The sequence below is a fragment of the Capra hircus genome, chromosome 16, assembly GCF_001704415.2.
Source record: "Capra hircus breed San Clemente chromosome 16, ASM170441v1, whole genome shotgun sequence".
NCBI lineage: Eukaryota > Metazoa > Chordata > Mammalia > Artiodactyla > Bovidae > Capra > Capra hircus.
In genome coordinates, this window is record NC_030823.1 from 74,185,269 (window position 1) to 74,257,357 (window position 72,089).

General features: G+C 39.7%; 1 protein-coding gene across 11 annotated transcripts; it reads right to left on the reverse strand.

Annotated features, from left to right (window-relative positions):
* Positions 426 to 39,399, reverse strand: LOC102169209 (membrane cofactor protein). Of its 11 annotated transcripts, none has more exons than XM_018060793.1 (14): positions 39,148 to 39,399; positions 35,630 to 35,920; positions 35,179 to 35,281; positions 25,751 to 25,836; positions 24,661 to 24,858; positions 15,316 to 15,498; positions 14,854 to 14,919; positions 14,695 to 14,736; positions 12,241 to 12,288; positions 11,307 to 11,357; positions 9,783 to 9,818; positions 8,881 to 8,941; positions 5,453 to 5,541; positions 426 to 2,991 (listed from the first exon to the last, which is right to left on the reverse strand). In XM_018060793.1, exons 1-13 carry the CDS (start codon positions 39,263 to 39,265, stop codon positions 5,481 to 5,483), a joined length of 1,344 nt encoding a protein of 447 aa, XP_017916282.1. In that variant the 5' UTR covers positions 39,266 to 39,399; the 3' UTR covers positions 426 to 2,991; positions 5,453 to 5,480. The 11 variants fall into 11 exon arrangements, with proteins under 11 accessions (XP_017916282.1, XP_017916284.1, XP_017916285.1 ...); XM_018060795.1 differs by lacking the exon at positions 5,453 to 5,541 and adding an exon at positions 8,268 to 8,311; XM_018060796.1 differs by lacking the exon at positions 5,453 to 5,541 and adding an exon at positions 8,268 to 8,311 and having other exon boundaries at positions 8,876 to 8,941.

Genomic DNA, 72,089 nt, shown 5'->3' on the forward strand with positions numbered 1-72,089 from the left:
TGCTGGGCTCTCAGAACTGGGCCTGAGTGATGCCCAGGATCAGACAGGACCAGAGAGAGGCCTTTGGGCAACAGTGAGCCAGGAGTACAGCAGCGAGCACAGGATGGGTGGCCCGGCTGGCTGAGAGCAGGCTATCTGAAGTGCTGCAGGCGGAGAAAAGCTGGGCATTAACTGCAGGAAGTTTTCAAGTTTCATGAAATGGACGTTACGCTGTGGGTAACAAGGTGGGACTGAACGCCATGAGCAGGGGAGGCGCGAGGCAGGCTGGGAGGGGAGAAGCCTGGACAGACCAGAGGCTCTGAGACTGGAGGGCTAGAAGGGGTGACTGTGGGAGGGGAACGCTTCCAGAAGGCTGGCCCGATTAGAGGCACACTCTTCTTTGAGAGAAAACACACTGGAAATAAGTGCATCATCACAAATGAAACTTCTCCATAATGACATTTTATTTTTTAAACAGATTCAAAGGTTCAATTCTCAGAAAACAAACAATACAGACATGAGACGTCTCATTCCACTGGGGATCACTCTTGCAGTTTTAAGTTTAAATTCAAATACACTTTTCCCTCTCATCCAGACAGACATTTCTAGAGAAAAATGGTTTCTTCATATATTTAAGTAATTGACAAGTTATTTGCAGACAGAACATAATTTATATGTACACACGTATTTCAATCTTACATATAACTATGTTAACACTGGAAAAACTAAATTTGAAGTGGAAACTATTGTGAAAGTCTATTTTGGTAAGCACAATAAACTTTTGTTGAAAACATTTCCTTGAGGTTTTAAGCAATATGTACCACAGCCACCTCTGTGCTTCTGAGAAAGTGTTAGATTCTTGAAGAGTATGTGATAAAAGGGTACAGCAAAACTTCAACTCTGGATTTGTCTCAGAATTCCTGAATTTATTCTGTTCAAACTTATCTTCCAAGTGCCTTACCCAAGATTACAAAGGGAAGGACCACTTACACAGGGCCTTACAAACATGTCCTTAGGGAGAAAAACAGTATTTACTCCTGTTCACCCTTGAGTCCTCATTCACACCTTTCTAAGGCAACTTTTCTTTGGCCCAGTTTGTGCTACTAACTATGAACTGTGAGGACCTTCCACTTCCTGGCGGTCCAGTGGTTGGGTTTCTGTGTTTCCACTGTAGGGGGCACAGGTCTGATCTCAGCTTGGATAGCTCTGCATGTCAAGGTATGGCCAAAAAATTTAAAACAGAAAAAAAAAATTTTTTTTTAAGGTGTAAAACAAAACCTGTAAAAATCTGAGTTACAGCAGAGTCCCTCCTCTGTGGCCACTGGTGTGAGGACAGAGAAGCAGGCTGGGGTCTGTCCCACCTGAGTGTCCAGACCCACCTGAGAATGTTTCCTCTCTCCTTCCCTTTGCATGACCTACATCCACAGAGTTGAGTTTGCTTTTCTGAAATACAGGGCTTCATTTTTACTCTGCCCTTTACAGATGAGGTGAGGAGCCCACAAAGACTTAAGATTCTGATACGACCTGAGGTTATCTGATGAATTTATTCCCTACAAAACTGCTTACATTCTGATGACATGTGTAAAGTAAGACATATCTTATGCAGGTGGGCAGAGAAAACCCCCTAGAGCCAGACGTTAGAGTGGATTCTAACTCTCTTAGAGAGTAGAATTCTTCAGCAGAAACAGATACAACATTGTAAAAAAACAACTATAGTACAATAATAATAATAATAAAGTGGAATTTTCTTAAGAAAACTTTAAGGCCACAGCGTTCACTTTGTCCTGAGCTGGCATTATTGCCATGGGTGCTAAGAATACTCTAACTTTGTACAGAAGCCTGAAACTGATGCTGAATTCTTCGTTTCTCAGACTGGCTTATTACAAATAAAAGGGGTGAAGAACAAACGCCAGACAAAAACTTAATAGCATCTCTAAATTACCAAGAGGTTACAAATTTTAAAAAATAGCATTTTAATCTATTTAATATAAGAATATTTTCCAGCAATATTCTTAGTTAAGAAACTCAAAAGAATGAACCTTAAGAACTGGTAATCATCTCTGAACAAAAAAAGATTTCAAAATCACTTTCTTTGCAAATGGAATGTAATATCATTTTGCAATATATTTCTCTGAGTTTGGAGATCTTATAGAAAAAAAAAACCAAAAAACACCACATTTCCCTACCTTAACACTACCAGGAATACCATGTTGACCTGCCCCATAAATCAAGGGCTATTTAAGGAAAAACAGGCAAGGTGTTCAAACCTAAATTCATACATGTTTCAAAGAAGCATTAAAGAATAGTGACTATACTTCTGCCACATTAAAATGTTTTACTATTCCTACGGCTATCGCTTAGCAGTTTTATTTCTGACAGTGTAAGAAAGCAGCAAATAATCTTTTTATTTCTTTCCTTCAGTATTGAGACAAAATTGAGAGATAGCATTGCGTTAAGTTCAAGGTGTACAGCGTGACTCGATAATGTCAAGACCTACAAAAAACTTTTTTCTTCCGTGTGATTAGAACTTTTAAAGATCCACTCTCTTAGCAACTTGCCAATATAAACACAGTATGAGTAACTCACGGTAGCCACTATGCTATAATTACACCCCAGTACTTTCTCACCCTATAACTGAAGGTTTGTATTTTCTGACCACCTTTACTCAAACCCACCCCACCAGCACCCCACCGCTGATATAATATATGGAATAGATTATTTGTACAGAAGCAAATCTCATTTTCGACAAATCTCATTTTTCTTTCCTGAAAGCTTGTTTTTTTTCCGATTCGACATATAAGTGAGATCAGACAGTACACGTCTTTCTTTATATGACTTATTACCCAGCAAAATCCCCTCAAGGTCCATCTGTATTGCGGCAAATGGCAAGATTTCCTTCATTTTCATGGCTGAGTGATACATGTGTTCCTGGAAACGGTTCAGGTCATCTATTCTGTTGGAGCGGCTGCTTTATCCTGGTAAGTGCTGTACGAAGCGCTACCTTCTGCTTTCCTATAAGAGAATAGAACAGTATGTACCATGACATTCTGGTTTCCTAAGAAGCAAGGTTAAGAAGACAGCATCAGAGATGAACATAATTAAGTACATACATTAATTCCAGAAGCCCATTTAGAATAGGGATGATTAAAAAAAAAAGCTATATACTAGTAAGAGTCACTGAACTAGGAAATACATGATTTTTTAAAGTTATTCCAATGTTCAACCAGCCTCACTCTACAAACTCTTTTTTTCTAATTCTGTATTGTAGCTTGGATTTCCTCCAAGACAAGAAGGGCAGCTGCATATACTTAGTAAATATCCTCCTATCTTAATTTAGGACCAACGGGAGAGACTAGAGGGAAGCACGTTTCTATAATATTCAATTTAAAATCCAGCTCTGAGATGACACTTTTACAAAGGTGATGATTCTGAGCGTTCACGTTCCGTAATGTTTCTTTTACCCCTCACTGTCAAGGAAATCACATGTTCTGGTTAGACAGTCTCCTAAGTAACTAAAACTCACACCACACGGTTTTGGGGGGTTTTTCTTTTTTGGTAACAAGGAACATCTTTCTAAACCCTGTTATTCAAGTCCAGTGGTTTCCAAAGAAATACAATGCAAGTCACACAGGGAATTTTGAATTTTCTAGAAGCCACATTAAAAAAGGGAAAAGAAAATTAACTTTCATATAGTTTACGTAACCTGACATGCATGGGTTGTACATTTTTTCCCCATGAAGCCTTTGACTCTGATGTGTAACTGTGCACTCGAGCTCACTTTACGTGGGATGAGCCAGTTTTGACATTCGAGGCAGCCACTCAGGACCACTGGCTCTGGAGCTGGAAAACGCACTTCCACTCCTGCTTTGGAAACTGACTACACCAGACAGACTACAACCCAACGTGGACCCGTCAGTTGTTTACAGTGTGCCTGCCCCAGCAAACCCTCAGGGTGCCTCCCTCACGGAAGAACTAACCGCGTGAGCGCTGGAGACTTGATTATTTCCCCTGGAGGAAGCGGCTTCACTATGAACCTTCACAGCACGGTGCTTGTTACCTGGCCGTGTCCTCAGGACTATTGTGGAGAGTGATTCAACAGTTAGGCCTCTCACTAAATCCTCCAGCACCACTGTATTCTTCTATTTGTTGAAGTGAATACACATTTTTTTTTTCTCTAATAGTAGGGGAACACTTATTTTCTTAAACAGAATTTTAAACAGAAATCCAATATATGAGAAGGATAAATAAGCATTTATATAAAGTTAAAGAAACAACTCATTGGATATAACATCAAGCTATTTAAAGATGATTAAAATGTTAAAGTGAGTTACTACTTACAGTTATAAGTCACATTACCTTCAGCATTCACTAAGGTAACTTCAAGTGTTTACAAACAATTTGAAGCTCACGGACTGTCTGAAAACGGCTTTTCTGGTTGGTTGGAGCCTCAAAAGACTCCTTAGAGAACTGAGCAGATACACAGGGCGGGGTAGCTGGTATATTTTTGTCTTCCCCTCTGCCCCTGTGATCAAAGACACTGCTCTGCTGTTACTAAGGAACTGCTCGTCCCATTGGTCATTGTGGAATCTGCTCTCAACTTCACGCCTGTCACTTAGGGTAGCACCTTGCACGTGAGTGTGGAAATCTATCTCCTCTCTTCCTACCTACGCAGAGACATTCAGGCAGAAAAAGAACTTCCAATTCATTTCATTCAGAGACAGAGATGGAGGGGATTAAATGGCTAAAAGGAATGCACTTCACATAAAATCTGAGGATTTTTGTTGGTGATGGTTTATTTACTTTTTTATATGCTAAAAATATACTGGCTGAGGGAAACAGTTACATGCTTTTACAGAACTAATATTTACAAGCTGAAACTGAAATTCTTTACCAAAATTACATAAAATGTAGTTTGGTTTCTGTCAAAAAAAACCTAAAAGTGAACTTCAAGTGGACCGACTATCTGATTATTTCCCATTAGACTAAAAATTTCCCCCAGATTTGGATTCACAGCTGCTAGAAGGTAGAGCTGAGTTGTTTCTTTAGCTTTATATAAATGCTTATTTATCCTTCTCATATATTGCATTTCTATTTAAAATTCTATTTAAGAAAATAAGTATTCCACTACTACTAGGGAAAAAAAAAAGTGTATTTATTCACTTCAAATAGAAGAATATAGTGATCTTCGAGGATTCATTGATAGGCCTAACTATTACAGTCCGACCAAAGGTCAAGGGGTCATTACTCTGTGGGTGCCTATGTCAAAGCAAAAGCCTGTCACTGCACAGTATTTTACACTAAAACAGGGAAGGAGAAAATATAAATATCAATAATCTTGCAAAGGGGAACCAGAATTCAAATGTCCTCCTTGATGTCTACTGTCCACTTAGCTCAGGATACTATCTAAATGTTCATCAAATATTTTACAGAAGAAAGGACATCTCTGAAAAGAAACGCAACAAAATGCAGATACCTTTTAATGATAAAAGCAAACGTTTCTCTCATCTCTTCTCAGAGAGAAATAAAATGTCTTGTCTGTGGCTCTCACCAGTTAGGTATGTGCTGAACAGAGGAAGGGAAGAGTGTTGAATAAAATAGTGAGGTCACACCAAAAAGAAGCAAGAGTGGCATAAAAATGGGATAAAATCAATAAGGGAGGAGAAGGGAAGGAAAGCTGACAATTAGGCCCATCAACTATGTCTTTCCTGATTCTCCTTAGGAAGTTGAAGCAAGAATTTGGTGCAGGAAGCAACTTTACCCTTGAAATCTTATAGATCATACAGCAGATAAACAGATTCCAAATTTGCATATAATCTGTTTACTTCTGAAACCGCCTGGTCTCAAGTGAATAATGTAGACTCGTTTTCTCAGAATGAGAGTGTACGAGGAGACACGGTCCTGGTCTCCAGCAGCACAGCTTTTGAGGCAATACATGGGGTGTGTATTAATCCCATGTAATACTGTCTCAGAAACTGATTTTATGATTTTAATTACAAAATCTTTTTTATTTACTAGTTCTTGCTTAAAAATTTTAAAGCCTTTGTTCAATGGTTCAGAATTTGAGAACCAGGCAGAAAAATGTTTAAGTAAATTTGACCATTCACGTTTTGGACCATGTCATTACACTCACCACCACCTGAACTGGATTTATCATTTACAGTATATCCAAAAAAGCTTCAGCAAGATGCATTTAAGCAGACAACTTAAAAATTACAACATTTCTCGATCAATCTTTATTAAGATAACATTAAAATAGTTTACAATTGCACAAGTAATAAATATACTTAAATGAAAAAAAGAAAAAAGGTATTTAGTGACTATTACTAAAATACATTAATTATTTCAATAATTCTACTGAACTTAGCAAACTTTTAACCCGAGCAGAGAAAAATGATCCATTTATGACAAAAAAATATTTACCACAAATAATTGAAAACATTCATGTTAACAAAAGACATCTGGTGTTTGGAACCACATAGTCAGGACATGCAAACAGGACTCAGGCAGGAGCAAAGGAGAGAGCGAAGGGCTGTGGATCCAAGACTGGAAAGCATAGCAGAAGAGCCGGTTAGGAAAGGAAGCTGTGCGGGAAAAGGAAGAAGTATGCAGATGGAGCCTGTCAGCTCACCTGGGACCCTATCCTTTTCTTCGTTGAGAGCTAAGAAACAGAAAACTACTATAGCAGAATGCTTTAACCTTGTGGTTATTTTTCATAATTTAACGATCTTCAAAAAAAAAAAAAAAAAAAAAAACCAAAACACTACTTAGGGGATTTCCCCGGTGGTTAAGGCTCTGTTCTTTCAATGCAGGGAGCTTGAGTCTGATCCTTGGTCGAGGACCTAAGACCCGCCCCCCCACCACCGCAAAAAAATACTTATTTTCATGCTTTGGTATAAATCCTGTAGGAGGGTAACTGTGTTCCCAAATTATCGAAAATACAAGTTCATATCAAATCCATTTTGTATCAAGCAAATTTGTGTTTTTGATTTGTTTTGAGGCTTGAAGGATCTTAGCTCCCCAACCAGGGACTGCACTCCTGCCCAAGGCAGTGAAAGCGTGAGCGCTAAGCATTGGACCACCAGGGAATTCCCATTATCAGCAATTTTTGCGCCTGGTATCCTGCTTCCAGATTTATCCCTACAAATAGAGAAGGAACTGCATATAGTTTACAGTCTTGTAAGGGAGTTTCCAAAGCAAAGAAAGCAATTTGGGGTGGGGGAGAATGGACATTAAATAGTGCAACAAATATATCAATACTAAAAATAATTACCTTTTTAAAAGAAAAGCAAACTAAAGCTAGGTATTATTTTACATTCTTTTAAAAAGGCATGCACAAAAATGTGGAGTCTTTGAACAATCCACTTGATTGTCTTGAACAAGTGAACCATTTCCCAATAAGCTTGATGGTGCTTCTTCAAAGCTAAAGAGCACGGGCACATCAGTAACAGTCTATACCCTGCTTTCTCTAAGTGTCCTCCTGGCCCAGCAGCAGCCTCACTGGGAAACTCTTTAGAAATGGGTTCTCAGAACTCTAATGCTACTGGTACCTTAACCTGGGGGTGTGATGCTCAGATACTTGTTTAGCTTTAAAAGACTCATTCACTGGTAGACAGAGTTTGGTTAATATTTGTTAGGAAACTGTATTTTCGTGTAATGATGTTTTACACAAAGGCCAGTAAGGAGCAGAGAGCTATTTTGTTCTGCTTTCTTTAGAGGTTATTTCTAGTTGACAAATTTTAGACTTGTCAAATATTTCACTGATGGTGTTTCCGTGTTATACCACCTGTGTATATGCAGTTTAAAAAATACACTATTGATAGAGAAATCAAATGTGCATATTATATGTTCTATAAATATAAGATTCAAGGTTCAAATGAAGGCACTGTGGACATTTTTAAAAGATGACCAAGAAATTTTAAAAATATGTATTTAGCTCTTTATGAGTGAAGAATGTACTTTTATTACACAGTCCAAATGTAGTTAAAATAAAAGGAATATAAATATCATAAAGTCATTAATACCATTCATTTTTAATTTTTAGTTTGATTTACAAAGCAATAGGGAAAAAAATCACTAAAAATCAGAAATATCAAAGCACCTAATCTTGGTCTATGCTCCAGTTTTATTCTAAGTCTTTCATTAGATTTTAAATTACTTCATTAAAATTTAAGATGATGTTTAAAAGGTACAAATTATATATTTGTACCTTTTTGCAATTTTAACTCTCTCTCTTATTTTATTTTTATAGATAAAAAGACAAAGTTCATGAGGTTCCTTGTAAATCTTACCCTTTCAGCAACTTTTAGTTTAACCCCATCAGTTTTACTTCAACCTAGTAAATTAAGAGAACATAAGAGGGAAATCAAATGATGTTGCTTTAAATTCTCCAGTTTAACTGTATAACAAATCTAAAAGAAAAAAAAAACAAATTTGGTATCTGAAGGAGACATCTATGTAGCTTCTTACAACTACCTACCTAAATTATACAGACAACTGAAAACTTTCACCGTCAAAACTGCAGTGACTACAGCTATCAAAGTCTCCACAGGGAATCATTTTATATGTAATCTTGGCCATTAGTCAAATCTAGGAAGTTGGGTATGCCTAGGGTAGAGAAGACCCCCAAAGCGGTCCATGATTTATTTCAGCACTTATACCTCAAATCCCACAGAAATTTTTCTTACATCATAATTAGTTGACGCGACCTGCACAGATTACTCTTATAGCAGTGATATTAAAAACAAGTGAAAATATTTTTAGCAAAGATGTGTAATTCACACAGCACACTCAAGCAGGAGCTATTTTTTAAAAACACGTAATACAGAGTACAAACAAAAACTGCACAAAAGAATGTCAACAGTGAGAAGGAGCAATAAATTAAAAAAACATGCTGTACCTTACCCTTTCTTCTTTTGTCTGCAAAGACAGAAGTACAGGCAAAGCAATAATCCAATGCCAACAACTACAAGAAATCAGGAGACAAATGTCACATGATCAAGAAAAATCACTGCCAAGATTTAAAATCTAGTAGAAAAAAATGAATGCTGATCAGAGGTTCCCTGGAGGCTCAGATGGTAAAGAATCTGCCTGCAATGCAGGAGACCTGGGTTCAATCCCTGGGTTGGGAACATCCCCTGGAGAAGGGAATGGCAATCCACTCCAGTATTCTTGCCTGGACTAGAATAGACACACAGTGGAGCCTGGTGGGGTTGCAAAGAATCAGACACAACTGAGTGACTAACACTTTCATTTTCACACTTTCAGGTACCCACGGCCAGAAAATGGTATCTCATTTAAGCACATATACATTGCTAGTCCATTTGGACTCTTCAGTATATATTGTATTCTTTGGATTAAACAGTATACAGTGAGTCAGAGAAATTCTTGAAAATTTACAAAACTACCCAAAGCATATTTGGGATGAAAACTCATATGATGAAAATTCACCTTTGAAACAACATATATTATTTAGAGTTTGTTAGTATGTGGACATGCAGAATAGACAGGAATAGTGAAGTGAAATCACTCAGTCGTGTCCGACTCTTTGTGACCCGTGGACTGTAGCCCACCAAGCTCCTCCGTCCATGGGATTCTCCAGGCAAGAATACTGGAGTGGGTTGCCGAACAGAGTAATGCTAATACAAGGTAGTGTATTATGTAAAAAAGTCAGGTTTTCCTGTTTTACTTAATTTTAAGCTATAAAGCTATAAATATTGAAAAACCTTAAAAAAAAACCAAAACAAAACCACACTTCTTCAGAGCAATGTTTTGATTTCATTGGTATCAAACTTCTTGACACTTACGTAGAGCAATGACGATGAGCACGATGAATCCTGCACCTGCGAAAAATGAAGACAGTTTGGGAGATAAGTAAGTATCCGGGACCTCCTAGGAGCAGCTGCATTTTAATTTCACCAGATCATCTGTGACTACAGAGGAAAAACCTGTCAGTCTAGCTTTAGCACGACTGCTTGAGCTTCCAGGTTATTTGCATCACAGAACCCTTCCAATCACTTCCAGAGTTAGGAAACGCCTCTGTGACACTCTTAATAAGGAAGCTCACTCTTCACTGCTGCTTGCTCTGGCTACGATGTCAGGTTATGTAGTGAAGGTTAACAATTAGAATCCACTAGTTTAGAGGAAAACCAGTTTTAAAATGTGAGTATCCAGCTACGGTTGGTTTAGTTCGACATTCAGTTCTTTTATTACTTATGACTTTGTTAGACATTTAATGTCTGCTTTTCCCTGAAGTCTGTGGAATAAATCATAAAGAGTGCTCTGAACCCATGCAGAGTCTTCACCCAATCACCACAGCTCCTACCCCACTTTCTCCGCAGATGAAGACGCAGCCCTAACTCCCTAGGGAGACTCGCTGAAAGCAATGCAAATTAAGAATGTAAAGGGAACACCAGGGCACGTGGGTAACCCTGTGCATAAACATGCATTTCTGACTCTCCGGAGGGCACTGCATATACCACCACACCTTAATGCTTAGAAACACTAGTCAGTAGCACTTCTGCTTCTAAACTGCCATTACTTTATTATCTATAACATAGAGCATGTAACATAGCATACAGTGTCATGCACAGCTCTGTTCTTTTTTTATTTCATAAATATTATCGAATGTAAACATCCTGAGATGGCACTGGATTCTCTTGGCAGAGTGCCAGTGTGACCACAGGCTTCACAGGGAAAATATAACAAGCCTAAAGTGCGTTTTATAAAGACAGACTAAACTAGTCTAATGTAAAGAAAAGTAAACTATTTTTCTTCCTTTCCTTATCAGTAAATCGTTATATTTCATTTAACTGTCACAACTATACTTCCATCAAGTTCTTTCACACATACTGTGTGAACTGCGTGTGCCAAGATTAAGTGTGTTACCCCACCCTTGTATAGAAAAACTAACCCAACTGATAGTACTTTAAGGCTTATGTTTACAAGGTACCAACAGAAAGGAAATTCACCTACAAATTGCCATTACAAAGTAAAACTATTACATAGAAAATAACTTAGATGTCAGACTTATATGTTAGACTACATATAGCCATATTATTTTAAAAAGTAAACTTATTATTAGGTATCCTAAGTTGAGCAACCTCCTAAAATCTATATTATCTACATGTGTTTAAAAGTACCGCTTAAATATGTCATGGGATCTGCACCTTTAAAATTCCTTAAAATGTGCAATTTTACAACTACAAAGTGAACAATTATCACCCATTTTTAACATGTTGTTTCTTCTCTAATTATAGATAATGGTAATACTTCCACATAGAAAACCAGGGCCTTATGACACAGGGTTATAATCAGTAACAAAATAATACCTAAACCCTCAGCATCGTTAGGGGGTGTTGCATCAGTAGGGCTGGGATGTCCTAGAAAAAAGGAAAAAATGCAAGTTAAAAAAAAAAAAAGAGAGAAAAAACAATAGAGCTTAATATCCTCTAAGTTCACAGATTTTGATTTTTTTCACTTTGTACAAAAACTCTTATAATTTCATTCTCCTTATACAAACTACATCAATGTTTGTCATTAAAAGTAGTATCAAAATATTATAAATTTATAGTCAATACCAAAGCATTCTACTTCTTGTCCAGTAACATTTCCTAGGACAATATTCTGTGGTACAGCAAGCAAATTTATCATTAGTGTGGTGTCAGAATAACCCTATGGATTCAATGTGATTATACTTAAAACTAAAACAGAAAAGCACGTTTGTGGAGGCTAAACAGTATGCTACTAAACAAGCAGCGGGTCACTGATTGAATCAAAGAAGAAATTTTTTTAAATATCTGGAGAAAACGAAAACAAGAAAACAAATCCAAAATCTACGGGGTGCAGCAAAAAGCAGTTCTAAGAGAGGAATTTACAGCCACATCAGCTGACGCCAGGAGAGAAGAAAAATCTCAGGTGACCTAACCTTCTACTAAACCCATCCGAAACAGAAGCACCCAAGAAAGGCCAAAGGTAGAAGGGAAGAAAGCATAAGACCAGAGAAGAAAGAAATGAAATGGAAACTTTTTAAAAACAAAAAAAGACCGATGAAAGTTAAGAGCTGGTTTTTCGAAAAGATAAACAAAATTGATGTATCTTTAGCCACACTCATCAAGAAAAAAGTTGGCCCAAATTAACAAGATCAGAATGAAAAAAGAAGGTACAACCCACAAACACTTAAGAAATTTCAGAAGCTATGTAGAACAGTTTAAAGAAGGACATGGATAAATAAGTGTAGATGAAAAAAACGCTCAGCCACTGAACCTGGATGAGTTAGTCCTGGAGTCATGGTTGGAGAAGTGGGCTTGGAATCTGGAATGGAAAATTAGATTCAATTCTCCAGCCTTATCCATACAAAATTATGGACTTAAATTTGATATTTGGTTTTTTAAAAAGATTCTCAAAATGAATTATTTCTCAAAATGAAAAATACACGTCCTCCCTAATTTTTCAATTCTACTTCTGTTAAGTTAACCTAAACACGTTTACCCAAGTGCACAAGAATGTTGCATAGGCATGTTCACTGCGCCTTTCTATATAGTGGAAATCCTAGAAGTTAACTACTAATAAACCATAAAAATAACGTGCTCAGAATAAACATATGGTTCTTTAAAAAATACCATCCATATAGTTTCCTATTGCATAACTTGTGTCCTTCCCCAGTTAGTATTTTGCCTACAGTTTTTCATATTTGCATAATCAGATCTACTTGACCACCATTATATGTTGCTAATGATCTTTACTTTGCCAACTAAGGTCCGTCTAGTCAAGGCTATGGTTTTTCCAGTGGTCATGTATGGATGTGAGAGTTGGACTGTGAAGAAGGCTGAGTGCCGAAGAATTGATGCGTTGGAACTGTGGTGTTGGAGAAGACTCTTGAGAGTCCCTTGGACTGCAAGGAGATCCAACCAGTCCATTCTAAAGGAGATCAGCCTTGGGATTTCTTTGGAAGGAATAATGCTAAAGCTGAAACTCCAGTACTTTGGCCACCTCATGCGAAGAGTTGACTCACTGGAAAAGACTTTGATGCTGGGAGGGATTGGGGGCAGGAGGAGAAGGGGACGACAGAGGATGAGATGGCTGGATGGCATCACTGACTCGATGGACGTGAGTCTGAGTGAACTCTGGGAGTTGGTGATGGACAGGGAGGCCTGGCATGCTTCGATTCATGGGGTCGCAAAGAGTTGGACGCGACTGAGCTGAACTAAATGATCTTTTTCATACTAACTGATGACAGAAAATGATTAACAGTCTCATGAGGAATTTTGATTTTTGATATTTTAAAATAATCTCCATAGTTTTATCTTCACTGTACATCTGTCCTCAGAATTCTTCTTTCAAACACTAAACTATCAGTGCTTTATAAATCCTTCATGAAATGCTTATGTCAACTCTTTAAAAGTCTGCCCAGACTGATACTCTTTCCACCCTTCCTCTGGTCTCTAGCTTCTGCTGCAACTAAATACAAGCCAGAGATAGCAGCCCTGAACTTAGGAAAACAATTCCTTCCAACATCGCAAAATATGCATTCAAGTCTCAGGCAGAGGAGCTGATCAGCAGTCCCTGCTAGAATTCCTCCATTTCATTCCAATAAACAAGGGCTTTTTCTGCCTTTTAGTTGTTATACCACTTACTTTTTGTTGCCAACTCCCTCTTCCTCCTCAAAAAACAAAAACAAAAACATCCAAAACAAACAAAAACCGCTCAGTAAAGAGGAAAACAATAATTGTTAGGAGTTGGGGGAGTGACGGAAGTGGTAGAAATACTAGTCTCATTCTAGAGACAATAGTAATCTCCCAGTTTATAAAAAAGAACCAAGCTGGTCAGCCTGGGAAAGGAAACAGTCCTGGACCCAGAAGACATCCTGTGCAGGTGTCAAGAGATCACTTTTAAAATGAATAAATCATCCATGTTGATGACACAGAATACACGCTAAGAAACAGAACCTGTGGACCTCCTCTACACTAATATTAATCTGAGTGTAACTGGTACAAGCTGCCTTTTAAGAACTTTCTAGATACCAGGGGCTATGCTAAGTGCTTTAAATGAATCCCACTTTAAATTTACTATCACTAAGTAAGGAAGCCAAAGAATTGATGCTTTTGAACTGTGGTGTTGGAGAAGGGCTCTTGAAAGTCCTTGGACTGCAAGGAGATCCAAGCAGTCCATCCTAAAGGAGATTAGTCCTGGGTGTTCATTGGAAGGATTGATGCTAAAGCTGAAATTCCAACACTTTGGCCATCTCATGCAAAGAGCTGACTCACTGGAAAAGACCCTGATGCTGGGAGGGATTGGGGGCAGGAGGAGTAGGGGATGACAGAGGATGAGATGGCTGGATGGCATCACCGCCTCGATGGACACGAGTTTGAGTAAACTCCGGGAGTTGGTGATGGACAGGGAGGCCTGGCGTGCTGCAGTCCATGGGGTCGCAAAGAGTCGGACACGACTGAGCAACTGAACTGAACTGAAGGAAGGAAGGTGTGAAATCATTTTACAGATAAGTAAACATATTTAAAGTTTACTTAACTTGCTATCTGCTTATATCTGCAGACTGCACATAATTTTAGAATCACTCAATCTAAGAACTAAAAAGGCTGTGAATATTTCATTACTAAAACTGATAAATGAGTATAAATCATCGGAATTTAAAAGATTTTGGAAAAAAAATCACAAGAAACGTAAAGGATTTTGAAATATATAAGCAGGAAGTTACTAAACCTGAGGCACTGGGCATTGTTTGTTGGGTGCTGCGAGTCGACACTGGAAAACAGAATAAAAAAAAATGCAGATAGGGTCAAACATCTGGGAGTTACTGCTGGCATTTTCACCAGGAATTTAAAAGAGTTTTGAAAAAATATATGTAGGAAGTTACTGAACCTGAGACACTGGGAACTGGAGGGTGGGTGCTGGGAATTGGAGGGTGGGTGCTGGGAGGAATCGACACTAGAAAACAAAATAATGGAGACTGAGTCAAAAACTCGGGCATTAATACTGTCTTTCCATTCACATGGATTATGCCTTTCATTCTTGACTTATTTAGGTAAAACTCCCTACACTTCAATTTACCCTGCAAAATGACTGCTCTCCATTTTTACATTTAAGAATGCCTAGCAAGAGAAATTTATATACCTGTGTTATGTACATGAAATGCTAAGACCCTACAAAGACAGAAAATTGCTGCAGCAGATTTCTTGTGAATTTGAAGTCATACAACTATCATAGAAATGAATACAACAACAGGTAAATACGAACATTGTTTCTCTTCAGTTTTTCTTGCATTCTTGATGTTTAATGTGAAAGAAATAAAGAACAAAAGCAAAAGGAAGACAGTGTTTTTACCTTTAATGCACTTTGGTAGCTCAGGCTCCCAAGTACTGTTCTCACCACAGACAACTATACTGTCGCCATGAAGGTTAAAACCGTCATTGCATTTAAATACAACCGTCGCTTTGTAGTAATGTTTTGGTCCAAATCCTGAGACTATCATTCCATTTTCAACGGCTGGATATTCACATTTGACCACTGAAAAGTCGAGAAATTCCAGAGTTAATGGAAAGCCGCTTCCACACGGGACCAGAAAAACTAGTGTGAAGTAATTCCAGGGGGAAGAAACAGGAAAGAAATGAAAAGATACTAATTGGGGGAAAAAAAGAAAAAAGAACCCAAACCCCTGTGCATCTGGATTCCAGGTAAAGAGATCTAGAGAAATCTAGCAGTGTTTTGTTTTTTTTTAAACACCTAGAACAGACTGCCATACTTCTTTTCCTTCTCTACATTTTCCTTCCATTCCTGACAAGTTTTGAGAGCAGTCTAACTACCAGATACAAACTCAGGGTAAGGTCAAAAGCAATTTTCTTCAGTGTGAGGATTTTTTTAAGATCATTCTGACACTAATTACATACCTTGCTCTTTTAGAAAAGTAGCAAAAGCTTTTCTGACAAGGTAACCTTTGAGCTCAAGTTTAATTTGCAAAGAAGCTAGCCATGCCTAGATACGAAAAAGAAAGCTTTCAGGAGGCAACAGCATACAGAAGCTAGGACGTTCAAGAAATAAAGGTCTGTGGAGTTAGGGCAGTGTTTTCCAAACATTCTGGGCTGCAACCAGAGATCAAGAAGCACGTTTTATGCTGTCAACCAGTATATAAACCAACAGGCCTGAGATAATCTTAGGAGTACTACTCAGCCTTCACACCAATGTGCTGTGGTATGTCTCATTCTACTCCACTCATAAAAAGTACTCATCCTGACTCTCTTAGATGACTTTAGTATCCATTAATGGGTTTGGCAGAACTGGGAGGGAAAAAAAAAAATCAAGAAAACACGTGCCTGAGTAGTGAGTTCAAGAGAACATCTTATGAGATTAAATCTGAATGACAGATAAGAGGCAGATAATATACAGCCTTTTAAACCAAAAGAGTGCTCTTTCTCCCTTTCTTTGGGTCTGAATTTCCGTCAGGTATCATTTCTCTTCAGCCAGAACAACTTCCTTATCAATTCTTATAATCCAGGTTGCTAAAGTCGCTCAGCTGAGTCCGACTCCTGATGACCCCATGGGCTATACAGTCCACGGAATTCTCCAGGCCAGAATCCTGGAGTGAGCAGCCTTTCCCTCCTCCAGGTAATCCAGGTTGACTGATGACAAATTCTTCACACAGCTTTCTACATTAAGTGTTGTTTTTTTGGATTCTGTTTTTCTTCCAGCATATTAGCAGAAATTGTCTTTTAGTTTCAATAGTCCATAAAGTCAGCTGCCACTCTCACCTTGGGGTGAGGAGAAAAAGGAGACAAGGGTTCCCGTCTGTTTCTCCCTCTCACTGGCTGCTGCTGCTTTTGTTTCCAGGAGCTCTAACATGCTGTGCTTAGCTTAATTGGGGGTTTCTCGGTAAATTTTTAAAATTTATTCTGCTAAGGGCAGTGAATTTCCCAGATATGTGGGGTTGTTGTTTGGGATCAAATTTACATAATTTTCAGCCAGTATTTCTGAAATGATTTCCTGTGTTGTTCTCTCTTCTGAAACCCCAATTAGACGTATGTTCAACTGTTTGCTTTTTCTCCCAAAGGTTTCTGTCTCTGTCTCTTGTTTTAATCTTTCTTTTCAAACCATGCTAGGTATCTATTGCCCTGTCTTCAGGTTCCCTGATTTTTTTTTACTGTTGGGCCAATATGCTCCTAATTGCACCTAATGATTTTCTTATCAGTTAGGTTTAGTAGATACAAAGTGCATACAGTAAATCTCACCCTTTTCTAAGGTGTACAAGTGTGTTAGTTTTCATAAATCAAAATAATCATGTAATTACCAACACAATAACAAAAATTCCATTATCTCCAAATACTTCATGTCACTTTGTATCAACCCTCCAGTTCTCAACCACCTTCCCCACCCAGCCAAGCATTCATCTGTTTCCTGCCTGATCCTGCTGCTCTCCCAGAATGTCTTAGTGGAATCACAGCCTGAGTATGGGTATTTTACTTAGTGTAATGCATTGGAGATTCTTTTGTTGCATGATTCAGGAATTCATTTCTTTTTATTGTAGAGTATTATTCCATTGCATGGATACAGATTAGGCTGTTCATCCATTACAAGCTGAAGGACATGTGAGTTAATTCCAGTGTGGAATGATTATGACTAACGCTGCTTTGAATATTCTCATGCAGGTTTCTGTATCAACATACATCTTTTTACTTACATTGCTGAGTTGTATGGTAAGTGTCTATTTAACCTTATAAGGGATTGTCAAATTGTCTTCCATAATATTCATATCACTCTGTATTCTTACCAGCAATGCCTTAAGAGTTCCACCTGCTGTATATTCTTGCCTATTCATTGTATTGTTAGTCTTTAGTTTTGGGTTTTTTTGTTGAGCTATTCTAATAGCTGTTTACTGACATCTCATTGTAGTTTTAAATTCCATTCTGTAGTTTACTATGACACTGAGCAACTTTCCAAGTATTTGGGGATCCATATATTTTCTTTGGTGCAATAGGTCTATTCATGTTGCCCTTTTAAAAAAAACTGGGTTGTTTTCTGATTGTGTCAGACTTTTTTTTGGGGGGGGGGGGGAGGCTCCAAAATCACTGCAGATGGTGACTGCAGCCATGAAGTTAAAAGACGCTTACTCCTTGGAAGAAAAGTTATGAGCAACCTAGACAGCATATTCAAAAGCAGAGACATTACTTTGCCGACTAAGGTCCGTCTAGTCAAGGCTATGGTTTTTCCAGTAGTCATGTATGGATGTGAGAGTTGGACTGTGAAGAAGGCTGAGTGCCGAAGAATTGATGCGTTGGAACTGTGGTGTTGGAGAAGACTCTTGAGAGTCCCTTGGACTGCAAGGACATCCAACCAGTCCATTCTAAAGGAGATCAACCCAGGGATTTCTTTGGAAGGAATGATGCTAAAGCTGAAACTCCAGTACTCTGGCCATCTCATGCGAAGAGTTGCCTCATTGGAAAAGACTCTGATGCTGGGAGGGATTGGGGGCAGGAGGAGAAGGGGACGACAGAGGATGAGGTGGCTGGATGGCATCACTGACTCGATGGACACGCGTCTGAGTGAACTCCGGGAGTTGGTGATAGACAGGGAGGCCTGGTATGCTGCAATTCATGGGGCCGCAAAGAGTCAGACACGACTGAGTGACTGAACTGAACTGAACTGATATATTGTAGATACAAGCCCCTTAACAGATATGTACTTTGCAAATGTTTCCTCCCAATGTATGGCTCATTTCATTCCTTGTTTTAATAGTGTGTTTGAAGCAGAAGTCCAGTTTTGATAAGTCCAGTATATTAACATTTCTTCTTTAAAGAATCATGGTTGTAGAATTGTATGTAAGAGTTGTATTTGTGCCTTTGACTAAGGGACAAAGATTTCCTATGTGCTAAAGCAAAAATCTTTCGGTTTTAGATTTCACATTTAAGTTTTTGGTTCACTGTGAGTAAATCTTTGCAAATGGTGCTAACACAGTGTTGAGGGTTTGTTTTGTTTTTTGAATGGTTGTATTTCTGGACACTGCTTGCTGTTCCATGCTCTACACGGCCGTCCTTTCACCAGTACTGCACTGTCTTGATTCTGGTCCTCACGGGAGTGTTTATCAGAAGACTTGACAGCAGGTAGAATGAGATGACTTTTTCTTCCAAATTTCTATTGACAATTCTAGTTGTTTTATTTTTCTAAATAAATTTTACAATCTTTTTGTCAAGTTCTACTGGGATTTTATGGGACTGTCCTGAATTTATAGATCAATCATAGAGAATCGACATCCTTATTATATTGCATTTTCTAACCCATAATCACTGAATTTTCTCTATTTGTTAAAGTCTTGTTTAATTTCTTAGGTTTAGTTATTCTTACCATTTAAATATTTCACATTGTTACTAGATTTACACACAAGTATTTTGGGTTTTCAAGTTGGTGTAAATAGTACTTGAAAATTTTCCATTTCTATTGGTGTTTTACTAGCATATGGATGTACGGTTATCTATGTGCTGATCCTGCTAAAACTTCAGTCTTTCAAGTTCTCCAGAAAAACAATCTTGTTGTAACTGAATAAAGTCTATGTTATTCCTTACTCTTCAATATGTATGGCCTGTTCTACTATCTAAGAACTCCAAATACAAGGTTAAGTAATGTTTTAACAGAAGACATTTTTGTCTTGTTCCTACCTTAGATAAACATAACCATCTTTTACTATTAATTATAATATTAGGTGGGGAATTTTTACAGCTGCCTTTTGTCAGCTTCAGGCAGTTCCCTTATATTCCTCATTTGCTGCTTTATAATGAAAAGATGATGAATTTTGTCATATGTTTTTTCTCTGCGTCTATTAAGGTGATTGGTTTTTTTTTCCTTCAAAGTTTCTTGATATGGTAAATTATACTGATTTTAAAATTTGAATCATTCACGCGTTCACAGAATAAACTTCACTTGATTATGATGTACTCTTTGTTTTTTGTAAGAAAGGATTTGATATACTAATATTTTGTTTAAAAGTTTCAGTTCTATGCCCACTTTAATACTGTATAACACTTTTCTTGCAGTGTTTCTGTCTGGTTTTGGTATCAGAGCAACACTGTTCTCATGAAATAAATTAAGAATTCCCATCTCTTTAATTTTCTTGAAGACTTTGTATAGGGCTGCTACTATTTATCCCTTAAATGTTTGGTATAATAATACCCTAGTGAAGACACGGGGCCTGCACTACACTTCATGAGGTTTTGGAAAAATATTTATTGAATATAGTTGACCTGCTATCTTGTTAGTTTCAGGTGTACAGCATAGTGATTTTTTTTGTTCACTTGCTTTTTTTCCAGATTATATTCCTTACAGATTATTACAAGACACTGGATATAATTCCCTGTGCGTGCATGCTCAGTTGCTCAGCCACGTCTGACTCTTTGTACCCCATGGACTGTAGCCCACCAGTGTCCTTTTCCCATGGGATTATTACAGGCAAGCATACTGGAGTAGACTGCCATTTCCTCCCTTCAGGGGATCTTCCCAACCCATGTCTCCTGTGTCTCCAGCACTGGCAGACGGATTCTTTACCACTGAGCCACCAGGGAAACTCCAGATAATTCCCTGTACTATATGGTAAAACACTTGACGCTTATTTCAGGTGTAGTGGTTTGTATCTATTAATCCTATACTCCTAATGTGTTGTCCCTACCTAATCCCTTTGGTAACTATACACTTATCTACTTCATCTGAGTCTGTTTTTGTTTTGTATGTAGCATCACTCATATTTTTTTTATTCCACATTCAAGTGATATCATATAGTATTTGTCTTTCTGTATCTGACCTAATTCACTAAGGACAATATTCTCTAAGTCCATCCATGTTGCTAAATACTTGTTGCTTATTTATTTCAGGTGTAGCAGTTTGTATCTGTTAATTATCCCGTGCTTCTAACTCACTGCCCCCTCCTCTCTTCTCACTGGTAACTATAAGTCTGTCTTCTACATCTGAGTCTGTTTTTATTTTACATGTAGAATCATTTGTATTATTTTTTTGCTTTCACATTCAAGTGATATCATATAATATTTGTGTGTGTGTTTTATCTCACTTATTTCACTGAGTATAATATTCTCTAAGTCCATCCATGTTGCTGAAATGTATTTTATTCTTTTTTTAAAACCAAGTGATATGCCAATATACACACACAAAAACACAAAACATTTTAATCCAATCACCTGCTGATGGGCACTTGAGTTATTTGTCTTGGCTTTCTGAAACAGTGATGTTACGAACACTGGGGTAATTGCACCTTTTTGAATTAGAGACTGTTTTACTCAGGAGTGAGTCTGCAGATCATAGTTCTATTCTTAGTTTTTTAAGGAACCTCCAGACTGCTTTCTTTACTAGCTGTACCACTTTACAATCCCACCAACAGTTTAGGAGGGTTCCCTTTTCTCCACACCCCCTATAACATTTATTATTTACAGACTTTTTGATGATAGCTACTCTGAAGACTGGTGACACTTCATTGTGTTTTTGATTTGCATTTCTCTAATCTATGATGCTGAGCATCTTTTCAAGTACTTGTAGGCCATCCGTACGTCTCTTTGGGAGAAATGTTGATTCAGGTCTGCCCATTTTTTAACTGAGTCGTTTTTTCAATACTGACTTACATGAGGTGTTTGTCCTTTCTGGATATTAACCTCTTGTCATTTGCATCATTTGCAAATATTTTCTCTCATTCCATAGGTTGTCTTTTGGTTTTGTTGATTGTTTCCCATGCTGTGTTAAAGCTTTTAAATTTGATTGTGTGCCATTTATTCCCCCTCTTCCTTTTTTTTTTTTTTTTTTGCCTTGGCAAACTGACTTAAAGAAAATATTGCTACAATTCTGTCTGAGAGTTTTATGGTGTCCTGTTTTACCCTTAGGTGGTTACACCATTTGAGTTTGTTTTGTATCTGCAATTTATTTTTGTATACGGTTCTATCTCATTTCATTGTATTATATGTAGCTGTCCAGCTTCTGAAGCACCACTTGTTGAAGAGACTGTCTTTTCTCCATTGTATATTCTTGCCTTCTTTGTCATAGGTTAACTGATCATAGGTGTATGGATTTATTTCTGGGCTCTCTATTCTGTTCATTGATCTATAGTTTTTGTGCCAAGTATCACACTGCTTTGATTATTGTAGCTTTGCAGTACAACCTGAAGTTAAGGAAAGGATATACCTAGAGCTTTGTTCCTTTCTCTCAGGATTGCTTTGGCAATTCTGGATCTTTTCCATATAAATTTTAGGATTATTTGTTCCAGTTCTATGAAAAACGTTATAGGTATTTTGAAAGCAATTGCATTAAATCTGTAGATTGCTTTGGGTAATATGGTCATTTTAGCAATATTAATTCTTCCAACCCAAGATCCAACAACATAGTATATTTCTCCATTTCTTTAAAAATTGTTCAGATTCCTTTACTGATATTTTACAGTTTTCAGTATATAGGTCTTCCACTTTCTTGGTTAAGTCAATTTTAGGTGCTTTTTATTTATTGTGGATACAATTTTAAATGGAATTCTTTTCTTTTTTTTTAACTTGGTGTGGCATTTCATTATTTGGGTAAAGAAACACAACAGATTTCTCCATGTTCATCTTGTATCCTCCTACCTTGCTGAATTCATATATTAAGTTCTTCCAGTAGCTTTTATGACCAACCTAGACAGCGTATGAAAAAGCAGACATTATTGCCGACAAAGGTCCATCTAGTCAAAGTTACAGTTTTTCCAGCAGTCATGTATGGATGTGAGAGTTGGACTATAAAGAAAGCTGAGTGCTGAAGAATTGATGCTTTTGAACTGTGGTATTGGAGAAGACTCTTGAGAGTACTGTGGACTGCAAAGAGATCAAACCAGTCAATCCTAAAGGAAATCAGTCCTGAATATTCATTGGAAGGACTGATGCTGAAGTTGAAACTCTATACTTTGGCCATCTAATGCAAAGAACTGACTCACTGGAAAAGACCTTGATGCTGGGAAAGATTGAAGGCAGGAGGAGAAGGGGACAACAGAGGATGAGACGGTTGGAAGGCATCACCAACTTGATGGACATGAGCTTGAGCAAGCTCCAAGAGACGGTGATGGACAGGGAAGCCTGGTGTGCTGCAGTCCGTGGGGCTGCGAAGAGTTGGACACAACTGAGCGACTGAACTGGAGCTTTTATGAAGACTTTAGCATTCTCTATATAGAGTATGATGTCATTTGTAAATAGTGACAGTTTTACTTATTCCTTCCTATTTTGGATAAATTTATTTCTTTTTCTTTTCTGACTGCTGTGGCTAGGACCTCCAATACTATGCTGAATAGAAATGGTGAGTGGGCATCCTTGTCTTGTTACTGAATTTTAGGAAGGCTTTCAGCTTTTCACCTTTGAGTATTATATTGTCTGTGGGCTTGTTGTAAATAACCTTTATTATGTTGAGATATGTTCCTGCTGTACTCAACTTGATGAGTTTTTATCATGAATGGACTTTTGACTCATTTGACAAAATTTCTTTCTGCACAAAGATGGTTCAACATAAGCAAATCAGTCCACGTGATATACCACAATAACAAAAGATAAAGTCTGCATGAGAGAAAGGTTTAACCTGTTATACTTACAGGCATAAAGTTGTTTGTTTTATTCCTTTATTGTCATTTAATTGTCTACAGTATATTTCGTGACATCTTTTTCACTTGTGATACTGATAATCTGTATCTTCTGTTTTCTGTCAAACTGCATATAGGTTCATCAATTCTACTGATCTTCTACAAGAAGCAGGTGTTGATTTCTTGACTGTCTCTATATTATTTCTCTTTTCAATTTCATTGCTTTTTCTCTGTCTTCATTATTTCCTATTTTTGCTTTATTTGCTCTTTTTCAGTTTCTTAATGTGGAAGTTTAGGTTATTGATTTGAGACCTTTCTCATTTTCTCATATAAGTTCTGATATTTTGTGACTTATTTTTACTATGCTTAAAGAAATTCTAATTTCCTTTGTTATTTTGTCTCTGATTTATTAATTTTAAGTGTCTTGCATAATTTTCAAATATTTGGGGATATTCTAGATTATGCTTTGATTTATTTATTCACCCCATTTTTGATCAGATAATGTACTCCAAATGATTTCAGTTCTTTAAGATTTGTAAAAATTTTCTTATTGCCTAGAATATGGTAATAAGAATGGTCTCTCTTCACTTGAGAAAATATTTTGCTATTATTCAGTGGATCCTTTCTTTCAAGAGGAAAAATCCCTCCAGTGTCTCCCTGCTTTTGATCAAGCTCCAGCACCTCAAATCTTTTTAAAAAGATGTTCCCAAGCATTTATCAATCATATTTATGAGACAATTCACATCTCTTACAATTTACACTACCATTCCCTGCAGCCACACTGTTATACTTCTTGTAATACAAGACAACACTTGGGAAAAAGTGTGTTGAATTTTTGACGCTTTCATGGAAAGCAGTCTTAACATGCAAATACACAATAGTTTGCAATGTATCAACTGGAGTGCCAAGAACCTGCCAGGTGAGAGGTTGGAAACTCTCCAACTAGTTTTTATTTGGTTTGACTGATATTAAATCAAATTAGAAACCAACTTGACAGGAGACTCAAGCACATATGACTGTTTTTACATATAGGTAAAACTATTTACAAAGTTTCTACTGTATTTACAAATTAAGAAGGAAATAAATAGAAATATTATTACCTTTACACTGAGGAGGTTGACTACTCCATTCATCATTTCCAACACAAGTAAGCCTGCTCTCTCCAATAAGTGAATATTCATCTGGTCCACTTGAAGGATCACAACTATAAGTTACTACTTCACTGTATTCAAATACGTCCTTGTGGCTATTGGTGTATTTTCCATTTGGAATTTCTTCAGGTGGTTTGCACAAAATCTCTTAAAAAGAAAAAAAAAAAGAGAGAACATGAAAGGCTAAAGGGAAGGGTAAAGGATTAAACAGCATTAGTAAAGTCCTATGAATTGCCCTCAATAAATTCATTACCATATGATTGCTATATGCTAGATGTGAATCCACTATCCATTTAGAAGAAGCTTTTTATGAGAAAATATATTATCTTAAACTCAAGCTATTAATCTACAAATGAATTTCTAGAATAAAACTCATTTTCTTAAAGTCATGAAATATCTACATGAGATACAAACATTTACCTGTAAGGCCAAACTAAGCTTTGTTCTCATCATAAGACATGCTGACAATTTAAAGATATAATATGATCATGATTAAAAACAGAACTCAGTGCTAGTTGAGAAATGCTTCATAATTTGTAAATGTATCTGTTTGCTAAGTCAGTTCTTCACATTAATACCAATTATTACTGTCATTTTCACTTTCATCCTTACAAGTGTATTGTGAAATTTTCCAGAGGCTATAAATAGTGTGATTTTTCAAGTGACTATAGCCTGATGTTTTCCTTAAAGCCAAACATTGAAGAAATTTGCAAAAATGTAAAACAAAACCATTATTTGTTTTAGAATTTTTTTTCATTAAATATGTGTTATATACTAATAGGTACACATTTATTCTTCTTAAAAATGAATTAATAAATAATTATTTTGAAAACTTTTCAGGATTAATTCAATAATAATAGAGTTGACACAGCATAACCCCTAGCATTATATGGGTTATGTCTATACATTGTTGTTATGACAATAGACATAACCCATATAAACAAAAGCTCACTGGTGTCTATGTTAATTTGAAAGTATAAAGGAGTCCTGAGGCCAAAAGTTTGAAAATTGCTGCTCCACATTCCAACAACATACTTACTTTCACATGTTGGAGGATAATCAGTCCAGCCCACATCATTTCCAGAAATGTCACAATGAGAAATACTTGTCCCGATCAAGTAATAACTAAATGAGGAAAGAAAAGTTACTATGTCCTTTAGTAGTTACAAGGTGAACATAATAATGAAAACAATTTTACATGGCTGTTTTTCTGCACTAGAGTAACTGGAGAGAGAAGTTCCTTAAACAAAATATAACAGAAATGCTTACTAAATCTGCAACTTAATCAAATAAAAGTTTCTGCATCTGAATGAATACACATTGGCCCACAGCAAAATGTCTAAATCACTCTGCATTGCTGTCTGGCATCTTGGCCATATCTGGAAATGCATCACACATTCACATCTATGCTTTTGATTACACCTTTCTACTTCATAAGAACTGAGCAGGCAGATAAGGCCCTAGAGCTTGGATTTCGCCCAGCCTAGCTCCCACAGGCTACTTATAAACTGCTCTAGCGGCATGCGCACAGATGCCTGCCTGGGTTCAAGTTCCAGCCCCAAAATCGACTTGTTACCTGGGCTTGGGAAAGTCCATTAAAGCTCACTTCTTCAGTTTCCTCATATATGAAAAGGAAGACAGTACATATCTCATGAGACTGTTTTAAGGATTGTATGAGTTAGCATCTGGCACAGTGAGTACTAGGTAAGTTCTAGTTCTTATTAATAGTCTTTAGAGTATTACTATTCAACATACAGGCATACCTCATTTCACTGCTGTTCAAACTGAAGGTGTGTGGCAATCCTGCACCGGAAAACCTACTTGTGTTCATTTTTCCAACAGTGTTTGCTCACTTCATGTCTCTGTGTCACATTTTGGTAAATCTCACAGATTCCAAACTTTATTACTATTATTATATTTGTTATGGTGATCTATGATTAGTGTCTTTCTTATTACTACTATGACTCTCTGGGGCTCAGATTATGGTTAGCACCTTTTGGTCACATAGTATTCTGAAATTAAGGTATGTACATTTTTTCATACATAATGCTATTGTGCAATTAACAGACTATAATGTAAACACATGTAAAAAACTCATTTGATCTGCTTCACTGCAGTGGCCCAGAAGTGAACCTGCAGTTATCTCCAAGGTATGCCTACATCTTTCTAGCAGTAAAGTGGTTTAGCAACACTACTCAATGCAATCTTCTCTGATCATTTAAATTCATACTACATTCTTCTGGACTCTCATGGAAAAGATCACGAAAATGATCTAGTTGGTGCTTTTCATTTACTATTTTATTTTGACACCTCTCTATATATTGTGTTTCTCGAGAAGTCTACAACTTCCTTGAGTCTCCTGGCACCTAGCAGCCTCTTTCTATCTATACACTGGATCTCCCACTATTTTTACTTGATCAAGTTAAAAAATACCCAGTGTATCTGCCTGTGCCCCCTTCCAGATGACTTTTCCCCAAGGGTTAACGCACTGATTCTACATTATAACGCGTTAAGTAAAGGGCTCTGGGATGATGGCAAAACAGGTGGCAAGAGGAATCTGTCTCCCCACCTTGACGACAGATTCACTGATAGAATCTGCCTGATTTCCCCTCTTTCGGAAATCTAGAATCTCTTCATGGCTTGCACTTTAGAGGAGAAGACTGGACAGGTAAGTTAACTTAATTTCGGTCAATCTGAGCTCTCAGTACAGTGGCAGCGCCCCACCCCCCACCTCAGCAGCCCTCTGCACATGCTGCTGAAGCAGCTTATAAGTAGTCTGTGGGAGCCAGGGCGGGCAAAAAGGGGCCTGTCCTCCAAGGAGCAGGGAATTATGCTCTTATCACTGCTGCTTCTGATCCCAGAGGAGCAAAAAAGAGACGGGGGCAGCCACTGTCGTTCACACCTCTGCCAGCTTTTTCAAGCTCCTTCAACACTGGCCAAATGATTTCCAAGAGATTTGAAATCCAGCACCCTTTGCTGCCTCCTTCACTTTTTTCTTCCCCACTAGCAGAAGTGTAAGCGAAAGTGGCTCAGTCATGTCCTACTCTTTGCAACCCCAGGGACTATACAGTCCATGGAATTCTCCAGGCCTGAATACTGGAGTAGGTAGCCTTTCCCTTCTCCAGGGGATCTTCCCAACCCAGGTCTCCCACACTGCAGGCAGATTTTTTTACCAGCTGAGCCATAAGGGAAGCCCAAGAATACTGGAGTGGGTAGCCTATCCCTTCTCCAGCGGATCTTCCGGACCCAGGAATTGAACCAAGGTTTCCTGCATTGCAGGTGGATTCTTTACCAGCTGAGCTATCAGGGAAGCCACTAGCAGAAGCTGGACATTAAATACTAGGATATTCCAAAATAATTGCCATGTGGAAAAAAAAATTAGAAAGCAACTATGCACGCCAAGAGAAAGGCTCAGAAAAGACCTGACTTGGCGCTGAGACACCACACAATAATCAAAACAAAATCAAAGTAAAAGAGGGGCCAATCTGATTTTTCAGAGTCACCACATTGTTAGATTTCATACATGGATTCCACAAAAAAGTCACAAGGCATACAAAGAAACAGAAAAAGAATCTATGGCTCATATGCAAAACATATAATGGAAAGATGGAAAGATAAATGAAAAGAGCTTTTTTTCTGAAGACCTTACGACAGATCCATGGAGCAAAGGCCTTAAAGCGGTGTCTTCTGAGGCCGCTCTCTGGACATAGGTGGGTGCCGGTTCTGCCACCCCACTTTTTGTCAACAAAGCAGCCAGACAGCAGACCCACAGATGCAGATCTCTGTGAAGACCCTGATGGACAAGACCATCACTCCTGAGGTCCAGCCGAGTGTCACCATGCAGGAGGTTAAAGTCGAAATCCAAGACACGGGGCATCCTGCCTCTCCAACAGAGCTGACTTCTGCAGACAGACAGCTGAGGGGGCCGAGCTCTCTCAGACTATAATATCCAGAAAGAATCCACCCTGCCCTTGGTGCATCACACGTGGGGTGGCATCATCCAACCTTTCCTCCGCCAGCTTTCCCCAGAAGCACGACTATGACAAAACAATCTGCTGCAAGCGCTGTGCACGCACGCTGTCACCTGCCACAGGAAGCAAGGCCAGGCGACAACCTGTGCCCCACGAAGGCCAGTCAAATACAGCCTTTCACTGGCTCGTCTCTGCCCCACAGGGCGGCCCCCCACCTTGGCCCCACGGACCTGGAGCCTCAGTGAAACTGGGAAGAATTAACAGTTGTTAAGACGGACAAAGAACTAAAGGAAGAAATGTGGAAAGTCTAGAGAACAATATGTGAACCCAGAGGAAACATCAGTTAGAGACAGAAAACTAAAAAGAACCCAAATAAATTCTTGAGTTGAAACTGACATTAATGGAAAAGAAAAAGTCACTAGAAAAACTGAAGGCGTATTTGAGAAGCAAGAATTAGTAGAACTGATATAGGGGAAGAGAAATTACTGACTCTGAGAAAGAAAAAAGATTGAAGAAAAATGGATAAAGCCTAAGGACTCCATGGGACACCAACAAGGAGACCAACATATACACTATGGGACTCTCAGAAAAGGGACAGAGGGAATTCTTATAGAAATAACAGCTGAGAACTTCCCAAATTCCATAAAAGACATGAACAGAAATATGTCAAAAGCTCAAAATTCTAAGTAAGATGAATACAGAGACCTGCACAAAGCCGTAATAATCAAACTTTCAAAAAACAAAGACAAATAATCCTGAAAACTGCAAGAGAGAAGAGAAACATCGTATCTCAAGCGTCGTAAATAAGATTATCAGCAGATGTGCCATTAAAAATTCAGAGTCCAGAAGAAAGTTATTGATATAATTAAAAAAAAAACAAAACTCAACCAAAACCCCTCTATCCAGCAAAACTAAGTGTCAAAAATGAGGGAGAATTTAAGACATTCCCAGAATTAAAAACTTAAGAAGTTTGTGACCACTATACACTCATGAAGAAACGTGAAGGGAGTACTGAAAAGGGAATGAAAGGTCTCGAAGTCTTATGTATAAAAAAAGACACAGAAACTCAGCAAAGGTAAATATAAAAGCAATTATAAAAGCTAGCATTAATGAAACAGTGGTTTGCAACTACAAATTTTGTTTTCTACGTGATTTAAAAGACTAAATTATAAAATAAATAAATAGATTATTAAAGTAGAAGCTAGTATTACAATTAACTGTGTAGGCAGCAGTATGATATCAACAACCAAAAACGGCGAGTACGGGGCAGTAAAGGACTGATTTTGTAATTTATCGAATTTAAGTTGGTATGAATTCAACCTGGAGTGTTGTAACTATACAATGTTTTTTTGTTTTGCTTTGTTTTGGTCACGCTATGAATCTTACTGGATTCACAGCTTGGATCTTAGCTCCCCAATCAGGGATCGAGCCTGTGCCCCCTGCAGTGGGGGTGAAGAGTCTGAACCCCTGGACTACCAGGGAATTTCCACGTACAGTGTTAAATGTAATTTCCAAGGGTAACATCAAACACTACAACCATAGGATATATACATAAAAGGAAATGAGACAGGAATTTAAGTATTTCACTACAAAAATCAACTACACAAAAAAGACAGTAATGCAGGAAATGAGGGACTACGGAAAAAGCTATAAAGTATCTAGAAGACAAACAGCACAAAAACAGAAATAGGTCCCTCCTTGCTCCAACCAAGTCCTGTCTACAAGAGACTCACTTGACAGCAGAAGACATCAATGGAGGGAAAATGAAAGCCTGGGAAAAGGTATCAGCAACCATAACACAGTTGAAGAGCTATACTAAAACCTGACAAAACAGACTGTAAATTAAAAAAAAAAAAAATGGTTACAAGAGACAAAGAAGGAAATTTTATGCTAACAAGGGTTCAATGCTGCAAGAAGATGTAACAGTACAAACGTTTATGCACCTAAAGACAGGCCATCAAAATACACGAAGCAAGAAATGACAGAACGGAAGGGGCAAGTACACATTCCTACATAATACGCGTTTCTCCAGCATTAGCTGGAGACTGTGATACCTCACTCACAGTAATGGACAGAACAACTACGCAGAAGAGAAACAGAGGACCTTAATAAGAAAACACCAGAGCTCACAGATCCATACAAAGCACTCTAGCCAACAACAGACTATACAGGCTCCCCAACAGCGCAAGGGATACTCTCCAGGATAGACCATACGCTAGGCTATGGTAAGGAAACAACGTTATTCAAATGTAATTGATTATTTAACAAACAATACTATGTTTATTTTATGCTACAAACTAATTTTAAGTAGATTTTAAAAGGTAGATATTACACAAAGTATATCCTTTGACCACACTAGGAAGAAGTTAAAAATCATTACCAAAGGGAAAACTGAAAATTCATGAAACTACCAAAGTTAAACAGTATGTTTTAAATTAACCAATGGTTCCAAGCAGAAATCAGAGTGATTAAAACAAACCTTGACAAATGGGAATGAAAATATAACATATCAAAACTTATGGGATCTAGTGCCAAAGGGGAAATTTACACCTATAAATGTTTACATTAAGAAATGATACCTCTGAAAGTTCAAACTAAGTTTACAAGTTAAGGAACCAGAAAAAGAAATAAATCCAAGGCTAGCAGAAGGAAGTAAATAATAAAGATTTATTACGGTTTAGTTGCCATATTAGAACAGAGATAAACAAAAAAAGAGCAAAACAATAGAGAAAAATTGAAGAAACCAAAAATAGGTTCTTCAAAAAGTGCAGTAGTTTAAAAACCTTTAAATAGACTAAAAGTGATTAGACTCAAATTACTAAGTCAGAAATAAAAGTAGTAACACCACCACTGATTTGACAGAAATAAAAAATACTGTAAGAGGGCCAGGAACAATTTTATGCCGCAAACGGAAACACTGGATAAAACAGACAAACTCCTAGAAACACAAAACCTACCACGACTTAATCACCCGAACAGATAATCTGAATAAACCTTAACTAGGAAGGAGATGGGAGAAGGAAACAGCACCCCACTCCAGTGTTCTTGCCTGGAGAATTCTGTGGACAGAGGACCTGGTGGGCTGCTGTCCACAGGGTCGCACAGAGTCAGATATGACTGAAGCGACTTAGCATGCATGTACGCATTGGAGAAGCCAATGGCAACCCACTCCAGTGTTCTTGCCTGGAGAATCCCAGGGACAGAGGAGCCTGGTGGGCTGCCGTCTATGGGGTCGCACAGAGTCGAACACGACTGAAGCGACTTAGCAGCAGCAGCAGCAGTAAGGAGACAGAACCAGTAACCAAAAATCTCTCAATAAAAAAAAATTCTGGATCTGATGGTTTCACTGGTGAATCTACCAAACATTTAAAGAAGTAACACCAATCTTTCCCAAACTTTTCCAAAACACTAAAGCGAAGGGAAGTCTTCTGAGCTCATTCTGTGAGATGAACATTACCACGATAGCAAAATCCGACAAAGACACAAGGAAAGTTAGATCAACAGCCTTTAAAAACACTGATGCAAACAACCTCAACACAATACTAGTAAACAACTCAACAGCATCTTAAAAGGATTAAACATCGTGAGCAAGTGAGAGTTATCCTGAGAATGCAAGGGATGGCTCAACACATAAAAAAAAAACCCAACCGTTGCAATAAGCCATATCAAAAGAATGAAACAGAAAAAAAAGCACATGATCACCTTAACTGAGGCAGAAAAGAAACTTGACAAAATTTGATCAGAACAGGCATGGACAACTACTTTTACCACTTTTATTCAACATGGTAATAGAAGCTCTAGCTAGAGCAATTAAGCAAGAAACTATATATATGCGTAGTAGAAATATCTACTACACAGAAAACCCTAAAGATTATGCGCACACACACATAAACACAAATACGAATGTGGGAACTAATAAACTCAGTTCACTATTGAGTTTATTGGGCTTGATAAAGTACAGAAATGGTATGGACCTAACAGAAGCAGAAGATATTAAGAAGAGGTGGCAACAATACACAGAACTGTACAAAAAAGAGCTTCATGATCCAGATAATCACGATGGTGTGATCACTCACCTAGAGCCAGACATCCTGGAATGTGAAGTCAGGTGGACCTAGGAAACAAAGCTAGTGGAGGTGATGGAAATAGTGGAGCTATTTCAAATCCTGAAAGATGATGCTGTGAAAGTGCTGCACTCAATATGCCAGAAAATTGGGAAAACTCAGCAGTGGCCACAGGACTGGAAAAGGTCAGTTTTCATTCCAATCCCAAAGAAAGACAATGCCAAAGAATGCTCAAACTACCGCACAATTGCACTCATCTCACACACTAGTAAAGCAATGCTCAAAATTCTCCAAGCCAGGCTTCAGTAATACGTGAACTGTGAACTTCCAGATGTTCAAGCTGGTTTTAGAAAAGGCAGAGGAAACAGAGATCAAATTGCCAACATTCACTGGCTCATCGAAAAAGCAAGAGTTCCAGAAAAACATCTATTTCTGTTTTACTGACTATGCCAAAGCCTTCGACTGTGTGGATCACAATAAACTGTGGAAAATTCTGAGAGAGATGGGAATACCAGACCACCTGACCTGCCTCTGGAGAAACCTGTATACAGGTCAGGAAGCAGCAGTTAGAACTGGACATGGAACAACAGACTGGTTCCAAATAGGAAAAGGAGTACATCAAGGCTGTATACTGTCACCCTGCTTATTTAACTTATATGCAGGGTACATCATGAGAAATGCTGGGCTGGAAGAAGCACAAGCTGGAATCAAGATTGCTGGGAGAAATATCAATAACCTCAGATATGCAGATGACACCGCCCTTATGGCAGAAAGTGAAGAGGAACTAAAAAGCCTCTCGATGAAAGTGTAAGAGGAGAGTGAAAAAGTTGGCTTAAAGCTCAACATTCAGAAAACGAAGATCATGGCATCTGGTCCCATCACTTCATGGGAAATAGAGGGGGAAACAGTGTCAGACTTTATTTTTTGGGGCTCCAAAATCACTGCAGATGCTGACCGCACTCATGAAATTAAAAGACACGTACTCTTTGGAAGGAAAGTTATGACCAACCTAGATAGCATATTCAAAAGCAGAGACGTTACTTTGCTGACTAAGGTCCGTCTAGTCAAGGCTATGGTTTTTCCACTGATCATGTATGGATGTGAGAGTTGGACTGTGAAGAAAGTTGAAAGCCGAAGAATTGATGCTTTTGAACTGTGGTGTTGGAGAAGACTCTTGAGAGTCCCTTGGACTGCAAGGACATCCAAACAGTCCATCCTAAAGGAGATCAGTCCTGGGTGTTCATTGGAAGGACTGATGCTAAAGCTGAAACTCCAATACTTTGGCCACCTCATGCGAAGAGTTGACTCATTGGAAAAGACCCTGATGCTGGAAGGGATTGGGGGCAGGAGGAGAAGGGGATGACAGAGGATGAGATGGCTGGATGGCATCACCAACTCGATGGACATGAGTCTGAGTGAACTCCAGGAGTTGGTGATGGACAGGGAGGCCTGGCATACTGTGGTTCGTGGGGTCGCAAAAAGTCAGACATGACTGAGCGAGTGAACTGACTGAATAAACTCAGTAAAGTACCAGGATACATAGACAATAATAAAAAACCAGTTGCATTTCCAGAGATATCACATTTATCCCTTAAATTCATATTTTTTAAAAAGGCTCAGTATCCTTAATATATACTATTAAGAGAGCCCTGTAGAACAAAGGCTGTTATTAAATACTCAGTACTTTGAGATGCTTCACTCCTATGTAGTAGTTTCAACAATAAGGTTTTCCAACTAAAAGATCCTGATGAAGATTACTGTCTAAGCTAGCCAGGTCAAGTTTGGTCTAGTAACATCTTACAGATTTCTTCGATATAAGAACAACTATAGTTGGCTATTCCACTTCCCAGTTCCATAAACCCTATTTCAAATCTCAGAATTGGACATTTTATTGACAAAGAGAGTGCACTGTGTTGTCAAGGATACAGTCACCGCGATTTTTCATTGTTTAATACATACACTAAATTCTGTCAACTTCCCTCGTGGCTCAGACGGTAAAGCATCTGTCTACAATGCGGGAGACCCGGGTTCAGTCCCTGGGTCAGGAAGATCCCCTGGAGAAGGAAATGGCAATCCACTCCAGTACTATTGCCTGGAAAATCCCATCAACAGAGGAGCCTGGTAGGCTACAGTCCATGGGGTCGCAGAGTCGGACACGACTGAGCAACTTCACCTGTATACTAAATTTTATACTATTTCACTTTCCTTCAATTTCAATTTCTATTAGTTTCTATTAGTTCTATTTCTAATTTCTATTAGTTCTATTATTCATCTTTTCAATCTTCATAAAAAGCCCAAGGTTATTTGGCTACAGTATGACTCACATATAAAGCAAAATGAAATCAACTTTATGGCAATGCTTAAGAGAGGCAAAATGAAAATGGACTTAAGTCACACACAAGCTTATTTCCTCTAAGGAGCAGCCTACTTACCCCTGATTACAAACATAGTGAGCCTGTGAACCAAACTCAACACTTCCATTTACAAAGATAACTTGGCCATTTATGGGATCAGCTAGGTTGGAACACTGTTTTCCTAAAAGCAAAAGATCAAACTTGTTTTATACCCATTTCAAAATAGATCTGAATCAAATTCAAAATTCTATATGGCTTGTTAGAACTCATGGGAATATTATTACTTTTATTATTATTTTCTTGCTTTAACTATTATAATGCCACATAAGATTCTTAATTACCCAGGCAACCAATTGTGATAACAATTCCCTGGAGATTTTTCAAAGCCTGAATGCATGGCTATCTAAAAACCTACATTCACACGAGAAAACGATCGTTTCAGTAGTAAAATACATACTCTAAAATGTGTGAAAATCTCTAGAGCAATAAAAAGTTTTTTGAATTAAAAAAAAAAAATTTGTTTACTTACTTTTACAGCCCTCCTGGAGAGATGACCATGTATAATCACCCTGACAGACAATAGCGAGGACTTGACCAGGAGTCACTGGCTGGAAACCCGGACGACATTCATACAGAATCCGATACCCAGGAGGATAACCGGATGTAGTGTTACCCTGGGGTGTCACAGTGACAAATCCAGGACGATAACCGGACGTAGTGTCACCCTGGGGTTTCACAGTGACAAATCCAGGACTATAACTGGATGCAGGGTCAGCCTTGGGCTTCATAGTGACAAATCTTGGCGGATCATCACAGGCATCTAGGAATAGAGAGAATAAGAGCATAAAAATAAGTCCTTTTATCTTCTTCACCAGACAGGGACTGTGGCCTGGCAACAGATAGGGAGGCAGTACAGGACAAACGGAAAAGTTCTTAGCAAGATTTTCTATGTGCCTTGCCTACTTTAAACAACAACCTATGAGCTTCTGGCCTGTTGGAGAATGAGATGAATTTTAATTCAGCAGTAAATGGAAGAGGCAGCATCAATGTGCCTGGTTCTGAAATGTAAATATGTTTATAGGTCCGTAGCCTTCCCCACTTCTTTCTAAATTCATCATCTCAAAACCCACCCCTCTTCTAAGAAGTCTCCTATAGCACTATGTTCAGATTATTCTTCCAGAGTTTGAAACACAAACATATTAGGCCGTTTTCTCTCAGAAGACACGGGCCCAGAAGGCAGGAATCAGATGCTTTCTTTTTCTACTAAACTGTATACTCAGTTGTAACTCAAGATATGCTGAGAGGTGAATATAAAATATACATTGAGGGATTAATAAATCAAAATAAATAGGGACCAAAGTATTTCAAAATACTTCATTTGTTTTCTATTAGTGAACTGAACATTTTTTAAGTGATATATAGAGACACTGTAAATATCAAAATATAATATTTGGATAGCATTATATGAAAAAAAACTTGCTCTCCTGGGTATTGAATATAATTTCATTTTCCTTCACAGATCAATCCTTCAGAAGCTCCGTAAGGTAGCCGGGTTGTTTATCCAATATATCCTGACATAAAGCTACTATCCTGAGACGCTTTTAGAGTTTTTTACTTCTGGGGTTTTTGCAGGGAATGCTGGGGGAAAATTTTTTCTCCCTAGAATAATGCCATTTCTATTTCAGCAAGTCCTCTTCCTTTTAAGTACCTGGGCACTTGACAACCTAACAGATCTGTTAGAAAAATCATATAAAATCATGTGATGGAGACACATCACGTCCTAAAGGGCTAAAGGAAAGCAGAGGCCTCGCGTACAAGGGAAACGAGACAGACCTATTTTGATCCCTGGGGAACATTTACTTAGTCCCTGATCTAGGTCTTACTTCAGATTGAGAGAATTCTAAACAAGTGAAATATCACTCTTCCTTCCCTCATATTCTATATTCACTTTCCCTCTATATTCTTTTCCATGATATTCTAAATTCTAAACTTCTCTCTCGATACTAGTCCAACATTTCACTTATAACATGACTTATATCATGTCAAGTTAACTGCGCCAACATTTATCAAATGTTTCCAACATTTCTACTTTGCTGATCATGATACATGAATTTTCCTCAATTAACTGCCCATAACAAACCAAAATCAAAAAGCCACAGGTATTAATGTTAAATTTACTGAATACTCTGAGGCACACATTCTATTTTTTACAACAGAAAAGAATATGGGCTAGAAATGTTATATAATTCCATTTTGGATAAAAACACACATCATCATTCAAGTATATCCTGGAAGCACGAAGAAAGAACTCAAGTGACCATGCATATGATTAACCTATATGTGTTCTTTGCTTTATGCATTCAATTTTAGTAACTATCTTGAAAGCATAAAAAGGGAGAATTTCTGATATGACTCTCACATACAGTGTATGGACAAACAAATGTCAATTGGTATTTTTAATCCATTCAGCTAACTTCAAGTATCTCTTCCAAATAACATGCATCATGAAAAACATGCTTTCAACAATATGCAGTTTAGAACGTTTGCTTTGGAAATCAGTGGATTATAAGCTTCATACACTGTAATGACTGAGTCCGATATCATATTTTTATCATCAAATTTGCCCTTTCTCAGAATACTGAATCCTTTTTCCTATAAGGATTTTCAAACACTGTCAGCATCAAAAAATCATATCTTGACTCCCTTTTTCCTAGAGAATTTACAGTGTAAACATTACTGGGCTGCAATGCTGTACTTTGATGAGTTATAGTCCATGGGGTCGCAAAAGAGCTGGACAACACTGAGCACACACACACGGTGCTATATTTAACAGGTGCCATTACATAATTCGATAGGCTGCATTCAGAAAATTCTCCAGTTTTCCAGATGAGTTTCAGAAAGGTGAAATAGTCTCTACTATGGGTCAAGAGAACTGCCCACCTCCGTACACTTACAAAAGTTGTCTAAGCACTCCCTACTTGCTTGCCAAAGTTATAAAAATAACTCTCTGAGTCAAGCATAGGCCCACATCCCTGCCCAGGTGGTACCTTTGAATAATCACGGTCTCTGACCAAAACTAGAACTCTAGCGAAACCTGAAGACTCTTTCCGATTTTTGTCTTCACAACCTATTTTTAACCTTCCTTTGGCTCCTCAAAACGGAGGCTTTAACATTTACACCTATCCATTTTATTTCTCACATTCTACTCATTTCTAGACCTTAAAAAAAAAAAAAAATCTACCAGGTTCAAGCAAATAGCCAGCCTCCTTCTAGGTAAATTCAGCCTCATTCTCTGTCCCTCACCCGCAGTAATTCGAGTTAACCTGCCTGTACCATCTGGAGCTATTGCTCATTCTCTTAGCTCCCTCATGGCTGAAAAACTCTTTCCTTGCTATCTATATTAACTGGGTACCAAGTTGCCTGTTAACCTGAATTACAAAAAGCGCCCTTTTCCCCTTGCAAACCTTCTAACCCTAGCCAGGGCCTGCTCTCAGCAGAGACAACGGGCACCACACGGGCTCCGCAGGCCCCCACTTTATAGGCAAGAAGCTTTCCTGTTCCGCATTCGGCCCAGCTGGACTGGTCACTTCCTCAAAGCACATACCTGGGTACACCTAGCCCGGACTCCCCTAATCCTAGACAGGCCCTGCGGGGCACCAGGCATCACCCCGCCCCGGAAAAAAAACACAGGGCCAACTCTCCCAGGAGACACAGCAGCAGCCTAGCAACAACCCCGGACACCGTCACCACCCTGCAGGTGGGTTCTCGCCTTAACGACTGGATCAGTCCCGGAACCACTCTGGAAGCTTCGGCGAGGGTCCCAACCCGGCCCCAGGTAAACCCCCCAGCCACACCACTAAGGAACGCCGTCTCCGAGGTGCCCACCCCACCCACCCCCCAGTACACCTTCAACCCCAACCCCTGACGATCGCGGAGGGACCCGGCCAGGCGCCTGCTGCCCAAACCACCAAGGCTCCCAGCAACGTCCAGCCGGCCGGCCCCCGCGCCCGCTCCAGTCCCCGTCCCTGGCCAGGGCGCACAGTCTACCGGAGGACGTGGGCAGCAGGAGCAGCGGCGCCAGCAGAAGCACCCCGACGGAACGCCCAGAAGCCAGTCTTTCGGAGCAGCGGGGCGGCGCCTTCCGCGGCGCGCAAGACGCCTTCATTCTCGGAGAAACCAGCGGGACACCCGAGACTGCTCCGCAGAGACCTTGCTGAGTCCAGCTCCCCCCGATACAAGAGCTGGACGCAGCGACAGCGCGGGCGGCCTGAGTCCCGCGGCGCACCCAGGGCGGAAGTGACATAGGAAGGGGGTGGGGCCGATGGGCCGGAGGCCCCTCCCACAGGCCTGCAGGCCCCGCCCATGAGTGGGGAGTGCTGCGCGTCCCAGGGACCTTGACAGCCTTCCGCCCCATGACTGCCTCTAGCTCCGCCCTCTTGCGGATCTACCAGGAAGCCGCTGCGGCTTGCGGGAAATAGCTGGTTCCTCTGGGCTGGGCTTTGTTAAAAGGGACTGTTAACGCCCTGTTGCCGGAAAGGTGGAACGTAAACTCCGGGTGACGATGTTATCGGTGTCCGTTTTCCGGAAAGCTGGATTAAAGAATAAAGAGCAGAGACCTAAAAATAGAACCCTAGAGCTCGGGCAAGGGGAGCAGACACGCCCTCAAGACCCCAGTTTGGCCCTGGGATCCAGAATGTCAGGACGCCTCTGCCCTTGCTCAGACTTTGGCATGAGTTAGTGTCAACTCTAAAGTGGCACTTACCAAGAGCCCTGCTGACGACTGAACAGCAAAGTCATTTGCCCCTAGGGAGACTGAACCCCATGCTGCTAGAACTGTTGACCTTCAGCAACCCCTGAGGGAGTTCAGGATGGAGTGAGGCTCTCTGTTCTCCAGGGAATCTGGTCGGACGGGTCTTTGGATAGTTGGATATTTTTAGGAACAGGTTTTATGATCTCAATCCTTGCATCTCCTCCTAGCTAGAGAAGCACTAAATCCCTTCATGGTGACATCAGAGCCTCATGACTAACAAATACCTTTTGTAAAATGACTGCTTCGTGGCATTGAGCTCCCCCTTCACCAAAACTTTATATATTGACTTTCCCCCATTGCCGCTTTGGAGCAGTCTCTCAGAGCTGAGGTGCTGCCTTCCAGGCTGCAGTCCTCATGTTGCCCCAAATAAAACAACTCACGGCTCTTAAGTTGTACATCTTCTTTTAGTCGGCATCAGTCATAATTTGGGGCAATAATTGAGATTTCCATGGCTGAACGTCTGCCACTGAAAGTTTCTCCTGGCCTGATGGATATCAAAATCACAAAAGGTTTGGCCATTGCTCTCGCAACTGCTAAAGTCAGTTCAGTTCACTTGCTCAGTCACGTCTAACCCTTTGCTACCCCATGGACTGCAGCTCGCAAAAAGTTGATTAGTCTCCTCTGTAATTCCCAGGAGAGGACCCCGGGAAGATAAATTATTAAATAACACCAGGCCATTAGCATATGGGGCCTCAACTCTATGGCCTTGCCTTTGAACAACTAAATGTTTTATTGAAGATGAAATACACATGCATGAAAAAACCAGGATAAAGGGTGCCTTAAGTACCACATTTCTGGAAGCAATGAATGTCATTAGAGTTGGAATGGGTAGGAATTAATGAGTGACAACTTTTCTGAGAACCAATCTCTCAATGCTGGAAAATGAAGAATGAGTAAAATTTATTTGTAGAGTTGTGAGTAATGCCTATGCCTAGTAATAGGAAAGAAAAGTAATGTGACCATTATTAAACAGCAGACAAAGGAGTTGACATTTTCTTGGTAATAATTGGTAAAGAATAAAAATGTCAACCAATGTGTAAACATTGCGGGCTGGGGGAACCAGTACCCTCAAACTTTTAGTTTTTAACATCACTTTTGCTTGGTTTAAAAGTTTAAATGGACATGACTTTGAAACCACTAGGGCCATTTAGAGTTTACCCCAAGGAAATCATCAGAGTTGTGAACAAAGATGTATAATTTTGGAGAAAATATAAACTCTTAAATATTTGGCAGAAGTGTAAGATTTTTTTGATAGGTATCTTTTTGAAATGAAATTTTGTACAGCAAGAAGTGTAAAAAAAGTGAGAAACTAAGACATATTCATAAGTTGAGCAAGCAAACTCCAAATCAGTCTGTGCTTTTTGGCATTCCTTTTATTAAAATATTTATTAAATATTTAAAAAGAGGTTACTTGAAAATAAATCAAAAATAACAGTTGATAGGCTTATGTATATTTCATTTTTGTGTGCCTTTTAGTTTTCTGCATTGACCCTTTATTACATTTGGAATCAGGTAAAAAAAAAAATCTTTTTTAAAAATCCAACCTGCATATCAACTACTCCTTTGTTCACAGAATGGTGGAAATAAAACCTGTGTCACATACGGTTAATTTATGAGAGGATGGTAAGGAAAGAAAGCTCTTCATGTAAAACTCAAATGTATCTTATGTAATTGTAGAACTTTGTATATATTTTAAACAATTTGTATTAAAGATTTTCTGGGCTCAGCAAACTTTGGAATTTCTGCTTCCTCCCAGATCAACACAACATTTGGATTCTTGGCAGAACATACAAGATACTAACTGTGAAGGTAATGTATAAAATGAACACCTTAGTATCTTGGGTTATAAAATTCAGACACTCCATGATGACAATTAAAGGAGGTATAATTAAGGAGAAAAGGAATAGGAAACTCAATGAAGGGGAATTGTCTTTTTTGTTATTTCTTATAGTTGTAAAACAGTGATACAACAGAAATGTTTTGTGGCTCAGTGTTGGCACTTAAGAAAACAGATCTATTCATTGTTCTCTGCAGCTATCAGTATATAATGTTATATGTCAGTTATAGCTGAATTAAATTGAAAAACACTTCCAATCTATTTCTAGTCTTAGAAGTAAGTTCTTTTCTCATGAGAAAATTTAAAAGGAGAAAAATATGACTACTGTTTGGTTTCCTAGTTACAAGTGCTATATTAGATCCAAGAATTGGGTTTTGCTGGAATTTTGTTTCAGTCAGTGATATTTCTGGGGTTCATCAAGTCATTCTTAATATAGAAGAGTTTTACGTAAATTTCTTAACTTATTTTGATTTGACTCAAGGGATACTACGTTTGAAAGGTTTTTGAGCCTTGGTCCCTATTTTTCTGAACAAGCTCCATGGGGCAGAGATCGTTTTTTGCTGTATCTCCAGTGCTGAGACAGTTCTAGACTGATACTGAGTGCTTAACAAATACTCATTAAATACTGAATGAAATAAATGGATGTGGCTGTCAAGTGCTTTTAACATATTACTGCTGCTTCTCCCCTAGTGAGGATGTACCAAATGCTGGAAAACTTCTGAGAAATTTTGATTTTAATAGTGTTAGGTACTGGGAGCAAAGCTGGATTTTTCTCTGAAAGGCAGGAGCTACGTGTCTACACGGAAAACTTTCCTGAATCAGGAAAGGCGAGCTGACCTCTGAAGTGGATCCGCTGTTCAACACTTAGCCTTGAAGAGATCATTTTAGTGACAGAGTTCAAAGGGAGAGTATCGGCCGTGAACTTCCTAAGGTTCTGAGAGGCAAAGAACTTGAGAGTCAGGCTTTGAGTGAAGTAGGGGCTTAAACACTAGTGGTTCCTCCAAAGTCCACAAAGACTTTGCCAAACTGCCAACAAGAAAATGAGGAGAGAATGGAGAGTCTGATCGTTTGTAGACCAGATTTTGAGCTCTGTAGTAGCTCTCCTGTAAGCTTTAGGAATGGCGGTAACATGGAGGGAGGTGTCTGCGGATGTCAGTATATAAAACAGTGTTAGATACCTCTTTCCTCCTAAACTGGTTTATTGACATTTTGTCTTTCAGAGGTGGGGCCTATAAATGCTCTCGGAAGAGGCTTTCCCCTCTTTTTTTGTTGGTGGTGGTGGTGTCAGTCACTAAGCCCTATCCTCTTCTCTTTGCAGACCCGGGGACTGCAGCCTGCCAGGCTCCCCTGTCCTTCACTATCTGCCAGAGTTGGCTCAGATTCATGTCCGTCGACTAAAAAGATACACAACAGGAGAGCTGAGTTAAATTTTATTTGGGGCAAAATGAAAACTTCAGCCCGGGAGACAGTACCTCAGACAGCGCTGAGAGACTGCTCCGAAGAGGCAGTGGGAGAAGGTCAGTGTAAGATTTTGGTGAAGGGGGAGTTCAATGAAATGAACTCTTACTTTACAAAAGATTTTCTGCTAGTCACGAGGAGCTGATGTCACCATGAAGGGATTTAATGATTTTCTAGCCATGAAGAGATGCAAGGATTGGGATCATGAGATCAGTTCCTGAAAATATCTGGCTACCAGAAGAAATGTTCCCCAAGTTTCCTGGAGTACAGGGTGCTTCACTCTCCACCCTGAATTCCCCTCAGGGAGAGTTGAAGGTCTGCAGCTGCAGCAACAGAGGGTTCAGTCTCTGCAGAGACAGAAGGAAAATGCCCTTGTTGTTGTTCAGTTCAGTTCAGTCCCTCAGTCGTGTCCGACTCTTTGCGACCCCATGAATTGCAGCACGCCAGGCCTCCCTGTCCATCACCAACTCCCGGAGTTCACTCAGACTCACGTCCATCGAGTCCGTGATGCCATCCAGCCATCTCATCCTCTGTCGTCCCTTCTCCTCCTGCCCCCAATCCCTCCCAGCTTCAGAGTCTTTTCCAATGAGTCTTTTCCTTTTCGAATGAGGTGGCCAAAGTACTGGAGTTTCAGCTTTAGTATCATTCCTTCCAAAGAAATCCCAAGGCTGATCTCCTTCAGAATGGACTTCTTGCAGTCCAAAGGACTCTCAAGAGTCTTCTCCAACACCACAGTTCAAAAGCATCAATTCTTCGGCGCTCAGCCTTCTTCACAGTCCAACTCTCACATCCATGTTCAGTCACTGGCAAATGCTCTTGGCAAGCACTGATTTGTAGTTGACAGTGAGTGATACTATCTAACCAGCTCATCCTCTGATGCACTCTTCTCGTTTTGCCTTCAATCTTTCCAGTGAGTTGGCTCTTCCCATCAGGTGGCCCAAGTATTGGAGCTTCAGCTTCAACATCACTCCTTTCAATGACTATTCAGGGTTGATTTTCTTTAGGACTGACTGCTTTGATCTCCTTGATGTCCAAGGGAGTCTGAAGAGTCTTCTCCAGCACCACAGTTCAAAAGCATCAGTTCTCTGGTGTTCAGCCTTCTTTATGGTCCAACTCTCACATCTGTATGTGACTGCAGGAAAAACCATAACTTTGACTATATGGACCTCTGTCAGCAAAGTGATATCTCTGCTTTTTAATAGGTTGTCTAGGTTTGTCATAAGTTTACGTTCAAGGAGCAAGCATCTTTTAATTCCATGGCTGCAGTCACCATCTGCAGTGATTTTGGAGCCCACAGAAACGAAGTTCATCACTTTCCATTTTTTCCCCGTGTATTTGCCATGAAGTGATGGAACCAGACGCCATCATCTTAGTTTTTTGAATGTTGAGTTTTAAGCCAGCTTTTTCACTCTCCTCTTTCACTCTCAACAACAGGCTCTTTAGTTCCGTTTCACTTTCTGCCATTAGCATGATATCATCTGATATCGTTAGCATGTTACTGACGTTTCTTCTGGCAATCTTGATTCCAGCTTGTGATAATATCCAGCCTGGCATTTTGGATGATGAAGTCTGCATATAAGTTAAATATAGCTCAGTTGGTAAAGAATCCACCTGCAGTGCAGGAGCTGCTGCTGCTAATTTGCTTCAGTCGTGTCCGACTCTGTGCGACCCCATAGATGGCAACCCACCAGGCTCCCCTGTCCCTGGGATGCTCCAGGCAAGAACACTGGAGTGGGTTGCCATTTCCTTCTTCAATGCAGGAAGGTGAAAAGTGAAAGTGAAAGTGAAGTCGTGTCCGATTCGTAGTGACCCCATGGACTGCAGCCCATTGGATTTTCCAGGCAAGAGTACTGGAGTGGGGTGCCATTGCCTTCTCCGCAATGCAGGAGACCTCAGTTCAATTCCTGGCTTGGGAAGATCCCCTGGAGAAGGGATAGGCTACCTACTCTAGTATTCTTGGACTTCTCTTGTGGCTCAGCTGGTAAAGAATCTACCTGCAATGCGGGAGACATGGGTTCGATCCCTGGTTTGGGAAGATCCCCTGGAGAAGGGAAGGGCTACCAACTCCAGTATTCTGGCCTGGAGAATTCCATGGATTGTATAGTCCATGGGGTCGCAAAGAGTTGGACACCACTGAGCAACTTTCACTTTCACTTTCAAACAGGGTGATGGTATACAGCCTTGTCGTACTCCTTTCCCAACTTTGAACCAGTACATTTTTCCTTGTCCGATTCTAACCATTGCTTCTTGACCCACATACAGGTTTTTCAGGACACAGGTAAAATGGTCTGGTAGATTCCCATTTCTTTCAGAATATTCCACAGTTTGTTGTGATCCACAGTCATAGACTTTAGCTTATGCTAAACAGAAGTAGATGTTTTTCTAGAATTCCTTTACTTTCTCTGTGATCAAATGGATGTTGGCAGTTTGATCTCTGGTTCCTCTGACTTTTCTAAATCCAGCTTGAACATCTGGAAATCCTTGATTCACATACTGCTGAAGCATAACTTGAAAGATTTTGAGCATTATGCCGCTAGCATGTGAAATGAGTGCAATGGTGCGGCAGTGTGAATGTTCTTTGGCATTCCCCTTCTTTGGAATGAAAACTAACCTTTTCCAGTCCTGTGGACACTGCTGGCTTTTCCAAATTTGCTGACATACTGAGTGCAGCACTTTAACAGCATCATCTTTTAGGATTTGAAATAGCTCAACTGGAATTCCATCACCTCCACTAGCTTTGTTCTTAGAAATGCTTCCTAAGCCTCCCTTGACTTCATGCTCTAGGATGTCTGGCTGTAGGTGAGTGACCACACCATCGTGGTTACAAAGATCATTAAGACCTTTTTCGTATAGTTCTTTGTATTTGTGAAAGCTTGAGAGAGAATAATAACTAACCACCCATCAGTTCTGTTCAGTTGCTCAGTCGTGTCCGAGTCTTTGTGACCTTATGAATCGCAGCATGCCAGGCTCCCTGTCCATCACTAACACCCAGAGTTTATCCAAACTCACGTCCATTGAGTCTGTGATGCCATCCAGCTATCTCAACCTCTGTCGTCCCTTCTCCTCCTGCCCCCAATCCCTCCCAGCATCAATCTTTTCCAATGAGTCAACTCTTCAATGAGGTGGCCAAAGTATTGGAGTTTCAGCTTTAGCATCAGTCCTTCCAAAGAACACCCAGGAATGATCTCCTTTAGGATGGACTGGTTGGATCTCCTTGCAGTCGAAGAGTCTTCTCCAAGACCACAGTCAAAAGCATCAATTCTTCGGTGCTCAGCTTTCTTCACAGTCCAACTCTCACATCCACCATTAGGAAATAATAATTAAACCACCTTTTCTGATGTTGGTCCTGGGAGCTCTGCCATCTCTGCTTGTACCTGGTAGGCACCTGTCAGTCAGTTGACCTTCTTACTTGTCTGTGACCTCACGAGCTTTACTGTGGAGCCACACCCAGCACAGGGATCCAGAACCCTGCCAGGCACAGGGAGGAGGGCCTTTCTCAGAAGCACCGCATACTCACTTTGTTTCCTCCTGGCTTTGGGAAGCTTCACACCATAAATATTACAAACCATATTCCACAAGTAGGTTTGCAAAGATAAAATCTTTTATTCTTTTCTCATTGTAATAGTGGAGACAGTACATTTAAACATCATAGACTTAAACTAACTTACAACTCACACTTAACTGTGCAAAAAGTCAAGCAAAATAAAACAAAATTAAAATGCTAACATTAGGAATAGCTTTCAAGGCCAGTTGTTCCAGCCCCTGGTTTTCAGATGAAAAATGTAAGGCCAGGGTTGAAAAGAATTGCTCAATAATGCAAGTTAGGCTATATAATATTTTCAACATCTTTTATATATACAGTATTTCCCAGAGATAGCTGATGTAACAGAAAAAAATCACACAGATTCCTACAGTTACAAAGTCTCAGGTATCAGATATTTGTTAATGTAATTGCTCACCAACCTGCTCCAGTTTGGGGGGTGAGAAACAGAACATTATTTTCTTGTGATAGAGAATTTTCATTCTAAGAAAGTTGTATTTCTCTGCATTTAATTTCTAAGTCCTTTAAATGTTACTTCTTCAGAAACCCAAGAATAAACAGAGATTACTAAAATTCAACTAAGTAGAACGTTCGAGCATCTTTTCATATATTTATGGGCTACTTGCCTTTCTTTTTTGAGTTACCTGCTTGCATGTCATTTACCCATACTTTAGGAGGTTGGGGGAGGGTTGGTCTTTGGTCACGGTTTGTCAGTTGACTTTGCTTATGCTAGTTTTTTTCTATGTTGCATAATTTCAAATTGAAATTCAAGTTGGTGTGCAGTTCATTCTTTGTATTTATCAAGGTGAATATGGCAGAAGTATATTCTAAAAGTAACTGTTAAAGTCCAGAATTACACAGAAGTTAGCAGTAGTCATACATGGATCTATTGTTAAATATTCAGAAATATACTGACATTTTCTAGAGGTCATTAGCAAGTCTCGCAATATCATTCCATATAAATTTTAGATCTAGAAAAATGTGGACCAGTTAAGACTCCAGGGCCACTTATTTAGAAAGTATCAATACACATTTATTAATTTGATAAATTCTTAAAAGTCATGCTTTCTTAGTTAATTTAGTTTATTCTGAATCCTTTAAAAGTAAGCTAGCTAATTTTATGACAAAATTTATTCTTTTATTTAAATATTAGTGTTTTTTATATAGAACATAATACAAAGTACTTTTGAGCTAGAGTTTAGGAAATATTAATTTCCTCATTTTCTTTCAGATATTTCCCTGCATCCCCTCTCTGTAATCATTTAATGCCTTTTTACTAAACAGAAATTAATTTTTTCCTAGAGAAAGTGAAAACTGGCATAGCATAAACCTTACTCCAATCTATCTATATGGATTGGGTTCTCCTCTATAAAAGAAAAAGAAGGTATTTAAAAGGAAAAATACCTGTGTTTATAAAGAAATATATCTGAAGAAAGATTAGCAGAAAATGAATTAAAATGGTAGCAGTGGTTATCACTAGGTAATATATTTATAGGTAACTAAGACTCTGACGCTGGGAAGGATTGGGGGCAGGAGGAGAAGGGGACGACAGAGGATGAGATGGCTGGATGGCATCACTGACTCGATGGGCGTGAGTCTGAGTGAACTCCGGGAGATGGTGATGGACAGGGAGGCCTGGCGTGCTGCGATTCATGGGGTTGCAAGGAGTCAGACATGACTGAGCTACTGAACTGAAGTGAACTGAACTGAATCAGATTTTCATATCTTCCTCCTGTGTTTTCCCAATTCTCTTCCATGAGCCCATTCCATGTTATAAATATTTAAATATAAGAAAGAAAACAGACAAGCATGTAAACAGAAACTCTCAGTGACATCTTCTTTCTTTAACCAGTTGAGACTGCTTATACATCCAGAGCATAGTTTTCCCCTGACTAGATAATGTGTGCTTTCAACACGAGATAAGAGAGAGGAGGAGTGACTGGAGGCCAAGCTGAGAGGAGGGAGCTTCAGGACGTGCTGGGAGAGCTTCTGTATCCTCAGGTTCCCGTGTTTGTTTCCCGTGTCTGTGTGGTCACTTCTAAGGTTTTAGGAATCTCAGATCTTATTCTGTTGAGAATAACTGGCTCCTTGTCAGTGTTTTATTTTGAGATGTTCCCAACTTTATAGTGCTTTGTCAAGGAAGGACACTGAAATCCCAAGTCCCTTTATTTAGATGACAGCATGGCCGACAACTGACCTACCCCAGAATTTATATGCTGATAATCGTGCTGCAAGCATCATGAATAACAGGTTCACAGGAAGTGTTTATTGCCGTCTACGGTTGCTATGTTGGGAACAAGAAAGTATTGCATAATACTGAGGAGATAAGTGAGAGTAAAGAGTAACTTGACCTTTCCTCCTGCTTCTTTTGTCAAAGCAAAGTGTCCTCCAAGTTAAGAGCCTCATTCTAGAACACATACAGGCCCCTGTTAACACAGAATATATTTTCTTGTTTCTTTCTCTGAATGACGGTTTTGTTAGAGGAAACGAACAGGAACTGGTAGTTTGCAGGAGGGTCAACTTCCGAGAGCGTGTCCTCTTTTCCCGCTCACAGTCAGGACTGAAAGAAGTTAGTGTATAATCCAAGGTATCAGAATGCTCTCCTGGCCGTGCTGGTGCCTGGCTCTGGTTTTGTAAGACCAGGGACACTGTCCGTCCACCAACAGACACCCACGATGAAGCCTGTCAGTTTATCTGACACCCCCAGTTACTACTGAATGCTCATCATTGTTCTACTTCGGCTTCATAAGACTTTCCAGCATCCTGTGTTACCTGCATCATCACTGAATATTCTCATGGCCTTCAGAACACAGCTGTGTCTTTGGAGTCTGCTTCTTCAGTGTATTGCTGTCTCTGCCCCTCTGCCTGGCCCGGGTGCACAGGTGTTAAGCTTGGTACAGACTCTGACTTCGTCTCTACAATGTGTTACCACAAAGAGTTAACCTTGCTCCATTGGAAGACTGTGACCAAGACTGAAAGCTTAAAAGAAAACATTTTGAGAAAATTTTTATTAAAAGTAGTTAACATGCACAATTTGAGATGCACCTTGGTATAAAAGAATGTTTTCAAAATGTTGAGGATAAGTGAAATTTTGGTAAGTTCATTTTCAATTACTTACCATATACTTCTTGTTTAAGTCTATACTCAGAAATGTGGGGACAATTTAAAAAGTGACCCTTACTCATAAGTTAATTTAGTATGGGAAAGGAAATACATAAGCACAAAGTTTGGTACATTCTAGTTAACTACTGAGTAAAGAATGAATCATGAGCAAGCAAATGAACGTAATACCATTACTAGGTAAAAAAGACATGAAATATCAAATACTATGAGATGTGTTTAGATAAATGTTAGGGGAAATGATGGGGGAATGTTTTTCATTTGGTGAAAAAGATATACAATCAATATAATCTCAAGTTATAACCTTGCAAATGTAAAATATAAAAGAAGCTTAAAAATACTAACTACTGCGTGGAGGCTCTTACAGGCAATTTTAATATTATTCATATTTTTCTGTATTTCTGTGCTTTTGATAATGAGTGCATATTACTTTTAAAGAAAATAAGTTATTTTAAAATGGTATAGAAAGTAAGTGCTTTGAGTTCCAAAGAAAGATATCATTTTGCTCTGGAGCTGTTTGGCAGGGTAAGTGAATTCTGAGCTGGTTATGCAATGTAGATAGAAGAAAGGTGAAATGTGTTTTAGACAGGCAACCTGGCAGGAATGAGACCAAATTGAATGATGTTTTTAGATCACCTATGGAATATTTTTTTCATTGAACTCTTGGAAAGACAAGATTGCTTCTGGGTCTGCTCTGTTTATATTTGGTGACAACATGGCTACCTATGGAACAGTTTTGCACAACTTTTCCATCCTAGCATCCCAATATCAAGAATCCCTTAGAAGAAATGGAGTAGCCCTCATAGTCAACAAGAGTCCGAAATGCAGTACTTGGGTGTAATCTCAAAAATGACAGAATGATCTCTATTTATTTCCAAGGCAAACCATTCAATATCACAGTAATCCAAGTCTATGCCCCAACCACTAATGCTGAAGAAGCTGAAGTTGAAGACTTCAATGAAGTCTGTGGAGACCTACAACACCTTCTAGAACTAACATCCAAAAAAGATGTCATTTTCATTATAGGGGACTAGAATGCAAAAGTAGAAAGTCAAGAGATACCTGGAATAACAGGCAAGTTTGGCCTCGGAGTACAGAATGAAGCAGGGCAAAGGCTAATAGAGTTTTGTCAAGAGAATGCGCTGCAACATGCGCTGTCTCTTCCAGCAACACAAGAGAAGACTCTACACACGGGCATCACCAGCTGGCCAACACTGAAACCAGATTGGTTATACTTTTTGCAGCTAAAGATGGAGAAGCTCTATACAGTCAGCAAAAACAAGACCAGGAACTGACTGTGGCTCAGATCATGAACTCCTTATTGTAAAATTCAGACTTATATTGAAGAAAGTAGGGAAGACCACTAGACCATTCAGGTATGACCTAAATGAAATTGCTTACGATTATGCAGAGGAAGTGACAAATAGATTCTAGGGATCAGATCTGATAGACAAGAGTGCCTGAAGAACTATGGATGGAGGTTCATGACATCATACAGGAGGCAGGGATCAAGACCATCCCCAAGAAAAAGAAATGCAAAAAGGCAAAATGGTTGTCTGAGGAGGCCTTACAAATAGCTGAGAAAAGAAGAGAAGTGAAAGGCAAAGGAGAAAAGGAAAGATACACCCATCCAAAAGCAGAGTTCCAAAGAATAGCAAGGAGAGATAAGAAAGCCTTCCTCGATGATCAATGCAAAGAAATAGAGGAAAACAATGAAATGGGAAAGACCAGAGATCTCTTCGAGAAAATTAGAGATACCAAGGGAACATATCATGCAAAGATGGGCACAATAAAGGCAGAAGATATTAAGAAGAGGGAGTGAGAATACACAGAAGAACTATTCAAAAAAGATCTTAATGACCCAGATAATCACGATGGTATGATCACTCACCTAGAGCCAGACATCCTGGAATGAAAAGTCAAGTGGGCCTTAGGAAGCATCACTACGAACAAAGCTAGTGGAGGTGATGGAATTCCAGTTGAGCTATTTCAAATCCTGAAAGATGATGCTGTTGAAGTGCTGCACTCAATATGCCAGCACATTTGGGAAAGTCAGCAGTGGCCACAGGACTGAAAAAGGTCAGTTTTCATTCCAATCCCAAAGAAAGGCAATGCCAAAGAATGTTCTAACTACCACACAATTGCACTCATCTCACACGCTAGTAAAGTAATGCTCAAAATTCTCCAAGCCAGCCTTCAACAGTATGAGAACCGTGAATTTCCAGATTTTCACGCTGGTTTTAGAAAAGGCAAAGGAACCAGAGATCAAATTGTGAACATCTGTTGTGTCATTGAAAAAGCAAGAGAGTTCCAGAAAAACACCTACTTCTGCTTTATTGACTATGCCAAAGCCTTTGACTGTGTGGATCACAACAGACTGCGATCTGAAGAGATGGGAATACCAGACCACCAGAGCACAACTGAGCGACTGAACTGAACTGATCCCCATAGCAGAGGGAAGGAATGCACCACCCCTGAGCCTTAAAGGACTTAAAGCATCTCCTGAAGTACAGTATTCTCTCTCTTATTCATCTTAGGATATCCCAGCTTATTTGTCTTCTGTTCCCTTATTATATATTTGTTTTCATATAGAAATAATGTTATTTTCCACTTAAACTACTGAAATAACATTAAAAAAATATTCTCCCAGGAAGCCTTGCCATGTTTATTGCATTATTTTTATATCCTATTTGTATAGCAGCCAAGCACTCCCAGGACATATGCAAATGCCCTTAGAAAAGCATTGTTAAAGCTTCAAAAAATAAATTACCAATTTGGAATTTTTAAAAAACAATGCATATTTCATTTTTTCCATTAACTGTCATGAAAAACAAGTTGCTTGACAGAAACAAACTGACTAGCAACCAGAAAGTAAACATGCTGTTCAGTCACTCAGTTGTGTCCGACTCTTTGTGACCCCGTGGACTGCAGCACGCAAGGATTCCCTGTCCATCAACATCTCCCATAGCTTGATCAAACTCATGTCCATTAAGCCAGTGATGCCATGCAACCATCTCATCCTCTGTTGTCCCCTTCTCCTCCTGCCTTCAATCTTTCCCAGCATCAGTCTTCTAGTGAGTCGGCTTTTCACATCAGGTGGCCAAAGCTTTAGCATCAGTATTTCCAATGAATATTCAGGGTTGATGTCCTTTAGAATTGACTGGTTTGATCTCCTTGCAGTCCAAGGGACTCTCAAGAGTCTTCTCCAACACCATAGTTCAAAAGCATCGATTCTTTGGTTCTGTACTTTCCTTATGGTCCAACTCTCACATCCATACCTGACTACTGGAAAAACCATAGCTTTGACTAGATGGACCTTAGGTGGCAAAGTAATGTCTGCTTTTTAATATGCTGTCTAGGTTGGTCATAACTTTCCTTCCAAGGAACAAGTGTCTTTTACCTTCATGGCTGCAGTCACAATTTGCAGTGAATTTGGAGTCCAAGAAAATAAAATCTGTTGCTGTTTCCATTGTTTCCTCATCTATTTGCCATGAAGTGATGGAACCAGATGCCATGATCTTCATTTTCTGAATGTTGAGTTTTAAGCCAAATTTTTCACTCTCCTCTTTCACTTTCACCAAGAGGCTCTTTAGTTCCTCTTTGCCTTTTGCCATAAGGGTGGTGTCACCTGCATATCTGAGCTTATTGATATTTCTCCTGGCAATCTTGATTCCAGCTTGTGCTTCAGCCTGGCATTTCACGTGATGTACTCTACATATAAGTTAAATAAGCAGGGTGCCAATACACAGCCTTGACGTTCTCCTTTCCCAATTTGGAACCAGTCTGTTGCTCAATGTCCAGTTCTAACTATTTCTCCTTGACCTGCATACAGGTTTCTCAGGAGGCAGGTAAGGTGGTCTGGTATTCCCATCTCTTGAAGAATTTTCCACAGTTTGTTGTGATCCACACATCCAAAGGCTTTAGCATAGTTGATGAAGCAGAAGTAGCTGTTACATAGGCCTTTCCAAATTCATTTCTATTTAGGAGGAAATTGACCTCATTCTGTACATCATTGTTTAGAAACATTTGAATTGCATGTAACTTAACGATAAAATGCCTCTCCCACTTCCTTATCTTTTCCTGTGGCCCCTTCTACTGTTCTCTGTTAAATTTATAACTTCAGACATGTATGTAGATATAAAATGCCAGATTTAGATTATTGCACACTGACAGGGGAAAAGGGTAGGTCATAAAGAAAGGAAATTTACTTTAAAACGTGATGATTTTTTTTCTACTTCTACAGCAATGGTCTAATACCTTTCTAGTGCTTTTGGTATGGTTTCTGAAAATGCCCTAAGGATCTTATGGATAGGAAATTTTAGGACTCCTGGCCATAGCTGGAGTTAGGCAGGACCTGGTGAATTACTCTGTATAATAAAGGCAACTGAAGTTTTGCATTTACAAGAAAACCAAGAATTGAAATGAAATACCCCATGATTACAGAAAAGATTTGAGGGGATGAGTGTCTATTAGGAGAAAGGCCTTCTTGAGAAGAGGGTGAAAAGCCACAGCTTAAAGGAGGACCAGCCTTGAGAAAAATCTTGATAGGCTGATATGATATAGTTCAAGGGCTGACAAACTTGTTCTCTTATGGGCCAGAAGTCAATATTTGGCTTTGCATGTCATGCAGTCTCTGGGTCTCTGTGGCATGCACAGATGTGATGTGAACGAGCCATAGATGTTGAGTAAAGAATGTGTGTAACTGTGTTCCAGGATAGATATTTACAGACAGTGATGTTTAGTTCAGTGATTTCTGCTATTCAGTCTCAGGTGTGTGCCACTTTTGGCTGTAGCCTATTTTCCCTTTCCACCCCAAACCCTAAGCAAACAGGGACATGTTTATTACAACAGCTTCTAGTAAGGCTACTTTCAATAGGTGGGATGATGGATAAGGTCTGGTACAACCCCAAGTGGAGGAGGACAGAAAGGAGACAGCAGTCACTGGATGCCAGGAGAGGCCAAGAATTCAGTGGACGTCAGAGCAGGGGAGGGGGTAAGGCCAGAGTCTCCAACAGGACCCTTAAGAGGTCCTGCACATTTAAGGGAGTTAGAGGGCTTGGAGACTCACCCAAGGAGTTAATGCTTAGATTCCACACGAGAAAGAAAATCTTACTATTTCTCCAAGTTTATTGCATAAATGCAAAGTATAGGAATGTCTTGGAAAAGTAGAAAAAAAAACTGCCTGTGCACAGCCCTGACAGAGTTATCACCCCTAATCACTGGAAAAAACAAGATTCCAAGAAAACAACAATGCTTTGTTACCAGTTGTCCAACTGATGACGCATCATATTCAAATCCTGTTTCCATTACCAACATTTGAACTGTTGAAAACATTTAGTTCAGTGTGTGTATTAGATAATTGATATTTTCTTGATTTGCAGAGTTTGAGGATGAACACTATTGCCTTCTTTGAAATGTAAGTGGATAATCACTTTTTTAGATTTTTCATCTGTTATTGTTGATTGGTGATGGATAAAAAAATAAGAAAAGTTTCTCAATTATCTGTTTCTTATAATTTCTTAAAAGAAATTATTGGAGAAGGAAATGGCATCCCACTCCAGTGTTCTTGCCTGGAGAATCCCGTGGACAGAGGAGCTTGGCAGGCTACAGTCCACGGGGTCACGAAGAATCAGATGTGACTGAGTGAACTAACTTGAAAGAAACTAGATAGTAGCTTTCATTTTTAATTTAGAGCATAATTTGCCTCGAGTTTTTGAAATAGTTGCAGTGTCTAAAAGGAAAAACATAACTAAATCCCAGCTTTCAGGGCTAAATACTTATTAGGAAATAATAATAAAACCATATCCACTGTGTCTGGGCTTCCCTGCTGGCTCAGTGGTAAAGAATCCACCTGACAATGCAGGAGACATGGGCTGGATCCCTGGGTTGGGAAGATCCCCTGGAGAAGGAAATGGCAACCCATTCCTTCGAAATTGCCTTCAAAATTGCATGGACAGTGGAGCCTGGTGGGCTAGAGTCCACAGGGTTTTAAAAAGTCGGACATGACTTAGTACTTACAGCAATCCACTGTGTTAGAAGAATCTAAATTGGCTATCAGACCAGGGCCCATGCCTTAAAACAATACATTTCACTATTACCAAAGTAATGTGATTACTAAATATTATTCACCACAACATTGTGACAGGCAGGCTTCACAATGTGAATGTCGTTGCACTGCAATCTTACAAGGCTTCCTTCTTCCCCTGTAGTGAAGACACAAGTTCTGTTTTCTGTACAGTTAATACCCACAGTTAGGAGAGCAGCAGTAGTTGTCCTGAAGGTGTATGAACTGAGAGCAAATAGAAGTCTTATATTTACTCACACTCTTAAATGTCAGTAATTTTTCTGACATCCATCTGAGACCCTGGGCTAAATGAAGTAGAAATTTCAATTTTCTGTATTTTATAAGCAAGGAAATTAGAATTTAGGTAGGATAAGTATCTGGATGAGGGTCTCATAGCTAGTCAGTGGGTGTGAACATGGGTCTTAGCGATTGCAAAGCCCAGTGTCTTACCTAGTATACTGCTCTGCCTCTTTGTGGCTAATTTAATAAGCACTTCATTTTACATAAATGAAATGATGAATCATGCAATACCAGTCCCTTTCGACTTCAATTCGGGGTTGGTGTTAGAGATTTAAAAACAAGCACAAGAATTTCCCTCACCCCACTGCTTCCAGATACTTCCTCACTCCTCAGTTACTCTCTCCCTCCCGTGGAGGTTAGATGATGGCATCACTTGAAATGAAAGCGGAGACTATGAGTCACGAGCAAAGTTTCCACAGGATGAGGAAGGTCAACTTGAGATTAGGCGTGAGGGAGCACAGAGAGCTGGACAGCCACACGGTATGGGCTTCCAAGGAGCAATGACTAAGTGCTTAGGCGAGTAATGGCACGAAAGTGGTCTTGGGTGCTGGGAGGTACGCAGGGTGTGAGAGGACACAACTGTAGTGAGTATGTGTTCAAAGAATGGCTGAGCAGGTGGTTGATGGTGACTAATGCGAATTTTTTTTTTTCCAGTAGTTTTTCCGGTAGTCATGTATGGATGTGAGAGTTGGACTATAAAGAAACCTGAGCACTGAAGAATTGATGCTTTTGAACTGTGGTGTTGGAGAAGATCTTGAGAGTCCCTTGGACTGCAAGGACATCCAAACAGTCCATCCTAGAGGAAATCAGTCCTGGATATCCGCTGGAAGGACTGATGCTGAAGCTGAAATCCAATATTTTGGTCACCTGATGCAAAGAACTGACTCATTTGAAAAGACCCTGATGCTAGGAAAGATTGAAGGCAGGAGGAGAAGGGGGCAACAGAGGATGAGATGGTTGGATGGCATCACCGACTCGATGGAGATGAGTTTGAGCAAGCTCCAGGAGCTGGTGATGGGCAGGGAGGCCTGGTGTGCTGCAGTCCATGGGGTTGCAGAGTCGGACACAACTGAACGACTGAACTGAACATGAATATAGGGCAATGCAGAAAGCCTTTCCAAAGAGCGGCCTTAATAGTTTTGAATTCTACACATAATACTTATGAAGACCTATGGCTTTATCTGACTGTGGACAAGATAGTGTTTTGTATAGAAATGAGAGTGGATTCGAAGCAGAAACAGAGGCAGAGATTAACAGGCTCTGTGGAGCAGTCTAACTCTATTTCTCAGTAATCAGTGCATGACTTCTTGTTTAACACTCGTCACAAATCATTGATGTATTGTAGTAAATAGAGTAAAATATCAAATATGCTGATAACAGTATTTTCTTCCACCATTGTCCTGAGGGGTAGGGCTTGGGGTAAGGAGTTTGGTGGTGACCAAAAAGACGACAGAGGATTTGACGAGTGTGGGAAAACCCAATGCAGAGGGTGGGAAATACTCAGGGTAAGTAGACATCCCGAATCTGGGAAAGCTGAGGATTGAGGAGGTGTGTGAAATCATCAATAATGTGATGTATCTAAAACAAAGTTTGCTCACTCAACTCAGTGTTAGTAGAGTAAAACAGTGAAACTTGGGGTGAGTTTAGGACAAGCCAGAGGTGTACCGTTTAACATGGCAGCAAGTTGTGGCAGCATTTCCCGAGGGAGAGGAGTGGCAGTTTCATCCATCAGAACCCTTCATTCTCGGGGCACAAAATCCCTAGAAGGTATTGCTAACTGATCACCACACTGCTTTCCTCTGGATACTTAACACACCTGAGCTCACTGACCAGTGTTTGTAGCTGGTATTTCCCCGGCTAATATTGCTGTCTGGCTGCTTCATTCCTAGTATCCTCTCTAAATAGGGCATGAAAAAGTATCTCCTTAAAAAAAAAAAAAAGCATAAGCAATTAGATGTTTTACTAAGAAATCAAAATGAGAAAAAATAAATATACACGCACACACACCCAGAAAGATCTCAATGAGGTCTACTCTAACCATTGTGTTGAAGATTACATGTCCCCTACACCCGTGTTCCTGACCTCTCCTCCTCTGCGCTTTTATTCATAGCATTTATCCCCTGTGATATGGGTGTTCCAGGTGGCTCAGTGGTAAAGAATCCACCTGCCAATGCAGGAGCCACAAGAGACCCAGGTTCGATCCCGGGTTTGGGAAGATCCCCTGGAGAAGGAAATGGCAACCTTCTCCAGTATTCTTGCCAGATTAATCCCATGGACAGAGGAGCCTGGCAGGATAGAGTCCATGGGTTCACAAAGAGTCAGACATGACTGAGCAACTCAGCGTGCACACACACGCATTCCCTGTAATATAATTCATTAATTAAGTGTCTTGTTTCTAGTGTCTTCCTCCACTACAACAGAAACTCCTTCTAGGCAGAGAAGAAACTTCTGCATTCTGATTATTTAGGCTTAGAATGTCCTTCTCTACTTTAAGTCATGCATTATTTCTAAGATGAAAATAAACGACATTTTGTAACCCCAAGAAGTGAATCAAACCAAAAAATTTTTTTTTTTATATTTTGAAATTTTCATAAACAAAACTTAATAGGTCTCATTCTGAATTGCTTGTTATCCCAAAAAGTGAAGCAGGCCAAAAATAAACATTTTTTAAATGTTTTGAAATTTTCATGAATTACACATAATAGGTTTCATTATGAGATGCTTACACGTTTGGGAGGTTTGCTCTCTGACCTTTAAGATCAAAGAGGACTATGATCCTTTCCCCAGCCACACTCCTGGTTGCCATTTGTCAGAGAGAGAATGCACCTCCATGGATGTTACATGTTTATAGAACCTGAAAAAAACAGCAGGCGGGTCTTAAGATGTGGAATACTCGAAGAAATGTCATGTGATCTAAGATTGACTAATAATATTATAAGATAATGATTTCTAAAGAAGTGCTTTTATGAAACGGTTATCGAATCTTATTTATGATTGTGGATGACTAATACGAGCATATCATCTTAAATTACCTGGGTGAAACAAGTCAACAGTTAGACTTGGGAATTTGACCCTCCAGTTGATGAGCAAGGTATGGGGATGAGGATGAAACAGGGAGGAGAGCCTTCCCTTTAGGTCACTGGCATGTCTAGGCACAGCCTTAAATACCAGGAGGCATTAAAAATATAATAGGCAGCTTGGACAAGGAGACAGGTTTGAGAGAAAATGAGGGAGCGGAGGCAGAGTTGAACAAGGTTTATTTCCTACATGAAACTATTCCTTCAATATTGAGTGAAGTGTTTATTTCATCTACTTAAATAACCAACACAGAGAGCCAAACAAAATGAAGAAACAAAGGAATATCTTCAAATGAATTAACAAAATAAAACTTCAGGAAATAATGAAATTGAGGTGAGTTATTTACGTGATAAATAATTCAAAGTAATGGTCATAAAGATACTCACCAAACTGGGGAGAAGAATGGATGAAAGTAGAGAGAACGTCAACAAAGATTTGGAAAATAGAAGAAACTAAATAAGATAGGGGGAAATATCAATAACCTCAGATATGCAGATGACACCACCCTTATGGCAGGAAGTGAAGACGAAAGAGAAAAGTCTGAACAATGTCAGACTTTATTTTTTGGGGCTCCAAAATCACTGCAGATGGTGATTGCAGCCATGAAATTAAAAAATGCTTACTCCTTGGAAGAAAAGTTATGACCAACCTAGATAGCATATTAAAAAGCAGAGACGTTACTCTGCCAACAAAGGTCCATCTAGTCAAGGCTATGGTTTTTCCAGTGGTCATGTATGGATGTGAGATTTGGACTGTGAAGAAAGTTGAATGCCAAAGAATTGATGCTTTTGAACTATGGTGTTGGAGAAGACTCTTGAGAATCCCCTGGACTGCAAGGAGATCCAACCAATCCATTCTAAAGGAGATCAGTCCTAGGTGTTCTTTGGAAGGACTGATGCTGAAGCTGAAACTCCAATACTTTGGCTACCTCATGCGAAGAGTTGACTCATTGGAAAAGACTTTGATGCTGGGAGGGATTGGGGGCAGGGGGAGAAGGGGACGACAGAGGATGAGATGGCTGGATGGCATCACAGACTTGATGGACATGAGTCTGAGTGAACTCCAGGAGTTGGTGATGGACAGGGAGGCCTGGTGTGCTGCGATTCATGGGGTTGCAAAGAGTCGGACACGACTGAGCGACTGAACTGAACTGAACTGAAACAGGATAGAAGTCACAGAGCTAAAGAATACAATAACTGATCTGAAAAATACAATAGAGGGACTCAACAGCAGAGCAGATGAAGGAGACAAAGAATCAGTGTGTTGTAAGACTGGGCAGTGGAACTCACCCAAGCAGAGCAACAAAAAGAAGAAAAAATAAAAAGTGAGTAGACCTAAGGAACCCATAGACCATATCAAGAAGACTGACATTAATATCATAGGGATCCCAGGAGGAGAAGAAAAAGAGAAAGGGGCAGAAATCTTATTTGAAAAATAATGACTGAAAACTTCCTTACCCTGGGGAAGGAAACCAACATATAGTTCCATGGTGCTGGGAGAGTTCCAAATAAGAGGAACCCAAAGATACCCACACCAATACACATCATAATTAAAATGTCAAAAGTTAAAGATATGAAAATATTATAGTATCCAGAGGTGTAAAACACCTTGTTACATACAAGAGAACCCCATAAAACGAAAGCTGGCTTCTCAGCAGAAATTTTGCAGACCAGAAAGGAACAACACAATATAAAGTGATTCAAAGTGATAAAGGAAAAAACTCCCTTCAAGACTACTCTCTACCCAGCAATGTTATCACTCAGAAATGAAAGAGAGATAAAGAGTTTCCCAGGCAAGCAAAAGCCACTAGAGTAGCCTTACAAGAGATGTTAAAGGGACTTCTTTATGCTGAAAGAAAGGGAGCTAATTAGTAAAAAGAACATACATGAAAGGATACATCTCACTGGAAAGGTAAATATATGGTAAAGGTTGTGAGTTAATCACTTATAAATCTTGTATGAATTTTAAGAGACAAAATTAGTAAAAGCAACAATGATTACAACAATTACTTAAAGGATACTCAGAACAAACAGATGCAATATGCAATATTAAAAACATAAATGTGAGATGATAGAGTAATGCTGATTTTTTACAATGGAAGCAAACTTAAGTTATCAACTTAAAATAGACTACTATGTGTAAGTTGCTGTACATAAGCATCAGATAGCCAAAAAACAAACACCCATAGTAAATACACAAAAAAATAAAGAGAGAGGAAACTTAAGCATACCATAAAAGAAACTCATCAAACCACAAAAGAAAATATACCAGGGATAAGAGAGAGAGTAGTAAGCAATAGCTTCAGTTCAGTTCAGTTCAGTTGCTCAGTCGTGTCCGACTCTATATAGCTTAGTTTAACATTTTTTTAAGTTAACTGTTTTAGAGCTTTTAGGTTCAGGACAAAATTGAAGGGAATGTCCAGAGATTTCTCATATACCCACAGCCCCAATAAAAGCATAGTCTCGTTTGTTGTAATTGATGAACCTACACTGACACATCGTAATCTCCAAAAGTTACAGTTTACATGAAGGTTCACTGTTGGTTTGCAGATGTTGTCAATTTCGACAGACATGAGACATGCCTCTGTCATTACGGTGTCATACAGGGCATTTTTATCTCCCTAAAATTTCTCAGTGCTCTGCCTGTTAGCCCCTCCTCCCACCCAAGCACTGGCAACCACTGATGTTTTCATTGTCTCCAAATTCTAGAACCAATTTTTTAAAATTATGAATGATTTTACTATGAATTAAAATAAAATGAATCAAAAGACTGCCTAAATAATTAAAATACGGTTCTTCTGATATTTGATAGTATTCAGACACGTTGTTAACATCACTGAAATTTTGTGTGTGACTGAGTTCTGTACATAATTATTCTGTGTAAAAATATCTATGTATCATTATGGTTTACAGGTTTGTGATTTTCAGTAGATAATCTCTGTCATTATTGTTTTCTTACTGCTGGACTGTTTTTGTAATTGATTACTGAAAGAACAGCAGGATATATATACTGCCTTTGATACTACTCATGAAGAAAACAGAGAAAAAAATACAATAAAAGAGAAGCCAAGAGAAATTATAATCACAGAATGAAGGGTAATAAAATTATAATGAAAACTGTTCTCTCAATAAATTTAAAATATTGGCATAATTGGTTACATGTATGTTTCCATAAATGTATATAATCAACTTAGACTCAGTTAAATGTTTGTTGTTGTTGTTCAGTTGCTAAGTTGTAAATCATGTATATTCAATAAGGGCTTAATATCCAGATTATATAAAGAAGGCGTACAACTTAATATCCAAGAACAAACAATGTGATTAAAGCATGGGCAGAGAACCCAAGCATTCTTCCAAAGAAGATAAACAGACGGCCAGCATGAAAAATGGCCCATATCACTAACCATCATGGAAATGCAAATCAAAACCACTATGAGATATCGCTTTATATGTTTCAGAATGGCCATTATCAAAAAGACAAAAAAATGTGATTGGTGAGGATGAGAAGAAGAAAGATACCTCATTCACTGTTAATGGGATTATAAGTTGGTGTAGCTATGATGGAAAACAGTAGGGATGTTCCTCAGAAAATTAAAAATAGAACTACCATATGATCCAGCATTTCCACTTTTGTGTATTTACTAGAAAAAATTAAGAATGCTAGAAAAGATAAATGCACCTTGTGTCCATTGCAGCATTATTTGATCTAGTCTTTAAGCAACCTAGTGAAAAAAAGAAAGTGAAAGTGAAAGTCACTCAGTTGTGTCCCACTCTTTGCGACCCCATGGACTTTTCCAGGAATTCTCCAGGCTAGAGTACTGGAGTGGGTAGCCTTTCCCTTCTCCAGGGGATCTTCCCAACACAGGAATCAAACCCAGGTTTCCCACATTGCAGGTGGATTCTTTACCAGCTGAGCCACACGGGAACCCCAAGAATACCAGAGTGGGTAGCCTGTCCCTTCTCCAGTGAATCCTCCTGACCCAGTTGAACCAGGCAAAGTCTTTACCAGCTGAGCTATCAGGGAAGCCCAAATGTCCATCAGCAGATGAATGGAATTGGTATAGGTATAAAATGGAATGTTACTCAGCCATCAAAAGTGAAATATTGCTGTTTGTGACAACATGGATGGACCTATGCAAAGTGAAATATTATAGAAAGACAGACTCTGATTTCATGTATGTGTGGAATCTAAAAAACAAAACAAGTGAACAAACAAAACAAAACAGAAACTGTCTCAGAGATACAGAGAAAAACCCAGGGTTGCCAGAAGGAAGGGAATGGAGGAGATGGGCAAAACAGGTGAAGGGGATTAGGAGGCACACACTTTCACTTACAAATGGGTCATGGTGATACCATGTACAACATATGGAACACAGTCAGTAATATTGCAATGAATCTGTATTATGACATGGTAACTAGACATGTGCATTATTTCATAGTGTATATAATTTATAAATTATAAAAATAATGTGTACAATATAATTGCTATGTTGTACACCTGAAACTAGTAATATCATAAATTAACATACTTTAATAAAAGCTTGAGAGGGACTGTCTACTAGTCAACAACAAATGCAGCTAAGAGAATGAGCCCTTATAAGCCCAAAGCCCATCCCCTATGAATTCATGGCCCGATGGGTGTAAAAATAAAGAGCTGGATTGTAAAAATAAAATAAAATAAATGAGAAGGAAGATGAAAAATGAGGAATGACCAGAGGCTTGGGGAAATTATTTCATTGTTTGGAGAAGAATAATGAGGAAGTGAGTAGTATAATTCCTGGGATTGTATCGCTATTTTAAGAAGTAACACAAGCAGATTTAATAATCTCTAATATCTTTTAATTTCATCACTAAGGAGAATGATCTTTCTACTGGAAAGGATTACTATCAGAACAGAGCAGTTTTACCTGTTTAAACCCACAGTTTCTAATAAATTTCCTCCTAAAAAAAAAAAAACCACACAACCAGAAAGACCATGCAGTACATTACAGCAATTTTCAAATATCTGAGAGATTACTCTGTGGAAGAAGAATTAGAATTTTTCTTTCTAACCCCAGAAACAAATCAGGATCACGTGGAGGGCGTTATGGGAAAACTTACTGACTCACAAATAGTTGCCTTCTTATCCCAGCTGACCTCACTGCCTGAGACGAGACAAGCAGCAGAAGGGGAACCTGTGAGTCAATATCTAGAGGCTAAGAATGAGAAATGATCACATTCTACACATTAAATCACCACGAGAAGATAATAGCAGGAGGATGTTACAAATGGCTAATTATCCTTGGGAGACCACAAAGAAGAAGAAAGCCCATCTCCACCTGCAATATGTCCTTTATTTCCAAGGACAAGCTCAAATCTTACCTCTTAAACTCATCTTCACTCCTGGTCTCCGCACAACTTAATGCAGTAGTTTCCTGATTCATCTTGAGACTTTTTTTACTTGTCTTTAGGGAACTTCAGGAAGTTATTTGTGTGTATTTCTATCTGGGGAACGAAAAACTCCTTGAAAACAGGGAAGATGGCTAATTGAAATATGTGCACTCTCCGATACCTAGCCTAAAGAGAGTTATGCTTGGGGTGCTCAAAAAATATTTGTTGGTTTAAGGAAAGAATGATGCCTTTGCCCTGAAGGCTCAGTAAGACTCAGAGGAAATAACTAATCATCCTGACTCTTTGTAACCCCTATGGACTGTAGCCTGCCAGGCTTCTCTGTCCATGAGATTTTCCAGGCAAGAATCCTGAAGTGGGTTGCCATTTTCTCCTCCAGGGGATTTTCCTGACCAGGGATTAAAGCTGACTTTCCTGTGTCACCCGCATGGCAGACTCTTTACCCACTGAGCCACTGGGGAAAGCCCAATATAAAAGGCAAAGGTGCCGTAAAATCATTTAGAGCAGGCCCCAAATTTGGAACATTTCATTATTTAATTTTTCATCATTTTTGATGGTCTCTTAGTACTATGAGAAATGTCAGGAAAGATACTCAGCCAAGCTCTTCATGTGTTCCAATGTACAACAGACCTAAAGCTGATAGAGTACAAGGTAAGGGGCACAGTGCAAACTTATATAACCGTGAGGTAGTTACGGGAAAGTCTGAGAACTTTGCCTCTTGATTATCTAAGACACAGGGTCAGGGCAGTCCCTGTTTGTTGCAGAGAGTGCTGAAGTCTCCTGTATTCATTTTCCTCTTCTTCATTAGTAACAGGACCCTGTACTTTTCCCTGGATCCTTGGCCACCTTCCTAAAGGCTTCATTTCTCAGCTTTCCTTATTGCCATGTGACTGCGTTCCCTCTAGAGAGATGCAAGTGGGGTGTTGTGCAAGTGTCTTTAGAGGGATCAGTGCTCCCTCCCTCCAGTCCTCCTCTTTGCTGAAGGGCGTTTGGACCATGAGTTGAGATGGATGCTATCGTGGAAAGTCCCAGGTTTCTTGGGCTCTTGGAGTCACCGTATGAACCCTGGGCTGCTGATGGTTCTTAATCAGAGAGAGAAGTAACCTGGTATCTTTTTCCTCCTGTCTTTTACAGCTTAGTCTAATCTTAACAGATATACCAGTACTTCCTGGAACAGTGACGTGTAAAGATGATAGGAGCCATGTGAGTGTAGCTGTGACAGGGAATATTTTTGTAGACAGAGTCAGTCAATTTTGTATTTAGCTAGTGATTGAATTTTGCTTAGTGTTGACTTCGTTTTTATTGGCTGTCTTGTAAAATCTTATAAGCGTGCCAGCATGGCACCCCACTCCAGTACTCTTGCCTGGAAAATCCCATAGACGGAGGAGCCTGGTGGGCTACAGTCCATGGGGTTGCTAAGAGTGGGACATGACTGAGCGACTTCATTTTGACTTTTCACTTTCATGCTTTGGAGAAGGAAATGGCAACCCACTCCAGTGTTCTTGCCTGGAGAATCCCAGGGACAGGGGAATCTGGTGGACTGCCATCTATGGGATTGCACAGAGTCAGACAAGACTGACGTGACTTAGCAGCAGCAGCAGCAGCAAATGTTTAACCTTCAGAATTTCTGCAAATAGTTATTTTGAGAAGCGCTTGAGTGACGAAGAATAATCCTTGTGCTCACTCTGTGTTTCCTTCTGCTGGCCTTCTGTCATACATTTAAACCTTGCCTTGGGAGCACAGGGTCATGGTTGTCCTCAGACTTGATGTAATAAAGGTTGCTCTTAATGTTCTCATTGTGACTAAGCTAGAGCTTTGAAATAAAAATATGAAGCAAGTCCCAGCCTCTGTATGACTGTAATGTATTGTAAAACACTAATATACTATAGTGGTGATTATACGGTAATTTTTCCTGACCTGATTTCCCATCTCTGTGAAATACTTTTATTGGAGCCCACATAGCTCTCCTGAGTATTAGAAACTTGGGTAGCCATAAATCTAAACTGTTGTTCAAGAAGAGTCATGAGATTCCTCTTGCCGTTGTTGTTTACGCGCTAAGTTGTGTCCGACTCTTTAGGACCCCATCGCTGTAGCCCGCCAGGCTACTCACTCTGTCCATGGGATTTCCCAGGTAAGAATACTGGAGTGGGTTGCCATGCCCTCCTCCAGGCAACCTTCCCAACCCAGGGATCAAACCCACATGTCTTGCATTACAGGCAGATTCTTTACCACTGAGCTACCTGGGAAGCCCAACAAGTGAGTTTTTCTGGGCCTCTCATTTTTAACACTCCAAGAAACCTTTCCATCTAGGGGCTTTCTTTTTCCTTTTTAATTCTAAAATAGAACTTTTTTTTTCATTATTTCTTCCGTACTTCCTCCTTTTCATTTCTTATTTCTGTGGTTTTGGAGAAGACTCTTGAGAGTCCCTTGGACTGCAAGGAGATCAAACCAGTCCATCCTAAAGTCAGTCCTGAATATTCATTGGAAGGACTGATGCTGAAGCTGAAACTCCAATACTTTGGCCACCTCATGCAAAGAACTGACTCACTGGAAGAGACCCTGATGCTAAAAGAGTGAAGGCCAGAGGAGAAGGGGACGTCAGAGGATGAGATGGTTGGATGGCATCATCAACTCAGTGGACATGAGTTTGAGTAAGCTCTGGGAGTTGGTGATGGACAGGGAGGCCTGGCGTGCTGCAGTCCACAGGGTTGAAAAGAGTTGGACACGACTGAGTGACTGACCTGAAGATTCCTATTATTCTTATGTGAGTACCACTATATCTATTCCTATCTTCTAGCTTTTAATTTATATATATTTTTCCTTTGTCTTTTTCTCCTTTGTTCTGAGAGATTTCTTCAACCTAGAATTCTAATTCATTCAACTGTATCCATTCTGTTATTTCATCCATCTGATGTGATTTCTTTTTTTTTTTTTTTCAACTTTTGTATTTTTTAAGGCAGCTATTTCTGCTTGGTTCTCTCAGCCTCTGCTTACTCTTGTTTCAAGTTGCTAATATCATCCCTATTTCTTTCAGGATGCTTATCTGTCTAACTTTGAATGCTTGATCCATCTCTTCTATTATTTCTGTTCTCAGTCGTGTCTGACTCTTTTTGACCTCATGGGTTATACAGTCCACAAAATTCTCCAGACCAGAATACTGGAGTGAGTAGCTTTTCCCTTCTCCAGGGGATCTTTCCAACCCAGGGATCGAACCCAGGTCTCCCATATTTCAGGCATATTCTTTACCATCTGGGAAGCCCAGGAATACTGGAGTGCGTAGCCTATCTCTTCTCCAGCAGATCTTCCCGACCCAGGAATTGAACTGGGGTCTCCTGCATTGCAGGTGGATTCTTTACCAACAGAGCTATCAGGGAAGCCCCTTTTCTGTTCCAACGAAGCCTATATACTGTCCTCTATTGAAATACCTGTGCTCTTCAGCATTCTGTTATTTTTCCCTGCAGGACAGCAACTCTTCTGATAGGGGAAGCATAAGGGAGGAGACCAAATTCCACTCAGTGAAAAGACTGTTCAATACATCTATGTCTCTTTTGCTGTCTCACATACAGGGTTATCCTTACCATCTTTCTAAATTTCATATATATGCATTCGGTTTCAGTTCATTCGCTCAGTCGTGTCCGACTCTTTGCAACCCCATGAATCTCAGCATGCCAGGCCTCCCTGTCCATCACCAACTCCTGGAGTTCACTCAGACTCATGTCCATCGAGTCAGTGATGCCATCCAGCCATCTCATCCTGCGTCGTCCCCTTCTCCTCCTGCCCCAATCCCTCCCAGCATCAAAGCTTTTCCAGTGAGTCAACTCTTCACATGAGGTGGCCAAGATACTGGAGTTTTAGCTTTAGCATAATTCCTTCCAAAGAATAGCCAGGGCTGATCTCCTTCAGAAATGGATTGGTTGGATCTCCTTGCAGTCCAAGGGACTCTCAAGGTCTTCTCCAACACCACACTTCAAAAGCATCAATTCTTTGGCACTCAGATTCTTCACAGTCCAACTCTCACATCCATACATGACCACAGGAAAAACCATAGCCTTGACTAGACGGACCTTAGTCGGCAAAGTAATGTCTCTGCTTTTGAATATGCTATCTAGGTTGGTCATAACTTTTCTTCCAAGGAGTAAGCGTCTTTTAATTTCATGGCTGCAGTCACCATCTGCAGTGATTTTGGAGCCCCAAAAATAAAGAAAGCCACTGTTTCCACTGTTTCCCATCTATTTCCCATGAAGTGATGGGACCAATGCCATGATCTTAGTTTTCTGAATGTTGAGCTTTAAGCCAACTTTTTCACTCTCCTCTTTCACTTTCATCAAGAGGCTTTTAAGCTCCTCTTCACTTTCTGCCATAAGGGTGGTGTCATCTGCATATCTAGGTTATTGATATTTCTCCCGCAATCTTGATTCCAGCTTGTGTTTCTTCAGCCAGCGTTTCTCATGATGTACTCTGCATAGAAGTTAAATAAGCAGGGTGACATATACAGCCTTGACGTACTCCTTTTCCTATTTGGAACCAGTCTGTTGTTCCATGTCCAGTTCTAACTGTTGCTTCCTGACCTGCACAGATTTCTCAAGAGCAGGTCAGTGGTCTGGTATTCCCATCTCTTCAGAATTTTCCACAGTTTATTGTGATCCACACAGTCCAAAGGCTTTGGCATAGTCAATAAAGCAGAAATAGATGTTTTTCTGGAACTCTCTTGCTTTTTCCATGATCCAGCAGATGTTGGCAATTGATCTCTGGTTCCTCTGCCTTTTCTAAACCAGCTTGAACATCAGGGATAGTTCACAGTTCACATATTGCTGAAGCCTGGCTCTGGAGAATTTTTGAGCATTACTTTACTAGCATGTGAGATGAGTGCAATTGTGCTGGTAGTTTGAGCATTCTTTGGCATTGCCTTTCTTTGGGATTGGAATGAAAACTGACCTTTTCCAGTCCTGTGGCCACTGCTGAGTTTTCCAAATTTGCTGGCATATTGAGTGCAGCACTTTCACAGCATCATCTTTCAGGATTTGAAATAGCTCAACTGGAATTCCATCACCTCCACTAGCTTTGTTCGTAGTGATGCTTTCTAAGGCCCACTTGACTTCACATTCCAAGATGTCTGGCTCTAGATGAGTGATCACACATCGTGATTATCTGGGTCATGAAGATCTTTTTTGTACAGTTCTTCTGTGTATTCTTGCCACCTCTTCTTAATATCTTCTGCTTCTGTTAGGTCCATACATTTCTGTCCTTTATTGAGCCCATCTTTGCATGAAATGTTCCCTTGGTATCTCTAATTTTCTTGAAGAGATCTCTAGTCTTTCCCATTCTGTTCTTTTCCTCTATTTCTTTGCATTGATTGCTGAGAAGGCTTTCTTATCTCTTCTTGCTATTCTTTGGAACTCTGCATTCAGAATGTACTTATATCTTTCCTTTTCTCCTTTGACTTTTCACCGTCTCTTCTTTTTCACAGGTATTTGTAAGGCCTCCCCAGAACAGCCATTTTGCTTTTTTGCATTTCTTTTCCATGGGATGGTCTTTGATCCCTGTCTCCTGTACAATGTCATCAACCTCATTCCATAGTTCATCAGGCACTCTATCTATCAGATCTAAGGCCCTTAAATCTATTTCTGTCACTTCCACTGTATAATGCATAGAGGGATTTGATTTAGGTCATACCTGAATGGTCTAGTGGTTTTCCCTACTTTCTTAAATTTAAGTCTGAATTTGGTAATAAGGAGTTCATGATCTGAGCCACAGTCAGCTCCTGGTCTTTTTTTGTTGACTGTATAGAGCTTCTCCATCTTGGCTGCAAAGAATATAATCAATCTGATTTCGGTGTTGACCATCTGGTGATGTCCATGTGTAGAGTCTTCTCTGTGTTGTTGGAAGAGGGTGTTTGCTATGACCAGTGCATTTTCTTGGCAAAACTCTATTACCTTTGCCCTGCTTCATTCCACATTCCAAGGCCAAATTTGCCTGTTACTCCAGGTGTTTCTTGACTTTCCTACTTTTGCATTCCAGTCCCCTATAATGAAAAGGACATCTTTTTTGGGTGTTAGTTCTAAAAGGTCTTGTAGGTCTTCATAGAACCATTCAACTTCAGCTTCTTCAGTGTTACTGGTTGGGGCATAGACTTGGATTACTGTGATATTGAATGGTTTGCCTTGGAAATGAACAGAGATCATTCTGTCCTTTTTGAGATTGCATCCAAGTACTGCATTTCGGACTCTTTTGTTGACCATGATGGCTACTCAATTTCTTCTGAGGGATTCCTGCCCACAGTAGTAGATATAATGGTCATCTGAGTTAAATTCACCCATTCCAGTCCATTTTAGTTCGCTGCTTCCTAGAATGTTGACGTTCACTATTGCCATCTCTTGTTTGACCACTTCCAATTTGCCTTGATTCATGGACGACATCCCAGGTTCCTATGCAGTATTGCTCTTTACAGCATCAGACCTTGCTTCTATCACCAGTCACATCACAGCTGGGTATTGTTTTTGCTTTGGCTCCATCCCTTCATTCTTTCTGGAGTTATTTCTCCACTGATCTCCAGTAGCATATTGGGCTCCTACTGACCTGGGGAGTTCCTCTTTCAGTATCCTGTCATTTTGCCTTTTCATACTGTTCATGGGGTTCTCATGGCAAGAATACTGAAGTGGCTTTCCATTCCCTTCTCCAGTGGACCACATTCTGTCAGACCTCTCCACCATGACCCGCCCATCTTGGGTTGCCCCGCAGGCATGGCTTAGGTTCGTTGAGTTAGACAAGGCTGTGGTTCTAGTGTGATTAGATTGACTAGTTTTCTGTGAGTATGGTTTCAGTGTGTCTGCCCTCTGATGCCCTCTTGCAACACCTACCATCTTACTTGGGTTTCTCTTACCTTGGGCGTGGGGTATCTCTCACGGCTGCTCCAGCAAAGCGCAGCCACTGCTCCTTACCTTGGACGAAGGGTACTCCTCACCACCACCCTTCCTGACCTTCAATGTGGGACAGCTCCTCTGGACCTCCTGCGCAGCCAGTGCTCTTCGGGCATGGGAGTTGCTCTCCAGACCGCCCCTGGCCTCAGACAGCTCCTCTTGGCTGCCTTCGGGCATGCTTCCTCTTCTGCCTTCTAAATTCCATATATATGTGTTAGTATACTGTATTGGTGTTTTTTCTTTCTGGCTTACTTCACTCTGTATAAATAGGCTCCAGTTTCATCCACCTCATTAGAACTGATTCAAATGTATTCTTTTTAATGGCTGAGTAATACTCCATTGTGTATATGTACCACAGCTTTCTTATCCATTCATCTGCTGATGGACATCTAGGTTGCTTCCATGTCCTGGCTATTATAAACAGTGCTGCGATGAACATTGGGGTACACGTGTCTCTTTCAATTCTGGTTTCCTCGT

Excerpts from the sequence above, each read along its gene's own strand:
- LOC102169209 (XM_018060792.1), bottom strand. The coding sequence starts at position 39,265 with ATGAAGGCGTCTTGCGCGCCGCGGAAGGCGCCGCCCCGCTGCTCCGAA. Across the intron at positions 25,837-35,178 it reads CACTATGTTTGTAATCAGGG|TTATTACTTGATCGGGACAA; the intron begins GTAAGTAGGCTG and ends TTCCTCATTTAG. Across the intron at positions 11,358-12,240 it reads TCCAGGACTAACTCATCCAG|GACATCCCAGCCCTACTGAT; the intron begins GTTCAGTGGCTG and ends CCTTTTTTCTAG.